Below are 72,089 nucleotides of genomic sequence, written 5' to 3' on the forward strand. Positions count from 1 at the left end.
AAGTTATTAAATGAGCTTGCCATAAAAAAAATTGTATTATCAAGTTAAGTAAATCATGACATGCTCTAAAATATATTAATCTTCAGCCAGGGCGTGCTTAAGGCATTGTATCTGTAATGCTTCAATAAGTGTAAAGGTACCTCTCTAGTTGACCAATGAGTATATTGGAACAAATCGTCACCTCAGAGCAACAATAAGATATCTTAATGTTATTTCTGGGATTAGATATCACACTGTTGCTTTGAGGCGACGATATGGTCGCAAATGAAATGCTGACACACTAATGTATATTAAGCCAGAAACTGATAAATGCAAAGGTGGTCAAAAAATATTGTACAAAAACGATTTTATACATCCTTTTTTGAAGTTTAAGAAAGGTGTAAAGCGGTTGTTTTAATTTGTGGCCTGTAGCTGTAATACATGTGCCTCAACAACAATCGACCCACAGAGATTGACAAAAGCTTGTCATATTGGCTTGTCACTACGACAATTGGTGCGTTATTCCGAATCACATATTACAATAGCAGTGCTCAAATTTCAACAACTTCATTCAACCTTTTTCATAAACTAAAATATTGTGTGAAATCATCCTTGTGTATTAAATTTGTGAACCGTTTTGCATCCGTTAGTTTCTGGCTTTGTGTGCATATAGTGCATCAGTATTGTGTTTGCAAACATTTGTTCCTGTGTTGTTATTAGTCATAACATGGGTGGTTATCATCTCTCTAAGTTTGTTGAAACATTTCAGATACACCCTGCAATATGTATTTATGCTAGTGTGCGGAATTTATATGTGTAATTACACATTAAAACAACTAGAGCTGGAAAAAATTAAGTATTGAACAAATCCTGAACACTACAAGCAAATTGTTTTTGTCTTTTGCTGATTTTGGGCACTTTTTTAAAAAATAAGTAAACAGCTAAAGTTGATAAAGAAATAAAATTAATAAATATTGTTGAATTAAGAAAGAGTTTTAGTATCTTTATGTGGTCTCATTCAACTAATACTTTCCAAAACATCAGTGTATAAATTGGTCATGAATCAAGCCCCCCCCCCCCCCCCCACAGCCCACACACACACACATGCAACTAAATCAGAAGTAATGAGAAACAGAAAAGATAAGGAATATTATGCTTTTTTTTCTGAAATTTACTTTTTATCTGTATGTTTTATTTTTTGATACAATTTAAAACTTCGTGTTATGCTTAAAATTTAGCTAAATGTTTCTTCTTCTTCATCATCAGCACAACAGCCTGGTGCAGGCCAAGGCTTTCTCCGTCTGCTTCCTCCAGGCGGTACGACACGTTGCCAGGTTTCTCCACCTGTTCACTCCCAAAATTTTTAGGTCCTTCTCAACACTGGCCAGCCACTTTGTTGCTGGTCTTCCCCTTCTCCTTGTACCCTCAATCTTCGAAAAAGTAAGCTTTTTAACCGGGTCCAGATCTGCACGCCTAAATACGTGCCCCAGCCATCTGATTCTATTGGCTTTAATTACTCTTAAGTTGTTGGGTTGTCTGTATTTATGGTATACTTCAAAGTTATATAAACTTCTCCAAGCATCATTTTCTTTTACTGCTCCAAAAATTGACCGCAGGATCTTTCTTTCAAAAATGAGAAGTCTGTTTTCCTCTGTTTTATTAATTGCCCATGTCTCACTACCGTATAAAATGATCGGTCTTATGAGGGTTTTGTATGAATTTATTTTTGTATTAATGTGGAAAGGAGCTTAGATTTTAATTGGCTCTTTAAGCCAAAGTAGCATCTGTTTGCCATCAAAATTCGATTTCCAATTTCAACTTTAAACTCATTCTTACTGGTTATAAGCGCACCCAAGTATTTAAACTGGGTGACTCCTTCAAAAGTATAGTTTCCAATATTAAGCGGCTGCACATCATGTATTCTAGTGCTCGCAACCAAAAACTTAAGTTTTTTCCTCGTTTACAGCCAAGCCCAACTCCTTGGCAGCGCTCTCAAGGGCAACAAATGCCTCAATGACATCCTGTTTTCTTCGCCCAACGATGTCGATATCGTCCGCGTATGCCAATATCTGTATAGTTCTCTGCAGGATTGTGCCTCTAGTGTTGATACCCGAGTCTCGTATAACCTTTTCAAGGGCTAAATTGAACAAAATGCAAGACAGAGAGTCTCCTTGTCTAAGGCCTCTCTCTGTATAGAAGTCCTCCGATACTTCAGACATGGTCTTAATCCTGCATTTTACGCTTCGCAAAGTCATTTTTACAAGATTGATAAGCTTAGGAGGGATTCCGAATTCGTACATTGCTTCAAACAATTTATTCCTGTTGATACAATCATATGCTGCCTTGAAGTCAATGAACAGATGGTAGGTATCAATTCCGTACTCTTTGGTCTTTTCCAGGATTTGTCTTATAGAGTGAATTTGGTCTATGGTAGACTTCCCCTCCAGGAAGCCACATTGATAGTTTCCTACAACTTTTAAAACATACGGAAGAAGTCTACGAAATAGGATGTTGGAAAAAATCTTAAAAGCCACATTCAGAAGTGTGATATTATGGGGTCTTATTCAACTAATACTTTCCAAAACATCAGTGTATAAATTGGTCATGAATCAAGCCCCCCCCCCCCCCCACACACACAACTAAATCAGAAGTAATGAGAAACAGAAAAAATAAGGAATATTATGATTTTTTTTCTGAAATTTACTTTTTATCTGTATGTTTTATTTTTTGATACAATTTAAAACTTCGTGTTATGCTTAAAATTTAGCTAAATGTTTAGTAATGAGAATAACAAAGAATAATAAGTAATGCTAGTTTAGAATAAGTAATGCAAAGAGTAAGTAAGCTTAAAAGGAAAATCTTTTGTTTAAAGAAAATCTGCGTTAATTCTTAGCATCACAATTTAATATTCATGGTTCAAATGAATCAAAATTTTAAATCATGAATTGTGTCGCCCCTTTGATTTTGTTTTTAATGTAGACAACTTTGTTTCAGATAAAATCTCCTGTTTTCTTAGTTGATCCAGATGTTTTAGCAACAAATATGTAAGTTTTTATGGAAAATAATTTTGACAACTTTGAATTTTAAGTTACATTTTACTTAATGTTTCCGCCTCAATCTTCGCCATATTTCCACATTCTAACTATGTTTCTTGCAATACTTCCTTTTGACTTTTCAGGTCTTTTTGCAAACTTCAGTACTTAGATTTAAGCATGGTAACTGTTTCGGAAGAAAATCTTGCATGTCTACTTCTTGTGTGTAATAAGCTAAAAAAGTTAAGCCTTGAAAATTGTACTTTGAACGAAGCCTGTTGCAGGTAAGACGATTCAATTTTTTTTCTGCAAGTATTATTTCCAAAAGTTAAATTAACACCATTTCTATCTCTTCTTTTTTTTCCAGAAACATTGCTCAAAATACAGAACTGATTGTTTTAAATATGGCTATGTGTCAAGGTCTGACGTCAAGAGGGCTTGTCAAAATTTGTGAAAGCTGTTCTAAGTAAGATACTTGTTATGTATTTAAACTCTGAGTGTTCAAGATGAACACATTTATCATAAAAGAACTCCATAATTACAAAAGAGGGAGTATTCAACAACTATAAAATCGCCTGTCAAGGTATGACGGGTGAAAATTGCTTCTACATTTGAACGAAGCCATTGCGAATGTTTGGTGATATATTGATACTTGAAATTGTAACCCTAACTCCAGTGAATCAACCTAAACTCCAGTAGGTAGTATTCATTGTAGAGCACTTTCTCATTTCTTCATTCTCCGAAAATTGCAGTCTTGCCAGTAAAAAAGTTAAGTTACCGGAGTGAGTTCAGCCTTGTTAAAATAAAGCATTTTCCTGCATGTCAAACATTACCAAATATATTGACAAATTATCATGCCATGGTGCGAGTTTCATTGTTGATGACCTCAGGAGCATTACTTGATCATTCGCTATTATACAGGATGGTTATAATTAAAGTTCCACTTTCAAAACGCTGTAAAAATAAAACCACTGGTCAGAATGACGTCAAATTTGAACGTAATATCATCAAAGATGGGGGGAACGTATGGCAGAAAAAAAATAAATAGTTGGAATTTTTAGCAATAGATGGCGCTGTAAGCATCATAATTTAATTAAATCGATTTTTAATTGTCCTGAGGCCAAAAACCGCAGAAAAAGCATCAGTAGAAATCAAATCGTTCTTTAATTTTCGTAAGACTGGCGCAAAAGATGTTCAATATGCTGTCCCCTGCCCGTTTTCTTAAACAAGTTGAAATCAAGATACAGCATGAAGTGTTTCCGGGGTCACATTTAGAATGTGTTGTGCAATGTATGCCTTCAGCTCAGCAAAGTTTGCAATCAGAGCATTGAACACAAAAGTTTTCAGATAGCCCCATAACCAGAAGTCACACGGGTTAAGATCAGGTGATCGTTACAGCCACACTGTAGTGAAATGGCAACTTCAATGTGTGGTGCGCATGACAGGTGTTTTGATTTACATATTTTGACACCTGCAGAGCCATCTATTGCTAAAAATTCCAACTATTTATTTTTCTTCTGCCATTCATTTTCCCCCTTCTTTGATAATATTCCGTTGAAGTTTGACGTCATTCTGACCAGTGGTTTTATTTTTACAGCGTTTTGAAAGTGGAACTTTAATTATAATCACCCTGTATATATGAGGATGATCTGTTTTGTGTGTTCGCTGGCAACACTGATGTCGGAGTTGATATCCAAGTTCTACATTACAAAGGTAACTAGCCTAGCCTCAACAGCCAGGACCATACCCTCAATAGCTCATAGCCAAACAAGACTAAATGCTTCATTTCTAAAAACTTAGCACTAACTTGTGTGTGTGTTTTTTAGCGAGTTAAGTTCTATGACTTTACCCTTGAGACTAATTCCTTTGGGGGTATTTGAAATCAAATTCCTTTATTAAAAGGTGGTTGGACATTTACAAATGCTATCTACAGAGCAAGTTATAGAGACCTATGCCATAAGTTGTATTTTGTATTTAAATAAGGACATCCATTGCAATGATGTTAGAATAGTTTGCCATTTTGTAATTATATACTGTTATTTATTTTATTTTATTTGTTTTTTAAAATCTCAGAATTTTGTATAAGGACTCAGTAACTGAAAAAAAAAATTTAGTTATAAACTGTTACACGTATGTAGGAAAGATTTGTGTACTATTTGTTTTGATTTAAATTGTGCTTCTTTTTTAAAAAGATTTTTTCTTTGACAATTGTAGTGAATTTTTCCTTTCCAAATCACTGTTAAAATTTTTAATTCCTTGGGAATTAAACTATTTTCCAAAATGAAATATGAACTTTGATGTTTTAAAATTACTAATTGCTGTAAAACTAAGTATTTGTATGTTATTCTAATGTATACAATTTGTGTAAATTCATTGAAAAATCCGATTTGCGTTTAACATTTCAGTTTTGTGAACCGCGTTGATTAAAATCTCTTTGGTGTGTATGTTGCGAGTAGAAATATAGTTTTGATATCCCTTTCTCTCTCCCACTATTTTTGTATTGGTGTATGAATTCTTATTTTTAAATTCAAAAGGACAACAAAATGCTTTATTTCTAAAAACTTAGCACTAACATTTGGGTGTGTGTTTTTATTTATTTTTTGTAAATCAGTTTGACATAGAACTTTTAAATCTGACTACGTGTTCCATTCCATAAACAATGGGATCGCATATTTAAAATTAAAACCACGTGAGATTTTAAAATATAACCTACTTTAAAACTTTGTGATAAATTTACTGTCAATGCAGTGTTTTCAAGAAATTGAATTGAAACTCATATTATCAAAAACAAAGAATTTTTTGACCCAAAATTACTTTTGCAATCAAGTTTTTCAAAACTTCCTGAATAAGAGTTTATAAGTTTTTTTTTAATCTTCTGATATATCATTACTTTATGTCAAAAATAGAGTTAAAAATATTTTATGCGAAAGTAATTAAAGGGATTAGTGGATAAAGGTGTTAACTGACATTTTTTTTGAAAGATGGGTTTTATGGACGGGTAAAAGTGCTAAATGATTATTTTTCATATAAGCTAACATTGAAAGTCATATCCTGTGTATTTCCAGAGATCCTGGATGATAAAGGTGTTACCTAATAGATAACCATAAGTTTTCTATCAGTTAAAACTGTAATTTGTCAAACATATGATTTGTCATTTAACACCTTTATCCATTGACCCCTTGAATTGTCTGAAAATAACTACTTCTCTTTGAAAATATGCACTCACAATTATGGAGTGCACGAAAAAAAATGCAATTGAAAAGAATAAGCTAACATTTTTTTTTCTTTTTAAACATTTGCCTTTGCACTTTGAATTTACTTTTCAATCATATTTTTCCACCTGTTTACCGGCATCATAATTGTTTTGACTACACAATGTTTTTAAGCACATAATCCTCCACTGTAAGTTACGTTTCATTTTCAGGTACAATATGACATACTGATCGATGTAATCAAATAAAAAAAATATTTTTAAAAAATTTGTAGTTTTTGTTTTATGCATGTCACTTTGAATTATAATATGAGTTGCCTCTGCAGATTGAAAGAATGGAACCTTGCTTGGACAGACCTGCGCTTTGCAGACATGGAAGTATTTCTACCATGCCTTCCTCACTCGCTCAGAAGGTTCAATATTAGTGGTCATAGAAATGCATTAGCTTATGAAGGTTTGCTACCCTGTTTTTAAATGTTTCTATTTATCATTGCTATAGACAACACAAGATCATTTTTATGTATTTAAAATTGCAAATATTTTCATTTACCTTGAACCTCAAAAAATCTTTTCAATCTTTTCAGGCCTCAATTTGATTTTGATTGTTGCAAAATTATGTTTTTTGAAAGAAATTGAGATTAGTACTTCATGCTTTTTCAATTTTCAGTAACATTCTGTAGGATGCTATTGGAACAAAATTTATTATCTTATCTCTTTTAACAGTTTTTTCTAGCAGGATTTAAAAATATCACATTTTGGTGTGTATCGTATATTTTCAATCAGCCCAAACTAAAGTCTCAATGTAGTAACTTTATCCTCAATTCAGTTTTGTATTATTATAAAAATATACTGGTAGACACTTAAAGCAGATGTTTTTTTTTTTTTTTTCATTATTCATCATTTTTCATGTATACATATATATTTTATGTAAAAATTTATGTACTTAAAATGGTATTTATGGATAAATGATTTTGTAATCATATGAAATGTGATAATTTAATATCGTTAAAAAATGTATAACTGATACTGATACATGCTGTTACATTGAATATTGACTATCATATTAATGTGCTCTATAAAACTGATTACATATATGTTTGTGCCCTAAAAAAATACAGAAAACAGCACAGTATCATAAACATAAAATATCGTAAAATTAAGTCAAGAAAAAACTATTTAAAAATCATGATATATTAGTATATTTGTCAATTGTAATTTTTTATGTTTGTATGTATTTTAGAATTATTATTTTACTTTACATTTTTATTAATTGTGATTGAATTACTTAAACATTAGCTACTTTACTCATTTTTTCTTTTGATAGCATTAGCTTTTTGTTTGCAAAAATTTTACAAGGTTATATAATTCAGAAATAAAAATACTCATTAAGTCTGTGAATAATTAACATTCATATGATTGATACAGATAATTTTTATGTTCCTTAGAGGAGGCTGGTGACATCTGTCTCCTGCTCGGTTATTCACTAATTTAGATTGATGAGCTCTAATAAGAAGGAAACTGCAGTCCCTGGATGTGACAACCGGGCTGTCTGGTATATTGCATATAGGGAGGATGGTAGTTTGGCAGATACTTGGCAAACTAGATATCATAACTTTTTAAGGCTGAGGGTTTAGGGTGAAGGCATTCTTTTCTGCGAGGAATAAATTATGGTTTTCTTGGCAGAGAAATTTTTATAACAGGGTTGTTTTTTATTTATATTTACCTTAATAATTTAAAGTTGATAGCAAAAGAATAGCTATAAGTATGTCCAGTATTTCCTTTTTCCTTTGATTAAACACACAATTCCCCCTGCACAGATTGTACAATCATTTATGGTGTCTAACAGACGTGGCGTACTTGAGAAGTGTTGGAGAGTCAGCCTAAAACCACTCCAGCTGACCTATTATTATTCATTCAAACATCACAAGTGTTTGAAATGGAAGACATGGTCCAATTCTTTGTTAAAAAAAGAAGGATGTGAGAAAGTATTTTTATATTTTTTTAATGTCATGTAAACAATTCTATGAATACAAATAACCACACTATAGCCGGAAAGCAGGATTGCAAGCCGCATTTGCTTGTTGTTCTATGCTGTTTTGTGAACAAGCATTATTTTTATTGCAATAAGGAGTAATTCTGCTTAGTTAAGAATTTGCTTTGTTAATTAACCATGTTATCTGGATTGCTTTTGGTCCCAGTTAATCCATGTTAAACTGTGAGCTTTTAAAAGTGCTCAACTTATTAACTTTAAGTGGAAGCTCAACCAGGACGTATGATACTTCTTGAAGAAACATATTTATCTTGTGCAACATCATGAAGAGCCAAATTTAAAAAGTAACTTGTTTATTATGGCTATGATATATACAATGACATGTTAAAGGAAGTATTGAGAATACGCTCTTTACAATATTAAGTAGCTCATAATACTTTAAATGACTTCTGAAGCTGTTCTGAAGACATTCTAAGTCAAAGTATGAAACGTTAAACATACTGAGCTATTATATCATGTCAAGAGCAATAAGCCGAAGCTATCGGCAAAAACGGACAGACTCAACTGAGCTGCCGAAAGAAACAACCAAGTCTGACTTGGGTTGAAATTGAAAGGGAAGAGGATGAGGCAAAGTGCCGGGAGCTTAAATGCTACCGGCAATTTGCATATTCTGCTGACGCGATCTTGTTGCAAGAAGGAATGAACGAATGAGAAAAAACCTAATGCAAATTAAGGTTGCCAACACTTTTGGAAAATAATTTACTTCCTTTCGTAACAATCCAGATAGACAAAGTTGTTCTATACATACATTTGGTCGATGTCCATTACCTTTACTAATAATAAAGCTGAAAGTGTCTCGGGATGTCTTGATGTCTGTTACGTGCATAGCGCCTAGACCGTTCGACCGATTTTCATGAAATTTGGCACAGAATTAGTTTGTAGCATAGGAGTGATCACCTCAAAGCGATTTTTCAAAAATTTGATTTTGTTTTTTGCTATTTCAATTTTAAGAACATTTCACCGAGGATATTTTCATATCATTGACGAGTAAATTACCAAATTATCATAACGTGGAATCGTAACATGGGCGAGCAAATGAACATGGAAAATTGGCAAGAAATTCATCATCCATTATTAATAAATATGCAGGCGAACCAAATGACCTTTTAATTTTCTACTACGGGCGATGCCGTTCGGGTACCGCTAGTAGTAAATAAAGTTAAAGGTGTTGGGAAGGGGTATTCTCTTCCCGCCTCCCTCCCCAACTTTGAGAAATCAATGTATACCCATAAGTTGGCATGGATTTTGTTTTTCGATGTAGCATAGACTTATGAACCCGCCCCCCCCCCCTTTCCCCGAAAATTTTTTAAATGATGCGCCTGGTTTTGAAGTTATCAGAACCAGTTTTTAGTTTCTGATTCTACGCTGTAACTAAGGAGCAATTTAGTGCTTTGATTTTCAAGTTCTTTTTTCTGCAAAAGGAAAGCACTTAGTTATTAATCATCTTTTTATTAAAATGTTGCTGAATATTTACTACTGTAGTTAAATCCCTTTACAACAAGAAACCTCAAATCTTGTCTGTTTTGATGGAATTCAAGCAATGTAATTGCAATTAAAATAGGACTGAACATTTATTTTGTTGAATGGAATATTTCTTTGTAATAGTATTCACCCTAATACGATTTTACTGTAATTAAGATTCTAATTAATCATTTAAATTTTTCCATTTCTTAGGTGTTGCTGATATCACTAAACGGTGTCCTAACTTAATTGAGCTTGATATCAGTGATTCTCCTATGTTGAGTGAAGCAGCACTAAATATCATAGTCAAAAACTGTCTAAAGCTGGAACACTTGCATACTAGTCGATCCTATAACATCCCTACCATGAGTTACAGGTAAGAAGAAATTCCTAGTTCGAGAATGCAAAGTTTTTTAGAAAAGGCATTGTTATTCCGTTCCAAAGGTTTAAATATTTTTATTTATTTTTAACTTTTTTTTTGGGGGGGGGATATTTATACTGTTTATTACTCAATGCATAAAAGTTGCTCCACACAATAAATATATGTCAACTAGAGGACCCGACAGACGTTGTTCTGTTCAAACTTTGTAAATTGAAAAGTTAAAAAATTTCAACAAACTATCAGGTGTTTCAACCGTTTTGTTGAAAAAAATAAGTAAAAAGAAAATGTTTTAAGCTGCTTGGTGTCAGAATGCGTATAGTATTTATTACAACTTGATTTATCTAATGCCCACTGAGTAGTTGTTTTATTAACTATTTTTTCTCTTGTACTTGATGGTTTGTTCTTTCAGCCATAATCAAAAGATAAAAAGCATCCTCGGATATTAAGTGTAAAAATCTAACTACCCATCTAGAACAAACGGGAAATCCCGCTGCAACATCCCTCCATATGAAAAATAATGAAACAATCGAAAGGATATTGTTTAGAAAAATGGTAAAGGTAAAAACAGTTCTCTGAATAAACGAAAATCACTCATACCTCAACCCCTTCCCGATGTAAAATAAACATTCTTCAACTAAAATGACTAAACACTCTTTAAAAATGAAAAACAATTTTTGCAATTTGAAATATTTCGCCAAATAAAAAAAATACAATGAATTACATTAACAGTATCTTTAAAATGTAAAAAAATGATCACGCAACTCTGTTGTTTCTAGCCAAAGCCACCAAGCCACCACGTTACTGTAATCCAACCAATTGGTAAGCGAAGCCAACTCCGACCGATTAGTGGTCCGATCTTTTGAACTAAAACTTTTTAAGCTTCATACATTGCCTAATTTGTTCTTTCCACCAAAGATAAAGATCTTCCACTGCACTGATCTTTTTGTACAGAACTACCCTGTTGTAAGCAATAAATAAATACCTTTGTGCCGAGGAATAACAGGAAATATCCAACGTTGTTTAGCACAAATAAACAGATTTCAGAATACACGTGTTTCGAGGTTTCAAGGAACCCCTTTTTCAATTCAAAGGTGTGAGGTTCTAGATGTAAAGACACCCAGTAAAAGCAATGAAAATGAACAGTAGACAGTTTAAATATCAAAATAAGCAATAACAAAAGCAAAACAAGACAAAACGGAACTCAAAGTCTTGTTTTGCTTTTGTTATTGCTTATTTTGATATTTAAACTGTCTACTGTCCATTTTCACTGCTTTTACTGGGTGTCTTTACATCTAGAAGCTCACACCTTTGAATTGAAAAAGGGGTTCCTTGAAACCTCGAAACACGTGTATTCTGAAATCTGTTTATTTGTGCTAAACAACGTTGGATATTTCCTGTTATACCCTGTAGTAATTTATCTGGACGAAAATAAAATTTGTTTTGTCTTTAAATTCCATCATCTTTTCCTTTAATGATGTACTGATTAGTTAGATTATCCTTAAAGTATTCTTGACATTGGTGCCAAAACTCAGCCGAGGATTTCAGCCGAGAAACAAATATTGCTAGGTATGGTACTTTTTGATCATTTAGTTAGGAAAACCTAAAGCACCGATCCGTTCACATGGTTCAGCTACAACGACAAAATACACCTTTTGCGTGAACCTTGCAGTACTTTATTTTAAAATATATCACGGGACCTGAAATCATTGCTTTCAAGAAATGAAGGCTTCACTCTCTCTCTCTCTCTACCTTTCATCTATTCTCAGTCGACATATCACAGTAGGAAATTTCATTATGAAAAGCGGAGCTGGCTTTCTTATTGTCCTTTGGCAACAGGTTAAATATTTATTTCAGTTCTCGCTCAACAACAGGTTAAAATAAATATTGATCATTTGGGAGCTATAACCATCTAATGTTTAATTAACAAAAATGTTTCCGATTCGATCCATTGCGCTTCAAAACCATACTTGCCACTACTTAATTACATACAAAAAATTTGATCAAAATTGGTCAGCCGTTTAAAAGCCTTATGGTGACAAAAGTATGCACAGAAGATTTTTATATATTAAGATAAAAGGGCAAATCAAAGCAAATAATATTTTTATAGCATTTTTTAGTACCAGCAATTTACACTCTAAGACAAAAAAAAAGTTGCACCATGAAGGAAGTCTTAGAATACAATGACATTTGGAAGGTATCTTAAGTGTATATGGAAGAGTGAATGATTAGAAAATGAGAACGATATAAGCAAAATTTATTGAACAACATACACAAAATGGGTAACATTCAGTATGGGGTATGGCCGCCATTATTCCGAATACAACATGCTAATCGTCTTGGTAACGAATCGTACAGGTTCTTAATGAAGTCCTGTGGTAGTCTATCCCATGCTGCTTTAACTTTGTTACGGAGTTCCGGCAGATTTCAAGGTACGGGTGGAGTGTTAACATCTCGTCCCATGGCATCCCACACATTCTCGATTGGGGACAGGTCTGGTGAATATGCCGGCCACTCCATGCTGTCTAGGCCTTGAAGACAAGCTTTAGAGACGGCAGCAATATGGGGTCGAGCGTTGTCTTGTTGGAATAGCGGCCGAACACGGGTGCTCAGGAATGGCAAAGCAACTGGCTGCAGGACTCTTGAACTTAACGTTGGCCGGTCAAAGCATCGTTAATGAACACTAGAGGTGATTTTGCATCATATGCAATTGCGCCCCACACCATGACACCAGGTCTCGTGGACGTATGACGCTGTACAATAAACCGTAAATCTTGGCGCTGACCACGTTGCCTCCACACGTGGATTCTATTGTCGTTTCCACCAAGACAGAAGCGGGACTCGTCAGTGAAGACTACGCGATACCATTCGACGCTCCATGTCCGTCTTGTACGGCACCATTCCAATCTTTTCCGACGATGCAATGCTGTTAATGGCAGTCGTCGTAACGGTCTACGTGAGCACAGTCCCACGTCGTGCAGCCGTCGGCAAATGGTGCGACCACTTATTGGCTGATTGATTAAAGGTCCCACAGCCCGTTAGATGTCTGCAACTGTGCTGGTTGGATCGTTACGAGCTTGCCTTACGAGCCTCCGGTCCTCCCTCGGTACGGTTTTTCTCGGCCTCCCTGAGCCTGGTTGACGCTGATATGTGCCTTGTTGAGTCCACTGCCGCCAAATGCGTGCAACAGTAACATCAGTGTAACCAACGTGCTGTGCTATCCGTCGAAATGACCATCCAGCTTCTCGGAGGCCAATTATGCGACCACTTTCGAACACTCCTGGTTGTGTAAATTGCTCGCACACTTTATTTCGAGGCATAATCCAATGTTAAACGACGTAACTAACAAATCAGATTGAGTTAAATTAAAATTGCTGCTCTACTGGACGCCCTTATATAGTTGGTCTTGCGCTGTGCTTAGGGCCACCCAGCGCGCGTTGCATGCGCAACCTTAACCTGGAAATTTAATCATTTGCATATCTTAGGCAGAAGAACCATCCCTCCAAATTTCATTCACATCGGTCCACACCTTCCTGGTGCAACTTTTTTTTGTCTTAGAGTGTATTATTTCCCCATATTATGGCTTTTAATGTTCAAGACTCAAACATTTTACCCCTCATCTCCAATTTTTTCTGTTTTTAATATTGTACGTGCATGATTGTATGATTGTTGTATAACAGTTTCATTGTCATATGGCAATGAAACTGCCATACGACAGATGAACACAGTGAAATTTACTGAAAATACAAATGCTTCATAACTGCTATAAAACATATTATTTCATACTTCATTTACTTCATAAGTATACCATCGTAAAAAGCTTTTAAATGAACTAATTTGTTTCATTTTCGTAAATATTTCAGATTTTGCTTGTGTATACATATGTATGTTATGTGTGATAATTTGGTGTAAAAATGTTCCTTAAATGAAAATAATCAATGCATTTATTTATTACTGTTAAGTTCAACATTTTCAATTTACTGAATTTTCAGCCCCCCCCCCCCCTTCCCTACAAAGCAGTAGCCTTTCAATGAACATCTTTGTCAGATGTAGAACAACACTTAAAATTTAACCTATAATTGTTAAAAATCTCTGTATAATAGAGCGGGAACTTTTGCACTTGGCAAAACCTGTATTTCGAACTTCAGACATTTGTTATAAATCAATCAAGATTCTCTAAAATGTTCATAGCATCTTATAAAAGTATGCAGTTTCATCTTTTTAATTTGTTAGTTTTCTTTATTATTGGTTCTATTCTATGAAATGAAAGCCAAGCACTGCGACCAGAGATCTGTTGTACCAGAAGTTCTATTCTAAAAAAAACCCACTGTTTTCCATTCAGATCCTCTGAAGTTCTATTCCTCATAAATTTTTGTTTATGTACTGCTCCATTTTTCTCCCCTCCGGAAGTTCATTGTGATATAATTTTGAACATGAAATTCTTGACTGAATGAACATATGAACAGTGATAAAGGAAGAGTTGTTTTTTAATGGTTAAAGAGATGTAATCTATTATCCCATCTACTAGTTTAATGCTGACTCTTAGGGTCAACTGGGGTTAGTGTGGCTAGGGTCTATAAAGTTAATTTTCGACTGTATTACTGTGCCATGGGGCGTGGGCAGGTAAAGGGTAGTAACTGCAAATTTTTCTTTCTTTCTTTTTTTTTTTTGCATTTTCATCGTCTATTGTACGCTAGCTTTATTGTACAAGCTTGCTTATTTAGTTTCCGCTGAAGAAAAAGCGTGAAACAAACTTCAGATTCCAACACTTCCCTATTGTTGGTATTGAATCCACCACATATTTCTTCAAATATCGACAAAAATCATTTCTGCAGAGACTGACTGTAGAATACTGAATGCAACTTTATTCAAAGCAAGTTCTTAAATGTCAAATATGTAATTTTTAAATTATGAGAACTACATTCATCATTCAGTGATCATTTGACATCAACAGAATTTGTATCCTCTTTCAGAATTTTGAAGGAACTGAAGAACTTCAAAAAGCTGGAAATATTTCGCACTCTGATGGAAGATGCCCTTGCTGACCTGCGTAGTTTCCTGCCAGATGTGAAGATTAACCAGTGCATATTTTCTACTGTCGCTCGACCTACCACGGGAATACGAAGGACAAGTATTTGGGGCCTTCGAGTCAGAGACTGAAATATTTGCTACAAAGTAAGCAACATTGCACTTAATTGCTTACTTGCAGAGCCAAATTTGGAAGTGTGGAAGCCCCGGGACAACAAAGAAGTGGAGGCCCTTAATTAGGTTCCAAAAGATCATTTTTTCGAAAATATCCGATACTTTGACATATATCCGAATATTTTGATATATATGTATACATCCGATATTTTCGACCCGTAAAAGTTAGGATATTTTGTAAAAATTTTACTGTGGGGGGCCCCTTTGTTGTGGAGGCCACGGGGCAGTAGCCCTGCCTGCCCTCCCCTAAATCCGGCCCTGCTTACTTGTGTTTATATATATATATAGCAATGGCATTTTTAGACACTAGTATGTAGAGTCAAGGAATGTGAAGCAAAATGAAGTGGTTAGTGAAAAATGTCCCCCCCTTTTTTTTCTTTTTGTTAGGGGCAAAGTTAAAAATAAAATATTTTTCTAATGAAGCTTTTTCTATTTGATTATTAAAAATCTTTCATTGAATGAATGGTTAAAGAATGAAACAATAAAGAAGTTAATAATGCATGAGGTAATATAAGTGAATGAATAAATACGTAAATCATTTAATGAATTTCTGAAGGAAATGAACTATTTCACTTTGCCTCATTTACTTTCCCTCCGTGCACTTGACATTCAATTAAACATTTAAAATAAAACCATGCTTAATATCAATTACATCAGTACTGCACTGGACATCAGTAAATTCAAATAATACTTGAAATATTAATTACAAATACTTTATAATTTTACAATAACAAAAAGTATTTTTGATAAACCACAAAATCTTGCAATATGTGTATCAAATTTTGAACATGACTTGTATTCTTTTTTCCCTGATCTCTTGAGCTACTCATTTTTTGACTGAAATCAACTTTATGCTCTAGAAATTAATTAAAATGTTGTTAGATAGGTGGCGTTGCAAACTGGAAATATTTTACCATTTCACTTTACCAAACATTTCCCTACTGCTGCCATGTTTGCTTCTCTTACTTTGTCGCTTTTTTAAAGTCAATATAAGATTTTGGAAATTGTTTGTAAGTGAGAATATTCAGCTTGGACTATTTTCAAGTAAGGCTAAGAAATTTTGACAAGAATTCAGCCATTTTGCCATGAATTCTAGACCCTGGGTATTGTGTTATTAAAAAAATGTAAAGAATGCTGAGAAAAAAATGGAATAGGATCAAATACAGTTCCCTAAGTCTGTTGTGGATATTTGTTTCATATTCTTAAAGGATATGGAACTAAATTTACTATTTTTCTCTTTAAAAAAATGATATACTATTATTTTGAACTTAGCTTGAAAAAAGCTGAAACTCAAAGGCAGTTTTAAATACAGTAACCTCTCATTATATCGCTCTTTTCGGGGGACAAAGAAAAAGCGGGATACATCCGAAAGCGCGATATAACCGAGATCATTAAAATAAGTTATCCATCCAACATACAAGTAAATAAGCATTCTTTCTTATTGACATGATTTTCAAATCGCTTTGATGTAGTTCACGAATGTACTATCACACGTATTAAAATTTAAACTAGACAAAAAATTCAGTAAATTTCAGCATCAGAAAGGTACAAACATCAAATGAAGATGGTCTTTCTTAGCTACCGCGAGATAAGAGTAAGCAGTTTAATACCCTCCTATTCCCAATAAATTTCTTTTGAAGAGTATTCAGTTTCCCGCAATCTCACCCCCATAATTCTTTTTAAGCGAGCTGACATGTGTATCACATGATTTCCTTTTACTCCAATTTAATGTCATTTTGGCATTTTTAATATGATTCAATTGTTTACTTTCTAAATATCACCAACAGTGACCAATGAACCTTTGATTCATTTTTTTTCTAGGTACTTTACACGGCTTTCATTCAAGGCTCCATTGCAGAGACATATCCCTTATTCCATCGTATTTGCCAATTTTATTTAATGCTGCCATTTATATTGCTGCCTGTGATATCATGCCATAACGTATCTGATCTCAATATTACTTTGAGTGATAAATATTTTCCAGTATTAAAGTGCCTTAACTAAACTCAACTTGACAATTACAAGTTTATGAAACAACATATCACAATTTTGAGCTTCATACTTAAGAATAAGTATTTTCTTAATCAATTGTGCCTTTTATGTAATGCAAGCACTTGATATTATTTCAAGCTGTTGATGTGGAGACCGATGTTTAATGATATAGCTTGGATATTTTATAAGTTGCAAGAGTTATATTTTGAAGAATATTGTGAATATGTTTTCCACTTGTAGCTTTAGTTTTTATTATTATTACTATTATTATTATTATTTTAAATCTGTAGAATATCCTTGATAATATATATGCTAAAACTTAAGGCATCTTTAAAAATCGTTCACTTTTAATGTACATGTTTTTTTTTTTTTTTTTTTGAAAATTATTTTCTGAAATGTAGTTGAAGTAAATGTTGCAAACATATTCCATGAAAATGTAAAAATTTGCTTTCTCATGCTTTTTTAAAAGTTATATTGTTTTAAAAATATATGAAAAGTTTCCATATTGATGAGTATTATATCCTTATCTAAAAAGCAAAATTCATGCCGCTGAATAAAATTGGCTGTTAGCGCTTTTTTCGGAATCAATCATTAAAATTTCATGTCATTGTGTTTCATCCTTTTTGCATTTATGCTTTTTTTGTTGTTAGGGGAAAAAATGCCTTAAGTGTTATACTGTTAATGATGCAATTGAAAATTACTATGTTTGGTGTGTTCCCACTTTGTTAAAACCTTTTTTTAAAATCTGGGACAGTAGCTTTTAAAATTTGTTCTTTGTTGTAAAATTAACTTTTAAACTTTTCTGCACTTGTAATTGTAGGCACCCATGCCTAGTTATAAAATTACTCTTTTTGTTTTGCGCTATGTAAAGATTCCAGTATTTTGATATCTTTAGTAGGAACTAGAATTATCTAATTTAAGGTGAATGATAATTAACCATTTGCATTAATGAGCTATTCATGATAGTCTAGGATGCAACTTTAATTTCAACATTTTCTTTCCCCCAGTTTTAAAAATATTTCATAAAATATTTTCATGAAAAAAGAGAAAGTTTTAGAGAAATCTAAGTGCAACACTTGTCGTGCAGCCTTAATTTGTTTCAGTGCCCAAAATGTTACTGTTTTTCACAAATAATATTTTTTCAAAAAAAAGTTGAAGTGATGAATGGATAAATCCTCTCGACAAAGTATTATTTTACTGGGTAAAGTCTGCCCCTGAAATTGGTGAAATTCCCAAACCAAAGTGTGTTGGATTTTCACCACTTTACTAGATTAATGTGTAGCAATTTGAAAATCAGTGAAATTTTTCTTACTTGAGAATTTTAGGAGTGCTCCATATAAAAGGAACACTTTGGAAAAAATACTTTGAAAATAGGATTGTTTGTTTTTCAATTTTGTCACACGTAAAAATTTCTGGTGTAGCTGGCAAAATATCTATAAAATACGCTCTGAAAAGGCGCTGTTTTTTTTAAATAAGTATAATTACAATCTTGCAATTTGAAATCTATTGTTATAAAAAAATAACCTTGAAATTTCTGGGTGCACTGTTTACTCTGATATAAAAATAATAGATCCAAAACTAAAAAAAAGTTTGAGCATACAAGATTTCTCTATGTAGATAATTGCTGTTTATTTTTAAAAAGACATTCTATGTCACTATCTGTTTTCGTTATTTGATAATAGAGTAAGTTCACCTTTTTTTTCTTCTAATGTACCTATATTAAGTCACAACTTTGAGTTCTGCTTCATCATCGCAATTACTGTTAATTTTTATAAATACTCGATGCTTTTCTATTCCTATCTAGATTATCAAATTTATATTTTTTAAATTACTTCTTAAATCTAATATTTGAAATATTTCTAGTCTTTTTAAGAAGGGTTGCATTACACTGCCCTGAGCAGGTAAATATCAGTATGCTAATTTTTCATATTTGTCATCTTCTTTTTACTTTGTTTATTTGGTTTCCACTAAAAATAAAGCACGAAAATTACTCCAACATTTTATTAGTGTTTGTGGGGATTAACTAAAAAACTCATTTTTGTAAGTACTGTGTTTTACCTGCTCACTGTAGTATACTACTGGGGATGAACCTAAACATTTTTTAAAAATTAGTTTAAATATGTAAAAATGTCTTTTTGTTCTTGTTAAAACACCTACGGTGCAAAAATTGGCAATGAAAGTTAAATAATACACATGCTTCAAAGTTACTAGGAATACAAGCATGCTTTAATTTTCTTTAGTGTGAAAAGGTGAAAAACTTAACTAGTCTTGAAAAGTATATTTCTTTGGATAGTAGATTTGCTATGTCCTTTATCTTATATTGATGGAGGGATTCCTTTTAATCCTGATACAATATGTTATATTTCATTGGCCATTGCAAGTGTTTCAAGTTACATGCGTTATTTTGTTCATGTGTATACCAACCATGATTGTTAAGGTATTTATAACATGTTACTATTATAAGCATTCCGTTCTTTCTCCTGTCTTGCCAAAATATGCTCTTAAAATTTTATTTCTCTAGTTTAGGTTATACTGGGCCTAAAATGCATGTGTTTTTATCCCCCTTTTTTCGACTAAAGTGTTTGTCATATGCAGTAATGTGTGTTGAGTTTTATTTATTCTCCTTCTTTTTTTAACTTTTATTTGCAGCTAGCGTGTAAATCATCATTTAAAATATGGAAAAGTATGTACAGTAAAACCGCATTAATCCAGGACTAGTAAGGAATCCAGGTTATATGAATTAAAGAAAGTACAGATTAAACAAAATAACCTATAAATTGAGTCATAGTGTATAAACAAACTACTGAACATAGTAAAAACTATATTATAAATTCAAGAGAATGAAGTATAAAACTGTAAAAAAGAAAATTACAAAATACAGCCTTACAGAAATACTTGTCTTTTATTGATACAGTATGTACATCATCTTAATGGATGTCTGGATTAAACAAAGCCCGTCTTCGTATGGTCTGGATTAATGTAGGTTGACTGTATTTTAGTTTAAAATAATTTTGTTGAATTTGTGTAGTTAGCTTTGTACTAAATTGTATGTACGTCTAACTTTCGAACAAGCTTTCAGAGATATGATTTTTGGCATGTTGAAGAACATCCCTTTTCTCACATTTAATTTATTGCTCAAGAGTGTACAGGTGCTAAATATTATTTATTTTCATTTTCAGTGTTTATGAATGAGTGTGTATGAATTATTTATTTCATTCAATGAATTCTTTTTCTCATACTGTATTTTAAGTACTTTTCAAAATAATTAATCTTTCTTTTTTTCTCCCGTATATATTGTGCAAAGCATGCAATTTGTTCTTGTGGTGACTCTAATGTATAGTTAATTCATTCCTTTTTGAGAGAAGTTATGAACTAAGCTGTCCACTGCCAGTTGCCTGCCACCAATGAAGTGCATTCCAGTCAAGTGCTTGTGGTCAGGCTCTGTACTTATGTTGTTATGTGTGAAGTTATAAACTGATATTTTTGTAGTGAATGGTTTTTTTCTCAGTTCAATATATTTGGGTGCAATTTTATCTGATAAATAAAGTGATTGAACTCGAAGATGTGTCTCATTTCTCCATAAATCAAAATCTAGTTCATTTTAATGCAGTGGTTTCCAATCTATGGGCAAGGACGGATACAAGGAAGGGGCGATTGCCCCTCCCTTGAGGGACTCTGCACTGGGAATGTTTCAAAATTGAAGTCCAAAAAAGGCAATTTAAGAACACTGTGTCCCGGTAATGCTTTTGATAAATAATATAATTACTATGTCATTGACAGTATTGGTATGCAGTATTGACAGGTGATGTGTGTCATGCCCCCGGGAGACCTCACACTAAATTTAAATAGGACACTTTCGTTTTGCATGTTCCAAAGTGCGGGATTATTACATTCTAAAGTTCGTTACAGTGAGAAAACTTCATTTCTTCATAAATGATGCTCATTTCAACAGAATCCTTGGAGGTCGTTCTTTTTTTATTTGTTGGTCACAAAAGGCTACATTGAGTAATTCTATGTGGACTAATCTTCAACAAAATATTCAGTTCTGAAATAACCTCTGATTTTTGCAGATCTTAACATTTATTTTTGAGTAATGTTTAACGTTTGAAATTCAATGTTATTTTAGGATTAAGAAGCTTTTAAGAAATCGGGTTCATTTGACGAAGTTACTTCACCTTAACCCTTAATACCCTTTTTTTTTACTACTTTAGAATATTTTCTTTGGCTTCTAACATCTATTCAAATCATGAGAAAACACATTATAAAATATAATACTATATTTTATGTATGGTTTATGGTTGAAATCTAAACAACTATTTGGCAGCATTGGGCTTTAACTGCAAAAACAACGAATAATTTGCTATCAAATGTCCCCAAACATTGATAAAAATTGTAAAAATGCCTTATTATTTAAATAGTAATAAAACTTTATAATTGTCATAGCATTTAAAGTAGACATTTTCTAGCACATTAACTTTTTTTCTACATTTGAGGTAGTGAGAAGCTAAGGAATGTAAGTGAACATTTTGAAGTTTGGAGTAAACCGCGTTTAAAAAAATGTTCGTAGGTAGACTTCCATTGATTTTTTTTTCTAAATCATGCTGTATTGCAGCACCTACTAGGGCTACTAGTACTATATCTTGCTCCAAGACAGAAGAGATGTTCACCTACCATTTGTAATGGCTATCTCCAAATTTTTTATATTGGCCCTTACATCTGTTTGCTTCTCACTACCTTATTTGTGAAGAGAAAAAAGAAAACTATAAGGGTTGCTCAGATGAAAAGTGGACAGGTTGAATAAAAATAATATTTTTAATGTAAATCGAAAGAGAAATCGTCATGGGCGCTGAAGTACAGGGCCCAGCGTTGCAGCAGCAGGTCGATGACTTCGCTGTAGAAAGATCGGGGCTGATTCCTTAACCCGAGATTGCTCGCGCAGGGTATGACATACCCACCTCTTCGCTTTCAATCAAATTTCTCCCCACCTTTTTTTTGGAAGTGGACGATTCTTTGAGTAGCTGACCTATAGGTCATAACCTTGAAGGGGTAGAAACGGTGGGGACATTCTAAAATTAGTTTCTTTGGAATTGACTTCTACGGGTGTATCATACCCTGCGCGAGTATTTCTGCTACAGTTCTGATCTAAAGCATACGCAATGCTTCCAAGAGATTTAAAATTAAAACTAGTATCTAGTGAAGACTGCATCCCCTGCTAAAAAAGCAAAGTCAACGTACAAAAGCTGTACTGAAAACCCCAATATAAAAGACAAAAACCAGATTTGTATGTGAAAAATGTGACTAAAACATTTGCGTGGACCATATGGCATGCACTTGCAAAAAAAATGTAGAAATCGATTGCAGGTCTTTTAAGAAAGTGTTTTATAATTATATTCTTTTCTCTTATTTGCATTTTCAACCTTTTTGAAAGAAAAATTGAACTCGAAAATACTAAAAAACCTCCACGGGTATGAGATACCCTGCGCGAGCACTCCCGTTCGTTTTGGTCGCGCGAGCAATCTCGGATTAAGGAAGTCCTGCACAGCTTCCTTCACTTCATCGTCTGAATGGAAAAGGTTCCCCTGTAACTGTCCGATATTTTAACGCGAAACTTTACTCAAATTTGCGCATGCGTCAGGTCTCTACTGATTTTATCGAAACAGGGGTGATTGCAAGAAGGAAGTAACGAGCAAACAAAAACGGAATGCATCGGGAAGTGCGCTTCCTTAAACCATCACCCCATTTTCAATTGGAACCGTTCGCAGCTGCTAGTCGCGGAGTTCGAGAACAGACAGTAAGTGGCCCAAAGATGAGAAAGTCACAGTTTGGCAAGTTCGGACTATACGGGGGTGCTCCAAAAGTTCCCAATGGAAAATTTGTTTAGGGTCGTCTGGGTTTCCTGGGAGGATCTTTGTGAATGATAGCGTGAACCGTTCCTTTGCTCAGGTTGAGTTCGTCTCTGATTTCACGGGTCTAATCTTCCGATCAGCTCGGATCATTTCATTTACGAAGGCGATGGAATCATTGGTGATCGCAATGATTGCTTGGCCCGGTCTCATCTGATCTGATCGTTTGCTGCCCTTAACCGTGCTACCGCCGCGCTTACCTATCTGGACGCATCCATAGATACTACAACTTTCCTTTTGTACAATTTCCTCTACTGCAAACAGATTTAACCGCTGAACGGCATTTGAGATGCATACCTCATACCACCCTTTATATACTTGTGCAGTGAAAAGCTCTAATTGAATCATTCATTCTGAAGTTATTGCACTTGTCCTCTTTTCATTTGGGCAACCCCAATACTATTGTTTTCCATGAGATTGGTGATTTAGAAGTTTAAAATTGATTTGATAGCATCTTCAGTGTGTATTTTCTTGGCAACTACCGAGTTTATATTTGTGCTTATAGCATTTCAAAAGACTAAATTGGGTATGTTGCCGAATAGCAACACAATGCATTTAAGGTGTAATGCAAAATAATCTGTCAAGTAATTAAAAAAGTATTAAAAACATTTTAACTCGCATCAACTGATAAAATAACTATCTAAACAAATTTGAAAGCGCTATGAAAATAACAACCAAATGAAACTATCACGTCGTCATAAGTACAAAATCAAAATTTAAAGTCAAAGCAGGAATGGTAAAGATGACGGCAATGCAAACGACAGTCAAAAGTATAGTTACTTGGGGATTACCGAAAGAAATTTAAAATACTGTGACTGTGTGCAGTATGTCGTTTACAATATAGATAAATAAAAAAACTGACTTACTTATAAGTATTTGCAATTTTTACGCAATATTAACGTTTTTTAATTGCACGAGTTGGAATTCTTCCTAATCAGATTCTCATCCACTCAAAAGTGACGAAATCTAAAACGTATTCTTTGTTGCAGAACTTGCATTGTCGCAATGTAATACTTCAAATTGAAAAATATTGTTGTTGCTTTGTTGAGAACATGCAAACTATGTTTACCATTGTTGGAATTCAACAATAATAAATGAATAGTACTACAGGCGTTACGTCACTTCGGGTCGGGATAATTATCACAGCGTGGAACAAGCCATATTGGCGAAAAACATTCCCACCGCTGAAATTTCTATATTGCAAGTTTTGCTGATGATGCGATAATTTTACGTATATTAATGGAACCTTCATTGTTTGTACTTTAAATAAGTTAACATATTTACTTAGGGCAGGGGATTCTCAACCTTTTCTGACTCGCAGCACCCTTTCCCCTCACGGCACCCTATTCGATCTCTGGTTTTTGAGATAAGTGCATAAGTGAGACAAATAAGGTTACTCCTAAGGTCCAAAGCCTAATATCTTGATCTTTTATGACTGAATTGCTCTGGCTATTGCCTGTTCTTCAAATGACTCATAAAAACTAAGAAAACAATCAAAACCAGGTGAACATTTTAGTTTTATTTATGTGTTTCAGCAGTTTTGGCAAAGAAAAGCGATTTGGCCTTACTGGGATTATGGGCTTTAATGAGGAAAACTCTGGTCAAAGATTACTTTACGAAGAATTGAAGACAAAAACGGCAAAAAGTACTGTCAAGTTAAAACAAATTGAAAGAGTATTTAATGTCAATATACATGTATTTAACCACATTTGATAACCTCAAAACATCTTCCAAAGATTCAGTGTTTAGTTCTATTGAAATGAGAAAGATCAATCGTCATATTCGGGGCAACTGATAATTCGTTACTTTCTATTTTTTTGTCACTCATTGTCTGTGTGTGTGTGTGTGCAGCATATGTATATATATATATATATATATATATATATATATATATATGCAGCTCATGATCATTTATATCCTCCACCCGATACGGTCATAAAGTTCTACCTTTCTAGGTTATCAAATAAAATTAAAAAATGACTTTTAACAGCAACTTTATGAATTCGTCCAGTACATAAATTAGGCTACAAAAACAATAAACAACTTCATTTTATACTAGTAACCTACAGTGAACCATGTACGTAGAAACAAAACGTACAGAAAAATAAAATCAGGTAGTTTTTACCAGGGCTGCGGAGTCGAAAGAAAAATTGCCGACTCCAGCTCCGACAACGGCTTTTTTATTTTTTTCTTCCAAATCCCCCTTCCTCATAGGAAGGGGAGAAAACCCCTAAACAGAGATTGGAATATTAACTCCTTTTTATGAAATTTTCGCGTTGTATCTCATTGTAAACCTAAAATATATACAACGTTAGAAATTCAATTTGAACATCAAATTATCCAATAGTTGCGATTTCTAAAGTGAGATGACTTAAAAATTCCATTAAAAAAATTGATTAGGATTAATTTGCTCTCCTTTAACGTTTAACTAACAGATGTTGATCAAATCCTGTGCTTTTGATTTTTGAAAGCTGTAACTTGAGGGATTTTTTTTTTTTTTTTTGTTTTTTTTTTGCTTGGTCAAAAAACTTTTCTTGACAGGGGGCAGTTCTCTTCCCTCCAGTCCAGTGTGACACCCGTCTGGTGGGTACCACCTCAACATAATCTCAGAGTTTATATAAAAATTGAAATACTGTAATTCTGAAAAAATTCCCCAATAATTTCCCCCCTAAATCTTAAATTTCATCTTAAAAATTTCAACGGAAATATTGCACTATAATGCGGGGAGAGGTCGGGTACATGTACGTCTGGAGCAAATTTTACACAAAATGCGGCGGTATACATCTTTGTACGAATAGCTTTTACTATACCTACATTTCTTGGCTCAAATTTACTTTTAATTTTATTGGTAGCTTTAGAATTAATTTTAATATTAAGATTTTAGGATTAACTTCAATTATTGAGTGTTGTAACCAAGAAATCATGTACTGATTTTATTTTGAACTTTTTAGTGAAAACCAAGCTTTCTTAGATAAAATCTTCAGATTAAAAAAAAAACATTTATATTTTATCGGATCTTTTAAATTTGCTTTATTATTTTTATTTGAAAGTGATTACACTAAGGAAATGTTAGGCAATAAAAGTTTGCTGCAGTGGTGTTCCCATAGAGAATCCCCCCCCCCATGTACGCCGTATATTCTCAAACATTTTAAAGACATATAGCGTATGCGCTCAAGCTTCGAAATGTTTTAAGTTATGGCATATTATGTTTATGATCACATACACATATTGTGCGTAATGGATTACTGGGAGTATACCCTCAGAAAAATTGATGGGAACGGTTTGCTGACAGTTGCTATCATTTAAATAAAGTTAAAAAATAAGCAAACTAGTAGATGGCGTAGTTAGCTGTTACAGAAAGCTCGATAAATAATCAATTCAGCTGGTTGCCACAATGGCAAGCTTCTTCTTAGTATAGTATGTAATCAAATGAATAGGTACTCATTTTTTTTAAAAATGCAAGGAGAGTTGGTGAAAATTAAAGAAAAAAAACCGGAGTCGGAATCGGCATGTTTTCGAACGACTCCGACTCCTTTACCCCAAAATGAGCCCGACTCCGACTCCAGAGCCCTGTGGTTTTAACATCACTCTTCTGAAATAACTTTGGCTGCACTTTTTCCTGGTCGTCAAAAACTGCTTGTTGATGACGCTTAAACATCAGTTTGACTTTTTGATGACAATAGAGTCATGATATGCTGAATTGTAACTACAGTAAAACCTGTAAAATTGACCGATTTTTGAGTGAAATTTTTTTTGCGAATACAATACTTCCTTTTTTGTAAAAGGAAGTAAAAAGAAATTAAATGAAAAAAAAAATCGCCAAGTTGGCGACCAAAAGACTGTCGATATATCGCCAAGTGTCCGCTAAATTATAACACCATGTGAGTTTACATCGAAATTAACGATGATTCTCCCCCAAAAAGGGCAAAAGACCCCCTTTGGAGCATACGAATGCAACCAAAAAGAAAGGTGCACAACTAGACCCCACTAGGAGTCTATGTACCAAATTTCAACTTTCTAGGACATTCCGTTCTTGAGTTACGTAACATACATACACATATACGTACATACAGACGTCACGAGAAAACTTGTTGTAATTAACTGAAGGATCGTCAAAATGGATATTTCGGGTGTCTGTACGTTCCTAGGCACATATCCACGTGTGGTCGGGTTGAAAAAAAAAACTCAACATTCATTTGGGGATGAGCAAAATGGAAATTAAGGCCGATTTTTGGGTGAAAATTTTTTCGCGAATACAATACTTCCTTTTTTGTAAAAGGAAGTAAAAAGGGTGGGGTGGCCTTATTGGTATGTAAGACCTTATTTGGCAAACCCACCTAATAAGTACAGTGATCTCTCGCTTATACGCGACCTCTGTTGTACGCGTTTTTCACTTATGCGCGTTTTTCTCACGGGCCCGGCCGGCGATAAAGGAAAACAATGTTAACTCTTGTTCATTTATACGCGAAACCTAAAATGCACTTTTCACTTATGCGCGATAATTTTTTTTCAATTTTAGTTAAATCGCCTAATTCACGCTTTGCTTATCGGAGGATTTGTACCCTTCTTGTTCTTTCTCTTGAAATACATTCACCCGACGTTATTCCATTGTTCGGATTCTTCAAAGAACGTGTTTTTTTTTTTTTTTTTGCACAAGTGTGCAATAGGGGGTGGAATTAGTCTTGTGATTGACTTCGAGAGGGGAGAGCAGGTTACATACAAAAAGGTTGACGTCACTAAAAATCGTGCTCAAGCGGTACGCGTTGACATAGCCTATCGAAAATCTTTTGCATCCTCGTAGACTATAGCACTGATCACGCGACATTTTTTTAGGTTTTGGGGAATTCGCTTACGTTCTGTACAGTGCATAAAAAATGACAAAACGTACAACTTCAAATTTGGCTTTTTTATTAAATCACAATGTATAAGTGGAAGTTATGTGCGAATTTATTCATTAGTATTAGTAGTATACTACTAGTATTACTATAACTGATGTTAACTTATTGCATTTAAGCTAATTTTTGGGTTTTTCACTTATACGCGAATTTCACTTATGCGCGAAAATTTCGTTGTCCCGTTTGGTCGCGTGTAAGTGAGAGATCACTGTACTTTGATAACATAAACGCTTCTCGGCACCCCTCATATTTTCCTACTGCTACTAACCAGGGAACCACACGAGTTCAGAAACCATGAAAAAAGTTCAAAATAGTCGCATTCGAAAGAGCATAATCAGACATTTTTTTGACCCATGAACCCATGAACTTTGTGCCTTCGTCCCCTCGTTTTCGAGATGGGGGGGGGGGGGGTCTTATAGTCTGCCGAAATCTCAAGAAAAAACGCCAAATTTAAAGACTTTGCAAAAAATTAAAAACACCGCGTTATTTCATCGTCTGCGTCTTGCAAGGCATCTCATTTCCATTTTGAGTCGTCTGCAATGCGCGTGAAATATGTGTTGCATTAATCCTTTGCTTGTGCGTGTTAAATTAAAGAATCACGATACAATTCTATGAAGTGGAAAATAGATAGCTTTATTCAGAGGAACGACAACTTTACAACGAAATTAAACGTAATTTTTAGAATTTCATTCGTGATAATAATACATTTCAGAATATGTATTACTGCATTTTAAGTGTGTTAATTGCTAACTCTTATTAATGAAATATGTTGTATTTCTTAATAATCTAGGTGAATTATTATGAATAAGTGCGAAAAACAAGGTAATTTGAGCTCATACAGTATATAGATAATAAAATGACTAGTCTTTGATGTTGCAATAAAATGATAATTTATTATACATAGTATCAGTTTTTTTCCCAAGTTATTATCAACACATGAAACTTCATTATCTGACCTCTGCGAGGAAAAATATTTAATTTTTAATTTAAAATGAAAAGAATAATTGAGTTCTAAAGTGAAAACAACGGATAGTTAGTTTTCAATAATTTTTCAATAATTTTAAAGTGTAATATGCACTTCAAAATTATCGATATCGGAAAGTACACCATTGATAGATGGAAATAGATATTTTAATTCTTAAAAACTAATAATATAGTCGACGTTCGTTGCAACAACCCCTGTCGTCCGAACAAAACCTGTCACTACATCTAAAAGTGGCTATAACGTAAATGCACAACATATTGCATGTTATTTGGGTCATTTTCCCTAAACAGCGCAATTTGGACAGGGCAAGGAATGGCATTCACTGTGCCAGGGGAATGACACTTAGAGGAAATAATGCGTTTTACTGACGATATTATAACTTATGTGGGAAAAGGAAACACTACTTTTATGAAATTGAAAAAGATCCAATGTTGTGGTGTCCAAAAAGTAGTTATTGTGGTTATTTGTTTCCTTTACATTTTACAGGGGAAGGACGACAGGGGAATGACAAAAATTAAAGTTAACTTATGTATTTTCATAACTGCAAACAACAAATATCAATGTCACTTAAATTACGTGGGGAAACTCTATACAAACAAGAGTCAATCATTCATTGAGTGATTATTACAAAATTAAATGAATTATCAAAGACAGGGTAATGACAGTCATTAAAAATACTTATCAAGATTTAACTTGAGATCACCCGAATAATACTCGACACTGTGTATTTATTCAAAAAGAACTAATTAAGATTATTTCTATGATGAGACCAGAACTCAAAGATTAAATTATGAGTTAATACAACTATTACCAGGTGTGAGAAACATTCATTCCATTCCTCGACAGGGGAATGACAAAAAATCAAAGGACATTTTTTACTTTTTTTTTAATAGTGCAAACCTTGAAAAGTTTTTATTTTTCTATTTTACAACATTGCATAACACTTGTTAAGAGGTTAAACAACATTTTCTGTACAAATATGCATGGCTTCCTGAATCTTTAGAGCTGATTTTGCTTTAAGGTGGAGGTAGGGACACACAGGGGAATGACATTTATCATGTCAAAAAATTATTTAAATGTATAATAATAATAGAGTGTTTGTTTTAACTTATTTTACAAACATAAAAACATGGTGTTAAAGCATTCTAGCGTCCGTTTTATTTCTATACTAGTTAGTTTGTTATTTTTGGAGCAAGGACAAGAATTTAGCAGTTTGGAGAAAATGACCCATTTATCCATTTTAAAAAATACTGGAATAACTTTTACAAGTTTTGTTTCAACCAAACTACAATCACTTATTCAATATCAGATTAGTGCACTACAATACTCGGGCATGATACAATATGTCTGGCACAAGTCTGGGTTATTACAAACTCGGTCGCCCCCATTTGAAACACCTGTGCAATTTTGCTTATCGAAGGAGTTATTAGACCGCTGCAATATTTGTACAAGATTTAAATTGATGAAATGTTCCTGGTGCCACAATTTTCAACCTTTTAAGCATTATTTTGTTTAGTATCTTATTTGTCAGAGTCAGTGGTATTTTTTTCCTTTCAACAGGCTTATTTCATTATTAGTGGTACCCGCACGGCTTTGCCCGTAATAGAAAAATCAAAAGGTCTTTTGGTTCGCCTGTATATTTACAAATAATGTATGGTGAATTTTCTCGCCAATTGGCTTGTACCCATGTTACGGTTCCACGTTATGATAATTTCGTATCTCGCCAATTGGCTTGTGCCCATGTTACGGTTCCACGTTATGATAATTTCGTAATTTACTCGTCCACCTTATGATATTTTCTTTCTTAAAATTGGAATAGAAAAAGAACCACATCGAATTTTCGAAAAATCGCTTCGAGGTGCACACCCCCATGCTACATACTAACTTTGTGCCAAATTTCATGAAAATCGGCCGAACGGTCTAGGCGCTATGCGCGTCACAGACATCCAGACATCCTCCGGACAGAGAGACTTTCAGCTTTATTATTAGTAAAGAAAGATAAAGATTATTTTATTTTTCTTCTATTTGTATTTAATTAATTTGCTAATTACAATTTCTCAAGAAGTTTTTTTATTAAATTCATATTGCCAGAAGTAAACGAATTAGCTTTTCACAGAACCTAAAGAACAATACTTATAAGAACAATAATAAGAAATTACTTAAAATATATTACATCAATAATATTGTAATTCACACTTAAAGTACTAAAGTAAAATCTACTTAAAATCCACTAAAGTACAAAAATATACTTTTATCCGACTCGTCTCTTTAAAATTTTACTGGTTCAATGGTAAATTCTACAGTGGGAAGTTAAAGTGCAGTATCAGAATAAATGATTTTTGAGACATTTGAAGAACCATGTTTCGGGTTCCATAAAGAGAAACGTTAGAATATAACGTTCTTTTCGTGCTTAATTTTCAGCGAAAACCAAATAGGCAAGCTTGTCTCCTAAAGGTAAATCATAAAAGGTGACAAAAAGGCAAAAATAATGATAATAATAATAATAAAAATGCAGACAATTACGCTTTACATTCTTACGGCAAATGCTTATTACACCGAAAAGCAACATAAAAATACATTGCTGTATTCAGTAAGTTACCGCCCTATAGCCAGGGCTAAGGCAGAAATACATGAAATACACCGCCAGCTCAGTCAATTCCAGCCGAGGACTGCAGTTTCGTGCTTATTAGCACTCATCAGTCCGGCATAGGAGTGACTGAGCTGGAGGTGGAAAACCTCTTAAGGATGCCTAGAGTGCCAAACAAACTGGTAGCTAATTCAGAATTAGCAATGTCCAGACGAGTGACCGAAACAATGGTTCGGTTCAACTTGAATATTGCAGGCAAGGCAAGGTATATTCAGTAAGTTACCGCCCTATAGCCAGGGCTAAGGCAGAAATATGGCTATAATAAAGCAAACTAGGAGAAGACGCGTCGTCTCCTCGTTTGCTTATTTTTTTACTTTATTTAACTGATAGCAACTGTCAGCAAACAGTTTTGTTGCCTAATATTTTCTAAATAATCACTTTCAAATAAAAATAATAATGTATTTTTTACCTCGATCTCAGTTATAAAATAGTAATGTAAATATAATGGTAATGTATGAATCGCTTGAGCAAGATGGGACACTTCTAAGGGTGCTTGGTAAATTCAAAAAAAGTGTTGGCTTGACCAGAAAGCGCAAATCCAAAAGATCCGAAAAAATATAAATATATATATTTTTTTAATTTGAAGACTTTATCTAAGAAAGCCTGGTTATCACTAAAAAGTTCAAAATAAAATCAGTACATGATTTCTTGGTTACAACACTCAATAATTGTAGTTAATCCTAAAATCTTCATATTAAAATTAATTCTAAAGCTACTAATAAAAGTAAAAGTAAATTTGAGCCAAGAAATGTAGGTATACATGAAATACAGCTGGCAGTGTATTTCATGTATTTCTGCTTTAGCCCTGGCTAATGGGCGGTAATTTACTGAATATACCATGCCTTGCCATCAATTTTCGAGTTGAACCGAACCATTGCTTCGGTCACTCGGCTGGTCTGTGCTAATTCTACATTAGCTACCACTTTGTTTGGCCCTCTTAGCTTCCATAAGAGGTTTTCCATCTCCAGCTCAGTCACTCCTATGCCGGGCTGATGAGTGCTAATAAGCACGAAACTGCAGTCCTCGGCTGGAAATGGACTGAGCTGGCGGTGTATTTCATGTATTTCTGCTTTAGCCCTGGCTAATGGGCGGTAATTTACTGAATAAATGTAGGCGTAGTAAAAGCTATTCGTACAAAGATGTATACCGCCGTATTTTGTGTAAAATTTGCTCCAGACGTACATGTACCCGACCTCTCTCCGCAATATAGTGCAATATTTTCATTAAAATTTTTATGATGGAATTTAAAATTTATAATTGGGGAAATTTTTCAGCATTGAAGTATTTCAATTTTAATAAACTCTGAAATTAAGTTGTGGTGTTACCCACCAGATGGGTGTCACCCGAGAGGGGGGGGGGGGGGAAGTCGCACCCTCTCAAGAAAAGTTTTTTGACTTAGCAAAAGAAGTTTTGTTTTCTCTCAAGTTACCGTTTTCAAAAATTGAAAGCACAGGATTTGATTAACATCTATTTGTTAAACATTAAAGTGGAGTGAATTAATCCTTTACTTTTTTTAAAAAAAATGTGATTTTTAAGTAATCTCACTTTAGAAGTCGCAAGTATTGGATAATTTGATTTTCAAATTGAATTTCTAACGTTGTATGCATCTTAGGTTTACACTAAAATACAACACGAAAATTTCATAGAAAGGAATTAATATTTCAATCTCTGTTTAGGGGTTTCCCCCCTTCCCATGAGGTGAGGAGGGATTTGAAAAAATAAAAAATAAATGAATAAAAAAGCCGGAGTCTGAGTCAGGCGTTTCAAAATCCAGGAGTCGGAGTCGACGATTTTTCTTCCGACTCCGCAGCCCTGAGATATACACCGTTTAAGTAGTAAAACCAAGGTTTACGCATTTTTTAACGGTACAAGGGCGCCCATATAGGGGGCAAGGGGGGCTCAAGCCCCTCCCCCCTTGAAATGAGAACTTCCTTGCTTTTAGTGCTTTTTTCATTGCAAAAATGTATAAAAATTTCTTTTCCACTCATTAATGAATAAGTTATTAAAAATATCAAATTTTAATATCTCTAATCTGTACTGAAATCAGTTTCTAAGGAGAAAATATTCTGCTAAACCGTGGGGAAATTTTTTGAGCCCCCCCCCCCTTAAAATTTTGCATATGGGCGCCCTTGGGTAGATATAAACCACTTCGAGAAGAAAGGAGTTCATAGGTCGATAAGGGGTATACTAGAGATTCTGAAAACGAAAAAAAAAACGTTTTTGTCCAAAAGTGGATATAATCCGTTCCGAAAGTAAACTCATTTAATTTACATTAATTGCTAGAATTCCCTTACAACCTTTTCAACGAACAAAATTTGCGTTCCCATGAACTTTGTTTTAACGAAATTTTACTGTGCATACAGTAGACCTTCGTTTTACGCGGGGGTTACGTTCTACGGAAATGCCGCGTAAATTGAGACCTAATACAGGTGTTAAAATAGGGGTTTGGTTCCGTTGATAACAAATACTTCATTCTATTGATGACTAAAGTTCAATGTGCATTTATATCGATTTTTATGCACAACATGCATAAAGAAATCATAAATTAATTTCGTGTTCTGTTTATAAAGAGGAGCTGGCTATGATAATCTTTTGGCAGTCATTAAGAATTTTTCTCTTTAATTCTTTGCAGAGCATTAACGCACCCATGATCACTGGCGTCATTTCCATAATAGAATCTTCCTTCACTAACAAATCAGAAAGATCATTTCTATTGTCGAGGAATGGCTCAAAATTTTCAATGTGAACGCTTTTGGCTGTGCGTCAGCGACGTCGGTATCCTCGCTGGTTTTGGTATCCTTTGTCACTCCTAAAAAGCTCTTCTTCCAGTGAGTTCTGAACTGTGTGAGTTCAATAATTTTACTTCTGGATAGAGCTCTGGAACCCATCGCATAAAACGTCTCCAGTGACCCAAGCTCGATTATTAGCACGCCAAAATGCAGTTGATTACGCCTAATCTGCAATCTTTAGGAGCTTGGATTTTGAAAGAGGGGAAAATTTTACCTGTTTTCATTGCCGCATCCGCGTAAAATCAAAACTCATCCGCGTAAAATAAAATAAAGGTGTCAATCTTAAACCGCGTATAATCGAAACCGCTTAAAAAAACCCCACGTAAAAGGAGGGTCTACTGTACTTTGTTTTTATTAGCTTAAAGAAACAAATCAAAAACGTTCCTAGCTTTGGTAACTCCCCCGGAACTTACATATTTTGGTACATCGAACGAGCCTGATATTTTTTTGGGAATCAATATTTACGAGGGGACGGTATGAATTTTTTTTCAAATATAAAAATTGAAACATGATTCTTAGTTTTATCGAGGGCACTGTATCTCATGGTGGGGGTCTCATTTTTCACAATTTTCGGGTTTTTATGTATATGAAACGTGGTTCTATGCTTGATCTAAACTTAGGAAGCGACGAAAATTAATTCGGGCACACGGCGCGCTTGATGCCGAACCTACCTGAAATTTCAACTTGCATACTTAAGGAATAATATTAATCATCTTCATATAAATAACAGTCAATGATCGAGAAACCCGCGTGTTTCAACAATGAAAATCGCGCCACGGCATGATAATTTGATAACATATTTTGGTAATGTTCAACATGCAGGGAAAGGCATTATTTTGGCAACTGGACTAACTGTTTTACTGGTAAGACTCATTTCAGGGGAATGAACAAACGAAAAAACCGTCAAATATGGGCGCTACCTTCTGGAGTTTAGGGTGAATCATCTGGAGTTAGGGTTACAATTTCAAATATCAAAATATCACCAAACAGGCAATTGCTTCGTTCAAAAATAGAAGAGTAGAGGCAATTTTCACCCATACCTTGACGGGCGACTTTCTAGTATTTAAAATAAAAATGAGTGCCACTCTGTTCTTTAAATAAACATTCTTTTTGTTAATTTTCGATTTTTTTCTTCAAAATCTATAATTTTTAAATATTTCATCTTTTACTGATTGATTTCATACCTTTACTTAATTATTTTATTTGAAACTTTTAATGAACTTATTTTTGCGATTCTAATCCTTTTGTTTTATTAAAAAGGATTTAAATTGAATTATTTTAATAGCCAAGAAAAAGTCATCCGCTTTTATTTTCTTACTTTATATGGGGCTTTATTCAGTAAATTTTGAAATTACTAGGAAATTTTGAATTTTTTGAAGAAATAATGAAACTTTTTTCTAGTGTTAAATTTTGTGAAAAAATTTTTAGGACCCCCCCCCCCCATCCATGAATGGTTCACCTTAAAAAGGGAAACTTCATTTCATTTTAATATTTTTCTGTGTGCACGCCAAGTCTTCAAATCTGCCAAATATGTAGAGATCCTGAAAAAATGATAACGCAAAGTAGACGTTAACTGTAAATGCACAGGCGAACCAAATGACTTTTCATTTTCTACTACGGGCAAAGCCGTGCGGGTACCGCTAGTTGAAAATGAACCATTTCCAAAACGCTGCATTCAAACTCTACTGAAGAAAAATCGGTGTTTCACGAAAAGTGGACTTAAAAATTGTGTTACCCATCAAAAGAATTAAGAAACGCTGGCTTAGCGTAACTGCTTTCAGACAAAGGGCCATGAGATACCTTAAAATGAGGATTCATAACCACTTAAAAGGTTTAACTGTTTCTCATATCTTCCATTTGAAGATATGCGATCTCTAATGTTGAAGAGCTATATGCATACCTTTCATGGCAAAACTGAAGATGCAAAATTTTTCATCACTTTAAAATTGTGCATACTAACTTTCCATATGATTTGTAGCAATATCCAGGGGCGGCAAATGGGGGGGGGGGGGGTTGCACCCTCAAATCTTCACTCAGAATAATAAAAAAATGGTCAATTAAATTAAGATAACTTAGAAAATCATTTGCCTGAATTTTCAGAGCAGAAAAAACTGATGGAGGATAAGTGTTTGCCTTAACTAAAGAAGTAATCTCTTCATATGGGTTAAATATTTCAAAATTGCGTACTCTTTGTTATGATGGTTCATCTTGTATGATATGCCTGTACAGTGTTGACTGTGCAATTTTTACGCGTAAACTAAATTTCATTTTGCATAAATTTTAATGCTCATATTATAATTTAATGTTTAGCTAGGAAGTGTTCACTGATTCCTTGTACTAGAAACACATTTTAGCAACTCTATGTATTATATGCTTTCTTAGAAACTCATTAAAAATATGCTCTTTTTGAAAAACATTCCACATCAAAAAATACTTTCACCTCTACAAATATATCTTGAGACTCTTTACTTGACAATCTCTGAGTGATACACGATGGTATTCAAGAGTTAAATCTATTAAAGTCCCCTGGAAAAATTACTGGAAAGCAATCTTTTCAACGATAAGAAATCTGATGTCATTTTAATAGACATGACTTAGCTTGAATTTTTGTTTACTTTACTTATACTTTTTAAACAATTCTGTACTCTATCACAAAACTTTAAATACTCTTAATTCTTGGATTGACAATTGAAACTTAGTAATTTTCGCACTAATGCATGCTTGAACCAGGTGTGGAACTCTGAACTTTCTGTAACAGTTTTTGCTATATGCCAATGTGCAAGAGGTGACAATACCCACATGAAGTTTTAGTCAAAACATTAAATCAATATTTTGAATAAAATGATCAATTCCGTTTCTCAAGAAATTGAGACAAGATTTGATGAGATATTTATCATTGATCTTAAGTTCAATATTACGTTGGTCGGTTATAGTAAACGAAAAAGAAAATATTACACTTATAAGTAAAATTTATAGCATGAGGGAAGAGGAATTGTTTTGTGAATTGTGACTATACTTTTTAATGACGCGAAATAAGTACTAGCCCAATTTAAAAAGTTTTCTTTGTTATTTTAAAGAGAGAAACCTGAAGAAAATACGTTTTAAAACAAAACTTTCATCTTCCATTGTTTTTTGACCGTTTCAATCATTTGAAAGATGACTTTTGTGTCTCAACTTCAATATTGCTTTATTATTCTTAACATTAAAACCATTTTATTATCACTTCCTGTTAACCAATATGTATTTTATACCGTACTGAGGAAATTCATGCTCAAGAAGCTCTACCCCCCCCCCCCCCCCAAACGAAATGCTGAAATGCCACCCCTAGCAATATCTCGAGAAAAGTAAAACTAGATTTTGATCAGCAGTATGTTTGCTAACTGATTTTGAGGAAAATAGATATCTGCTCTACAATCCTAATTACCCAAAACCGGGTGCGATTAGTAAGACTAATATTAGACTTTAAATTAAAAAAGACCAAAAAAAAAACACATCAAGTATGTTGCAGATAGAAACATATTTGTGAATCATTTGCTTAATAAATACCATTTATTGTAAAGATAAACACATTTAAAATGAAATTTGTTAAATAAAGATATGGTACCTATATATTAAATTTTTCCAAGACAGATAACATTCTATGCATACAGCAAAGTAGATCAAAGTAAAAGTAATTAGTACTGATATAGGTAAGTATTTTAAATCTTTTACATTTAAGTGCTTTGGCGTTTTAACAAATACGTTCATGAAAATGCAGCACCACTTGTGTTAGTATTAAAAAATTTTTGTCTTCGATAATGAATGGAAAAAATTACCTGGAGAATAAAAGCAAGCAAGTTGATTAAAATCGGAGCGACATCAATAGAAGTCATTAATTTCAAATTTCTACGATCATGCATAAATAACAAGTACAAAATAAACGGACCTGGAAACATGGATACTTAAAATTTTTGCTTCGGACTTACACGTAAGTTGTAGTCAACATTAATAAGGGTTTTAACACCATAGCCGACGCAAACACAGTTGACATTCAATAAAATATTAAACAAATTTGTCGCAAACTAGTTTTGCTTTCAGTACGTTTTGCAGAAAACATTCACTATGACTGAAAAGCTGAAGAAAATTCAATCCTTTCCGTAATACGTCTGCAAGTTGCCGGCTCCATAAGGTGCTAACCAGTGAAATGACATTAAACAGATTTGTCGCAAACTAGTTTTGCTTTCAGTACGTTTTGCAGGAAACATTCACCATGACTGGAAAGCTGAAGAAAATTCAATCCTCTTCGTAATGCGTCTGCAAGTTGCCTGCTCCGTACGGTGCTAACAGAGCGTTTCTCATTAAGTCAATATCGACGTATTGGAATATAAAGCCCTTTTCCAGCCATTTGATTGCATTTCTGGAAAGGAAATCTCCTTGCAGGAATTTCGCGAGGAGGTTCCTGGAAAGATGGACATATTCTTCAATGCCTCTCTGGAAAAAGAAGTGGGCGGCACTGACGATAGAAGCGCAGGCCACGACATGGCAATGTTGCCGAGGTGCTTTTTGCAATGCGTTCAAAATCATGTCCACCATCATTTCTTGAAAAAGTTTTTCGTCCACTCTCAGGGGGGCATGGAGTCTGAGGTGCCTGTGGATGACGTTCCTGTAGACCAGTGCTGCTGCGACTATGTACTGGAAAATGTTGCTACTGTCATTCTCTCCGACCCGCGGGATTCCGCAATCAATGAAAGACAGCTTCATTATGGCGTAGTTGATAACGTCGGTTGCGATTTGCAGATTGAAGGGTTCTACTTCTACATTGATTAAGTTGAGCATTAGCAACTTCAAATCCTTTGCTCGTTCCAAAATATCCTCAGGTTTCGGATGTGGATGGTCGCAGGATCGTGCGAATTCGACCAAACGATAAATAAATCCTATTTGAGGCTCCGACATGTTGCTAACTGAGAAACTGTTTGATTCGCTAACGGCCGAGATGCGAAACAATCGAATACACTAACTCCGAAGACCTTTGGATTGTTCTTTTTATGCGGACTACATTTGTTGCCAATCTGAAACAGGTAATAGTGTGAAGCAAAATTACTTTTGTGTGGCAATAAAAGTGGAATAGGCGAAGTGTTAAAACATTTAGGCAAGGTGCCGAATAGACGGTCTTTATGTAGTCGTTTCTTTATGCTTGATGCAACTAGGGTTTCTTGAACTGAAATTCAGATTTCAGCATTTTGGCGAGGGGGGATAGAATGGGTATGCTCGCGTTTACTTACCAGTCATAAACCGGTTAACTAGGACTCAAACTTATCGGTTTAGCCGATCGTACATAAAAATATGATATGGACACTTACCACACTAACCACTGACGTACATAGACTTCGGTGTGCCCCCTCCCCCTCCCGCAAGGTTTAAAAGTGCGCCCCCCACTCTTCTCACAAGATTTTTTTTTTAATTTAACAGAGGGCTATTTTTTCAGAGTGTGCGCCTTCATCCCTCTTGCGCCCCTCCCCCTCGCCGGAGGGGGGGGGGGTGCTATGCATGCCACTGAATGGAACCATTTTAACAATGTTTGCATTAATTTTCGCTGCAGGACCATCTAAGAAGTGTCTTCCTGTCATAGCATTTTTTAAACTTTTAACAGTGTACAATTTCAACTGTAACTGGGAACCTCCATATTGAGTGGCCAAAGAAATTAATTGAGTACGTTTGAGGTCGCGGTCTTGACTCCTGCCTTCTCTCTGGATGTACTTTCCATAGAGGTTATTATACTTAATAGAGTGCGTGCTCCTTTATCTGCACGGAAGAAACTAGCTGTGAATATGAGGAGAAAATGATGGTCAAATAAGCGGAGGAAGGGAGACAGTTAAATTACGCGGTGTTTAACTCAATTTTTGCTCTTGACTGAAAACTGTATGGTTCCGGCGCTCATCAAATGGTAATGGGCTGAACCGCTTTCACCTTTACAACCAAGAAATAGAAATGCATTTTTACTAGAAAATCGCCCGTCAAGATATGACGGGTGAAAAATGCTTCTACATTTGAACGAAGCCAATGCCTGTTTGGTGATATTTTGATAGTTGAAATTGTAACCCTAACTCCAGTGGATTAACCCTAAACTCCAGTGGATAGCGTTAATTTTCAACCACTTTTTCGTTTCTTCATTAACCTGAAATGACAGTCCATGGCCCCACTGAATGCGCTGGCGCATGTATGCGCTGGCGCGCGTATTCAGTGGGGCCATGGACAGTCTTACCAGTAAATGACCGGATCCACTTCAGCCTTGTCACAATAAGCCTTTTCTTGCAGGCTGGGCCGCACCGTCCCTATGTGCAAGGTCGTGCGGGGCACGACGGTGCCAGAGTCAAAAGGCGCCGAGCTCAACCAATCGAAAATGCTCCAAATGGGGGAAAATCTGTCTCAAAAAAAAAAACATTCTAATAGTGGCATTGAAATTATACTGCTCTTTAAAACAAGCAATCAGTTTCGCTGCCTATCTAAAAGAAAAAATTATTGCTTTGTTGTGTCTAAACATGCTATTTAAAAGTGCAATATTTTACATTGTAAACAAATGATGCTAATTGTTGAAAGGTTGTATAAAGCAGAGATTCAGACAGCTGAACATAAACAAATACGTTTAATACGAAACATGGGGACACACTTACAGTAAGACATAGAGAAAGTAGTGAAGACCCTGATAAACAGACTGCGGCTCTTTAAATAGAATAGAGGGCAGATTTTCAGCATCCAATGATGTTTCTTAAATAGCAATAAGCTTTCTCCTAAGTCCGATGGTGGATTAAAGAAGAGATTTTGCGAACTCCGTGGAAAGCTGCAAATGTCTCTTCCAATAAGAAATAAGCACAGTTCTTTCTTTTAAACCAATGGAGAAAGCGATTACATTCAACACTAATTAATGCATACATAAAGCATTTTTCTTCATATGTGGCCGTGAGGGGTTTTCCGCTAAGTCTATATTGCACGACAAAGCCCTCGAGAAATTTGCTATTCCCCATTTTGGTTCTTGCGTTGTATATTGTAATTTGTACAATATGTCTTTCTGTAATTTTTAACTATTGTTCCTAGTAATTCCACTACATCATGTTATCATACATAAAAATGTACGGTAGGCACATTTGCACATTATTTACTTGTGCGTATACGTTATTGTATACGCACAAGTATCACATTATTATACATTCTTGTAGACAATAATTTAGGTTAATTTTTTAGTTCCGAAAAGTAACGACTTGAGCATTATTAAATGATTCCCCCGCTCCCTTTTTCTTTAACTATTTGCATACTTTTCTTCGCACACACTCCACCTCTTAGCTATTAGCCTTAACCTTTCACCTCCCGGGAGGGTCCGAGTAGCGGGCCCCCCGCACGGCTGGGTGCGACGAACTATTTGCATACTAGTTTAAAGAAAGTGTTTTGGACAATGTGTTTGTTTTAGACATTAAATTCAATGTCTTTTTAACAATTCCGTATTTTAGAATCATTTGTTTTACCGGAAAGAATGTGTCGGATTTTTGCGTGGAATATCCTCTACATTATTATCCTTCTTTTTAGAAATGTTTTCGCGAAGCCCCTGAAAACCTCTCGCGAACCCTCAGGGGCTCGCGAACTACCGGTTGGGAACCACTGCTGTATAGAATAGAATAGAGACAAATAATCGAATAGGCTAGTAACTAATTCATGCCGGATACACATTTTATGTATCGTATATGAGGATTTGCTCTGCTTTTTAAAAAAATTTTCAAGAATAGATTTGATGGTATTTAGAGAATGAATTTGTTAATGTTTTTTCAGCAGAATTTACAAATGTATAAAATGTGGTTAGTGCCCCCCACCTCTACCCCCCATACAATTATATTTTGAAATCGGATTATTTTTCTTACTAATTTCACCCCCCCCCCTCCATTCGTTCCGGCTTCTAATAAAGCAGGGGCTCTCAACTTTTTAGGCTTGCCCTATTCTAACTATTTAATGCAAGGTAAACACACTATGAATTCCATTTCTACCTTTACAGAACGCAACCATATCCACCACGTACGCCACAAAATCATCATACTTTTAACACGCTTTTATTAGCTTCACTTGTATGTTTGTGAGTAACTCTCCTTTGGACTAAGAGCTAGTGGCGTATTGCTGGGCCGAGCAGTCTAAGACGCGGGTCTTCGCTGACGTCCACCTCCGGGAATCATTGGGCGTGCGTTCTAATCCCGTCTACACCGAAATTAAATTTATAATGTTGCAACTCAATTTTCGTCCACTTTTTGTGATCGGATTCTTTTAAAATTTGGAATGCAACCTCAGACCCGGTGATAATGCAGTATTCTATAATCAAATTAATTTATTAACGATAAGTTATTAGTTTATTCTAACTAACACACTTTTATTAGCTTAACTTGCATGTTTGTGGGTCCAACTTTTCTTTGGACAAATAGCCAGTGACTTATTAGAGTTACGTACAACGTACAAATCAGAGCTGCGGAGTGTATGATGTTTGCACATTAATTTACAAGAAAGCATTCAAAATGTCAGATGCAAATAAAATAATAGTTTAAAAAAGTAAAAAAAAAAAACACTTTTGTAGCAAAATGAACTAAAAAGCAAAAAATAAAATAATAGTTTAAAAAATTTAAAAAACACGCTTTAGTAGCAAAATGAACTAAAAAGTTAAAAATAATCTTTGGATGACAAATATGTATATAAAGAAATTGACCAAACACTTAATTTTACTGTAATAGAAAAAAAGATTGGGAGGCTTCTTATCAGTTGTCTGAAATTTCTTCCACTTGTTATCCATGCAAAAATGTAAATAGGCAGCCCCCCACGCTTTTTTTATTACAGTAAAATTAAGTGTTTGGTCAATTACTTTATATACTTGTCATCCAAAGATTATTAACTTTTTAGTTCATTTTGCTACTAAAGCGTGTTTTTTGAGCAATCACGATTGCTTATTGCTTTCATTTGACTGTTTTTGACGTTCCTTTGATTTTTCTCACCAGCACCCTCCGCAGCATCACCATAGACCGGCTCCTCACGATGCTCTAGCGAAAACCGTCTCCAGGCTGCGTCTATATCCTACACACACAGGCATACATACACGCACCTACACACATATACATATATACACCTACACACATACACAAACACACACACACCTGCACACTCACATACACACAACTACCCATACACTCATGCCTGCACACAAACACACATGCCTACACACACACACGTACCCCCCACCCAAAAACACACACGCCTACATATGCACACTCGTGATTGCGAAAAACATAATTTGAATTCAAGATGACAAAATTCAAATTAATTTTTTTTTTAGTTTTTTAATCGATTATATTTTTTTTTTATTTAAATGCGAATAGAGTGAGAGCTAATTTATTTATTCCTTCGTCTGCAATCGAACGTTCTTGCACAGAGTTACAGAGATCATGAGAATGACGAGAAAAACAAAGAGCACTCCGAGGTTGAGAATGTAGATGCGATATCTCCTGCTCAGGGCTTTTTCTGTCACTTGAAGGCGGACGGTGCCCACCAATTTCTTGTCATCCCAGCAACTGGAAGAAAAAAAAATATATTAATTTGAATTTTTGCATTTTGGATTCAAATTATTTTTTTCGCAATCACGTGTGTGTGTCTGTGTATGTAGGCATGTGTGCTTATGTGTGTGTGGGGAGTATGTGTGTTTGTATGTACGGGGGTATGTGTGTGTAGGCATGTGTGTTTGTGTCTGTGTGCAGGTATGAGTGTGTGGGTAGTTGTGTGTATGAGTGTTTGTGTGTGTGTGTGTAGTTGTGTGTAGGCATATGAGTGTGATGAGTGTGTAGGTAGTTGTGTGTATGTGTGTATGTATGCGTATGTGTCTGTATATATGCGTGTGTGTATGTGTTTGAGTGTGTGTATGTGTTTGTGTGTGTGTTTGTGTGTGTATGTGTTTGTGTGTGTATGTGTGTATGCGCGTGTGTGTGTATGTGTAGTTGTGTATGTATGCGTGTAAGTGTAGGATATTGACGCAACCTGGAGACGGTTTTCGCTAGAGTAGCAGCATCGTGAGGAGTCGGTCGACGGTGGTGCTGCAGAGGGTGCTGGCGGGAAAATAAAATGATAGCACATCAAAACGGTCAAATGAAAGCAATAAGCAATCGTGATTGCTCAAAAAATCTTGATTCAGGAGTTTGAGAAAATTCTTTACTCAAAAGCCTCATATATATAATAGCAAATTCACTAATCGTGTAACGCTCCTGACGTCACCAACAATGAAACTCGCGCCATAGCATAATAGTTTGATAATATTTTTCGGTAATGTTTGACATGCAGGGAAATGCTTTATTTTGACAAGACTGAGCTGCATCCGGTAACCAGTGATGTTCCCATCAATTTTTCTGAGAGTATACTCCCAGTAATCAGTTAGGCATAATATGTGTATGCGATCATATACATAATATGTCATAATATGAAAGTTTTTGAAGCTTGGGGGTATACGCTATATGTTTAAAAAATGTTTAAGAGTATACGGCGTATATGGAGTATACCCTATGGGAACGCCACTGCTGGTAAAGTAACTGTTTTACTGATAGACTGTCATTCTGGTAACATAATTGTTTTACTGGTAAACTGTTATTTAAGGAGAATGAAGAAACGAAAAAGTAGTCAACAATGAACGCTATATACTGGAGTTTAGAGTTAATCCACTGGAGTTAGGGTTAAAATTTCAAAATATCACCGAACAGGCAATTACTTCGTTCAAATGTAGAAACAATTTTCACTCGTCATACCATGACGGGCAATTTTCTAGTTGTTTGATAAATTATAATTTTTCTTTTCTCTTTTTGAGCAATCACCAATTACTTGGTATTCCCACTTGACCGAAGATGATGTTGCTCCCATTTTTACTTCCTTTTACAAAAAAGGAAGTATTGTATTCGCGAAAAAATTTTCACTAAAAAATCGACCTTAATTTCTATTTTGCTCGCCCCGAATAAATATTGATTTTTTTTTCAACCCGACCACACGTGAATACATGCCTAAGAACGTATAGACACCTGAATAATCCATTTTGACGATCCCCGAGTTAATTACAACGAGTTTTCTCGTGACGTCCGTATGTACGTATGTATGTATGTGCGTATGTGTGTATGTATCTCGCATAACTCAAGAATGGTATGTCCTAGAAAGTTGAAATTGGGCACATAGTGAGTTCTAGTTGTGCACCTTCTCTTTTGGTTGCATTCGGATGTTCCAAAAGGGGTCTTTTACACCTTTTTTTGGGTAAAATCATTGTTAATTTCAATGTAAACTCAAGCGGTGGTATAATTTGGCAAACACTTGGCAATATATCGCCAAGCTTTTGGTCGCACAGTTTTGTCGCTAACTTGGCGACGAATTTGGCGTTTTTTTTATATACATATAAATCTGGTTTCAATTTGGCAATATTTAGAGAGTTAACTATTAAATCACATTAAAACTGCCAATATTGGGAAAATTTATCTGTATAAAACGTTTTCTTTGCATCGGTTCGCAACAGACTTGGAATGAAAGTATTTAAATTGTTTTTTTTTTTTGCTCACTCCGAGGCACTATTATCTTTAAATTGGAGTAAAAAGAAGTCATGTGATGCACACACACACACATCAGCTCGTTCTGATTATTTTGACAACGATTGTTTTTTATATTCATTTATTTAGAGAGCGAAAATTTCGCCGTCATGGTCACAAATCGTCTGCGGTTTGATTTTATTCACATCCTTTTCATGGCTTAACTCAATCAAATTTTGCATTAAAGTTTTTTTTTCTGGGGGGGGGGGAGTTTTGTTTTTTTCAGGAAAGAACACTTTTATAAATGAACTTAAACAGCAAAACTTCATAGTAAATACGAGATTTCCAGATTACAAATTCCTATCATATAAGATTGATAAGAAGTAAAAATGCATATTGTTATGCGATGTAAATAATCTTTATGATAAGTGCACAGGTCAGTAACGGCCACGAAATCTTTATTTTTATTGCCACATCTTAATCACTATTTCTTTTTATTTGAGAAATATGACTCGTATTATCTATTCTAGAAAATCACCAGTCATGATATGACGGGTGCAATTTCTAGGCCATTTCCATTCCATTCCATTTGTAGAAACAAGAAACCCAACGAGTAGGGTCCTGATCACAATTCGTGATCGCGAAAAACATAATTTGTGTTTAAGACGTCAAAATTCAAATGAGTGCTGGATGCTGAATGTTTCAAATCTGAAGACTATTTCTATGAGCTTGGAACGCACTACTTATTTTATTTCATGCTTTTTAGTGCGAATCAAGCTCATAGAAAGCTTTAGATTTTAAAAAAAAAACTGTTTTAAAATTTTATTTCAAAGTTTTTGCGTATAGAAATTTATCTAAGGTGAAACTTTTACCGAGCTCAACTACCTGTAACCTATCCTAATTAAAAACAAACAAACAAAGAAAAAAGGTCTTCGCGTTCATTCTATTCGCAACTCTAGCGCTCGAATACGCTACCTTGTGGTGATTAACGATATTTCCGAAAAAGGTAAAACATTCCATTCCACGTGTTTTCTGTGGGGTAAATTACAGGCTTCAGACAGTTTGTGGTGTAATGTAATTCCAGAAGAATAGAAAAGAAAGCTTTTCCACAAACACGATGAAAAATTACTGTAATTCACAAAGCGTCAAAGCAAGTTATAAGTTACGGCATTTGTTTGTTTTACCTTTTTCATCCGCCGTTAGAATGTGGCTGCAGCGCCCCCTATAGTTTATTGGAGTTGCGAATTGTAAATGCATTGCTCATAAAAAGATAATATCATATTTACCGCTAATCTGCTCTAAATGTTTGTAGGCTCGAATTTAAAACAATTGTTAACAAGTATATAGTGAAAAAAGGCTTTTTATAAACGGTTTTAAACTGATGATGGCTTTAAAAAAAAGCATAGAAAATCCGTATTATCTTAAAAGTTTAAAACGTTCAAATTTTACAAATCTGTGCTTGTTTAAGTTCAGCCTTGTAATTATGTAGTCTGTAAACTTTATTCACAACATTAACTTTGTAATTACGATTAGCTTTCACTGTTTATGGTAACAGGTAAAAAACAAATTCGGGGACGAGGGGGGGGGGAGCCATTATGACAAAGAAAATAAGTTAAGAAATCGTCCTTAAAAAAGAAAAACTAATTTCGTTTTAACGTGAATTAAAGATCGAATACGGAAGTTTACGTAAAAAATAAAAACCTATTTTCGACAAAAGTGCTCAAAAGTAGAAGAATAAATAGCCAGGTTGAAGAATTCTGATGACGTAAAATGGAAACATTTTTTTTTTTACTTTACTCAAGGATAATCTAATTTTCAATATTAGGTAATTAGTAGTAGTTTTCTCTTCAATCACGTGATGCAAGGTAAATGACTATCGTGAGACTCTGGGAAATTGAGCTCCGACTCTGACAATGTTTACCTCTGTTTCGGAAAATAGGGAGGGGTAATTGGCGCTAAATTGAGTTGAGAAACTCTTAGTACTTCTTCAAAAAGAGCAGGTTTGTTTTGTTCTGTCAATACCAAGTTTACAATCGACATTATCCTGATACACCATCAGAGTGGATTCTCAAAATAACATCTTTCATGAGAGAGAGAGAGACAGAGAGAGAGAGAGAGAACTTCCAGTACATTTTTTTCCAAACTAAAGTTTTATCTAGTTAGTGATCCCCATCGGGAGCTCCTGCCTGCTCGTGGCCCTGCTGCAGTCGAATTCTTATAGAGTTGCTTTCTTTGTCGCGCAGCAGACCCGGATCTATAAATTTTGGGCAACCTGCAACAAAATCTGTCGGGTTTCTCTCAGAGGCTAACAGTGCATATTGCAACGCTCATAAGTCTTAATGTTAGTTGAGCAATCACGATTGCTTATTGTTCTCACTTGACCGTCCTTGATGTTCCGGTTCCTTTTTCAGCTTGGACCAGGGCCTCTGCAGCACCACCGCCTGCCGTCCTCCAGGCGCGGCTGTCCCCCGGTCCTGAGCTATCGGCTTCTCCTGGTCGGATGCGTCCATGTCCTACACACACGCACGCTCACACACATACAAACACACGACTTCACACACTCCTACACACATTCCTACACACACACATACTCATGCCTGCACACAGACACTAACACACATGCTTACATACACACACACACCAATGCCTACACGCACACGCGCGTACACAACACTCACTCACACACATGCATGCATATATACACTTACACACACACGCACTCACACACATACACATGCGCCTACACAAACACCCACGCGCATACACACGCTCGTGATTGCGAAAAACATAATTTGAATTCAAGATGCCAAAAATTCAAATTAATGTAATTTTTTTTTTTTTCCTTTTTCAATTTCTTGGGTCGTTGGGTCCTTTAAGGACGTGGACCCCCCGCGTTGCGGAGACTGTGGGTACGCAGATCTAGAGATCCTATAAAGGGAGAGATTGGACAACGGCGCACCGATCTCCGCCATGTTTAGTCCAAGTGTTGTCAGCTCAAAATGCTGCGCTGTGTGAATTTTTAGCTTTCTCACGGAATGTATGTAGGACATGAAATCTTTAAAGAACAGACTGATTTTTTTTCTCCTCGTATTTTCATTAAACGGAGTGGGCGCCAAGTCTGACAATTCGGCCCCAATCGTTTCGCATCGTCATAGCGCGTACAAAGAAATTTTTATTTCTCAAAAATTTGTTCATAAAGATAGAAAACAAACAAATATTTGTGATCTGCACATTTCCCTTCATGATATCATAACCACCTTCCAATTTTGTCGATACAATTTACAGTGATATTTGGGGCAGAAGATGCATTACGGTCTACGGGGAATGAGCATCTTTGGACATAAGATGGCCGCCGTTCCGAAGTTGTCCAGTCTCTCCGTATTTAAGATCTCTACGCAGATCCGGACATGTCGCGGAAAGAACAAATTATGCTAATTTTGTCCACAATTAGAAAAATTCGTTTTTGCTTCAAAATAATTTATGTCATGAATATGCGTTCCATTATTTTTTTTCTAGAGATTTTGTTCGCATAAGGTAAGGTATTCAAGATATTTTAAAAAACTTTTTATTTCAAGCTGAAGTATAATGCATGTACGAAGTATAAACAACATACAACGTGTCCCCGATTAAGCTGCAAGACCTCTAATTTTTTAGTCGTTGGTCCTAGATACATACTGCGAAAATGGTCAAAATAAGATGAAGACTTAAATATTGAAAGATTGAAGCAAAAAAAAAAAAAAAAAAAAAAAAAAAAAAAAAAAAAGAATAAATACAAATTTTAACTTTTTACATGGCTCTCGGATCCTATAAGTAATATTTAGGGAAATCCCAAGCATAAGAAAACAATTAAAGCACGGTAAGTTCGACATAATTCGACCAATACACGCCAGGAAAATAACAACGTTTCGCGACTTATGTCACTTTATAATCCTGCTTTTGGTCAAATAGCGGCTTAATATGTATGTATATATATATTGTTACAAATCCTGTAAATAGTAATTATTGTAGTAACGTAACCTGTAAATAGTTTCCCGTAATGAATATACAACCCCTTTTCATATGGCTAAAGTATACGACCCTCCTATTTCCTTTTTGTTCATTGATAAAATTTGATAACGGTCTACTATGTTCCAGAAGCGTGTGGAATATTTGAGAGATTTCTTTTCGGTGTGTATATAAACCGTTAGCGATGGATAAAAAGTGAGTTTCGATTGAGATTTCGAACTGAGAGCGTATTTGCTCTGTTTATTGCGAGGCATTTCGCTGTGTTGTTTTCGTATTTGGAAGTAAATACGTGTGTAAACGTTGAGTTTACGGTGTTGTGTGATAATTGCTTAATTGCTGATGAATAATTTAGCAGTTGTTGACGATCTTTCCTGTACATAGTGTAAATAAATTTCCTGTGTTTTTATCAAGAACTGTGTCTTCATTTCAAGAAAGTGGAAGTCGCACCGAATCCGTTACAATTTGGCGCCCAACGTGGGGCTACTTCTGGACTTTCTTGGAGTAAGTGTGACTTTGGACATTTTTTTCATAAAGACTTTTTAAATTTGGACTTTGTTTTTATGGTGATTACTCGCGCAATGGATGAACAATTAAAACAACTTCTTGACGCAATCACCTCTGTGAAAAGTGATTTGACTGCAAGTTTTACTGCAAATCAAGAACAATTGAAAAATGAATTAGCGACTAACCAAGAACTGCTAAATAGTGATTTAACTGCTAAAATTACTACAAGTCACGATGAAATGAAAAGTGACCTAACGTCGATGAAAACCATGATGGAGAATCAACTAACCGCCATGGGAGATAAAGTCGATGCTCTGGAAGAAAAATTTGATACTGTGGAGGAGCGCATCGCCAATATGGAAAATAAGTTGGAAGAAGAAGACAAGAAATTGACTTCATTTAAGGAAGAAATAATTAAGGACGTGGAAAGGAGATTGGCGACCGCGGAAAGCAGCTTTGTACAGTTTGGCGCTCCCACATCTGTTGCTCGACCGTCCATTAAACTGGCCACATTTGATGGGAAAAGTTCGTGGCAGGTGTACAAGACCCAATCCATGATAGTGGCGGAAGCGAACGGATGGGACTCTGCTACCAAGGCCTGTCATCTTGCAGCATCCCTGAGAGGTGACGCAGCGGACATTCTCCAGACCCTTCCGGACAGCCAGCGCCTGGATTTCGCCGCCCTCACATCTGCGTTGGAGCTTCGTTTCGGTGAGAAGTGCCAGAAAGGTTTCAGCCGACTCCAGTTGAAGTCCCGTTTCCAGAAAACCGGGGAAACCCTGCAAGAGCTAGCGGCTGACGTCGAGAGACTGTCTCATCTTGCTTTTTGCGACTGTCCTGCGGATGTTCGAGACAACCTGGCACTCAACTACTACATCGACGGGGTTCGAGATCCGGAAATCCAGAAAGCTCTACGGATGGCGGATGTCAAAGAATTCTGCTGTTGTGTATGCGATGAAGTTGGAGGCCGCCCAGCAAGCAACCCGCAAGGATCGCCATTCAATCCGCGGCGTGAAAACTGATGAGCCTGATCCGGTTTCGTCACGCTTTGCTGAACTGGAAAAGCAAATAAAAGAAATTGCAGGAACCCTCAAAAGGATTTCGGCTCCCAAGGACCAAAATCGACAACCACTTAAGTGCTGGAAATGTGGCGGCGAGGGTCACTTGCGAAGAAACTGTGAAGCTCGCCAAGAAACCGGAGGGAAGAGCGCCTCTCCCTCTCAGGTCCAGGAAAACTAAGCCATGGCAATCTCGCGGGGCGGAGGTCGCCAAATTGGAATGAGCTCCATTTTAAAGTTTTCCAGATTTCATCGACGAGTGGCGGCAGTAATGGACTGTTTGTTTACGCATACGTAAACGGGTTTCCCTGCGAACTGATTATTGACACTGGAGCCAATGTTACAATCATTAGAACAGATGTGGCTCGTCAATTTGGACTCAACATTCTATGGACGCCGCCCTGCGTTACCCTCCAAACTGTGACAGGTGACAAGATCGAGATTGAAGGTAAAGTAAACTTAGCAATTGTGTTTGGAAATGCCACTTACCATCATACGGCATTCGTTGCTGCTATCACAGACCCCTTAATTCTCGGATTGGACTTTTTAAAGAAATACGACTTCACCCTTGACTTCAAGATTAATGAACTGCACTCGATGAGAGAAGACATAGCCATCTTCAACGTTGAAAATGATGTAAAATCCGCTCATCAAATAATAGCCCAAACAGATTTATCAATTCCCTCAAGGTCAGAATCATTAATACCTGGCTCCCTTGAAGAAAGCAATAGTTTTCGATTTGGACTCATTGAATACCCCAACTTAAGCAATAGCCCAAAAGGAGTGCTGGTAGCATCTACGCTGGTGGACCTTTCTAAAGATGTAATTCCTGTCGTCAACGTGAGTGAAAGGCCAAGGAATATCCGGAAAGGTGAAGTTCTGGCAACTTGTACTCCAGTAAACTGCATCATTAGAAGAATCAATTCCCACGAGACTGTGTCTTCTGAGTCCTTGACATCGAAGTTAATTGGGAGTGCACCCTTATCGAAAGATCAAAGAACTGCTGCGGAACAATTTGTGGATGACTTCAAGCATCTGTTTTCATCTACATCGGAGGATGTTGGCCGTACGAATTTAACGCAGCATAGGATCTACACTGGAGAACACCCCCTTATTAAACAGCATCCAAGACGACTACCGTTCGCCAAGAAGGAAGAGGTTGAGACCCTCCTGAAAGAGATGAAGGAGAATGATGTAATCGAACCGTCATCCAGTCCTTGGGCCTCTCCCATCGTCTTGGTCCGAAAGAAAGATGGCTCCACCAGATTTTGTGTCCATTACCGACGGCTGAATGAAATCACCAAGAAAGACAGCTACCCTCTTCCACGGATAGACGACACCTTGACACTCTTTCCGGACACAAGTGGTTTTCGAACCTGGACTTGAAGAGCGGCTACTGGCAGGTTGAGATACACCCTGATGACCGAGAGAAGACAGCGTTTACAACTGGACAAGGCTTATGGCAGTTTAAAATGATGCCCTTCGGCCTCTGCAATGCACCAACTACGTTCGAGCGTCTTATGGAGACAGTGTTAAGAGGACTTTCCTACGAATCCTGTTTGGTCTACTTAGACGATATCATCATCGTGGGACGCAGTTTCGAAGAACATCTGGCAAACCTTAGGAAGGTGCTGCAAAAGCTTAAGGAGGCCAATCTGAAGTTAAGCCCGACCAAATGTAATTTGTTCCGCCGGGAAGTGAACTACCTTGGCCACATCATCTCTTCTGAAGGTGTACAAACCGATCCAGAAAAGGTATCTGCGGTCAAGAGTTGGAGTCGTCCCGAAAACATCCATCAGCTGCGAAGTTTCATGGGGCTCTGCACGTACTACACGAAGTTTGTAAAGGGTTTTTCCAACATTGCACGACCTTTGCATAAGCTGACGGAGAGCAAGCAAAAGTTTGAATGGTCCAAAGAATGCGAAGATGCATTTCTACGACTGAAGGAGGCTTTAACATCAACGCCTATCCTCGCCTACCCTCAGCCTGAAAAATCCTTCATCCTGGACACTGATGCGAGCCACGAGGGCATCGGAGCTGTTTTATCCCAAGAAATTGACGGCAATGAACATGTCATCGCTTACTGGAGCAAATGCTTATCAAAGTCGGAGCGAAATTACTGTGTCACCAGAAAGGAGTTACTGGCCATAGTGAAAGCTGTAGAACACTTCCATCATTACCTCTACGGCCGAAAATTTCTGCTTCGGACAGATCATGCCTCGTTAACTTGGCTTTTGAACTTCAGGAATCCAGAATGCCAGATAGCCAGGTGGATACAGCGGCTCCAGGAATATGACATGGAGATCAAGCACCGAAAAGGGTTGTCTCACGGTAATGCAGACGCTTTATCAAGGAGACCCTGTCCTGAGAAATGCAATTATTGTTCCCGAATCGAGAAACAGTATGGAACGACTAGTCCTACTGCCTATCAGGTGACAGTGACTCCAACATCTTCAGAACCTGATCCATGGAGTGACGACCAAGTTCGAAAAGATCAACTTGAAGACCCCGACATAAAACCAATTTTGGAGTTCATGGAGAGTGACAGTCGGCGACCTAGCTGGCAGAACGTTTCCATCTTTAGTCCTGCAACAAAAAGATACTGGGCTTTATGGAATTCACTCCATTTACGGAACGGCGTACTGTACCGAAAATGGGAATCTGATGACGGCAAAACGTCTAGGTGGCAGTTACTACTTCCCCGATCAAGGATTTCAGATGTTCTGAAAGAAATACATAGTAGTGCGACTGGAGGACATTTTGGTGTGTTGAAAACCCTCAATAAAGTTCGGGAGCGCTTCTTCTGGAGCAAGGCGAAGGATGACGTGGAGAAGTGGTGCCATTCTTGTGACGCCTGTTCTGCTCGTAAAGGATCGAAGAAAAGAAGCAGAGGGAAGCTACATCTGTACAACGTTGGAGCTCCTTTCGAACGAATTGGGATCGACATCCTGGGTCCTCTACCAAGAACTGCTGATGGGAACAAATACATTCTTGTTTCCATCGACTACTTCACCAAATGGCCGGAAGCATATCCCATTCCAGATCAAGAGGCTACCACCGTAGCAGAGACTCTAGTCCAACATTGGATCTCGAGATACGGAACACCTTTGCAGATTCATTCCGATCAAGGGAGGAATTTCATCTCTGCTGTGTTTAAGGGCCTATGTCAAATTCTCGGAATTGAGAAAACTAGGACAACACCACTACACCCACAATCGGACGGCATGGTGGAGAGATTTAACCGCACAATCCTGAATAATCTCTCACTTATGGTCTCCAGAAATCAACAGGATTGGGACAAGAAGCTACCTTTGTTCCTGCTGGCCTACCGCAGTGCTGTCCACGAGACTACCGGATATGCCCCATCTCAGATGCTCTTCGGACGAGAGCTTCGGCTACCTTGTGATCTCGTCTTCGGTCGTCCTCCGGATGCGCCTGCATCGCCTGAGGAGTACATCCAAGATCTCCAGGCCCGGTTGGAAGACGTTCATAACTTCGCACGAGAGCGAATCAACATCGCAGCGGAGAAGATGAAGATGCGATACGACACAAGGTCTACTGGACATGAATTCAACGAAGGCGACAAGGTTTGGTTATGGAAATGCGTCCGACGGAAAGGTCTGTCACCCAAATTGCAGTCGCATTGGGATGGACCCTCCAAAGTCCTTAACCGACTAAATGACGTCGTAGTGAGGATCCAAAAATCACCTAATGCAAAACCTAGGGTTGTACATTATGATCGGTTAGCCCCATACTATGGCCATAGTTCATGAGTATTACGTAAACAACCATGGTTGATAACATAAAAGTTGTAGATAATTTTTGCTTTTAATGTTCAGTAATATTTCTTGTTATTATTGTGTTTTCTGTATCTGTTAGTTTAATGTGTGTAATTGTGAACTTGTGATAGAAGTTTGGCACCCTTTCTGGGGATTGTACTGCCCGGGACGTGCAGTCCTTAGGAAGGGGGCAATGTTACAAATCCTGTAAATAGTAATTATTGTAGTAACGTAACCTGTAAATAGTTTCCCTTAATGAATATACAACCCCTTTTCATATGGCTAAAGTATACGATCCCCCTATTTCCTTTTTGTTCATTGATAAAATTTGATAACGGTCTACTATGTTCCAGAAGCGTGTGGAATATTTGAGAGATTTCTTTTCGGTGTGTATATAAACCGTTAGCGATGGATAAAAAGTGAGTTTCGATTGAGATTTCGAACTGAGAGCGTATTTGCTCTGTTTATTGCGAGGCATTTCGCTGTGTTGTTTTCGTATTTGGAAGTAAATACATGTGTAAACGTTGAGTTTACGGTGTTGTGTGATAATTGCTTAATTGCTGATGAATAATTTAGCAGTTGTTGACGATCTTTCCTGTACATAGTGTAAATAAATTTCCTGTGTTTTTATCAAGAACTGTGTCTTCATTTCAAGAAAGTGGAAGTCGCACCGAATCCGTTACAATATTAAGGGCATATCACAGGGTCGCCCCGATGAGAAGTCACTGTGACCTGTCCAAAAATTTCCTTATTCGGCCAACTTTGTTCAATGATTCATCAAATTTGGAAACGTAAATGTAACTGCAATTTTTAAATGCCCGAATGCCCATTTCCATTGAATGTACTTATTCATGAAAACAGTACTTTATAATTCGGTAAGATTTGAAGTTACATTCGACAAATTGAGAATTCCATCCTCTCAAAAATTTAAGTTCGAGGCGCCCCTAGATCCACATTTCCCTGGATGCTTTAGTAGAGTAGTATAAACCCTAGAGACGTCATGGGGGGGGGGGGCTGTGTGCAGGGCCCGATCAAGACAAACTGGTGCCCAGGTCCTGAGTAAAAATTGGTGCCCCCCCATGAGAAAATCAGCACAATTTCAAAGTAAATGTTTTATATTAGAAACCTAATACACTAGAAACCTACACATTACTACAGAAACCTGGGATTTGAATACCAAACACTTGATAATCACCATACTTATCATAGTTAAAATTGCCTTACCTTAAGGTGAAAATGAGTTAAAAAACAATTTAAAACTACAAAAACAGCAAAAAAAAAACTAATTCTGACATTAAGCTTTAAAAAGGCTTCTTTCAGACTTTAACAGAGGCAAATGTGTCGATCACATACATCATCGAAATCTAATTTTGATGTCACAAAATTTTCAATGGTCAATAAGAAAAACGCCTGTAAATTATCCTGAGAAACGCAGCTTCTCAAACGATTTTTGATTCTTTTCAAAGCTGAAAAGGAACGTTCACTTTAACAGAAAAAAAAGGAAGGAAGTTAATTTAGGCTACTTTAGTGCCCCTAAATTTGTGGTACCCAGGTCCGCGGACCCACCGGACCGTGCGTTAATCAGACCCTGGCTGTGTGCGATTATGACCTTCTCATCTCTTTTTCACTACACCACTGCGCAGTGAACATCATTACATCTTTGATTGTTGAAAGCTATTAGACAATTCGGCTTACCTGTATATAGCAGAGTCAGAATATCGCAGTTGGCGAATGATGAGGTTGTTTGCGAGGTCAATCTTGACTCGTCCTTTCGTCCGGACATGGACCTTGCTTGGATTGATCACGAAAGACTCGTTACGCCACACGAAAAATTTCCCTTCCGTGTTTCTGAAAAGACATTGGAATTAAAGCATATTTTGCGTTAAATTTTCGTTCCACCTTCGTGTATTGAGATGCCCCTTAGGGTCATATTCACCAGCCTACCGAAATTAATCTCAGTCAGAGACCCGAACCACCGATTGAGGCCTTCTTATTGGTTGGAGCAAGCTTGGAACATGCGGTTTGGCTGTCTGAAGGAATGCCAAATCGTCTGGTGAATATAGGCCTTAGATAGTTAGGAAAATGAGTGGGTGGTAGTTTTCGGTCTGGGAAATATTAGGTTGCTTAATTTAGTTACTTATGTAGCTCGAGTTTCAGAGAAACGAAGGATTTATGGTGTTTGGTGGCGTGGAAACGAGAAACATTTATGCACTAGTCGACCCGTGCGGAACTCCGCACTGTACTTCGAATCGTTTCAAAAGGCATTTCGCTCTTTAAAAATTTCAAAGAAAAAATATTAGGAAGAAAAACCGAAAAAAGTAAGCGCACAAGAGAAGGCATGTAATTTGAAGACAACAGTAACAAAACCTCGTTAAATACAACGTTGTGATAATTTGATCATCGCTCCCCTTTTGGTTGTACGTATTTTCAATGCAAACATAAATATCATTAAAAGTGTGGCTGAGGGATTCGTGAAAAAGCAATAATTTTGCATGTGAAAAATCAGGTTGTGGCAAATACAGTCCTGCCCATGTGAGCATCTGACGGAAAAAAAGAAACAGTAAAGAGATATTTAGTGGCACGGATTCGAACTGGCGCCATTCTGATTAACAGTACGACGCTCCAACAAATCTAGCAACTGCGCCTTCCTTTTCGAATGCTATTCATTGAAGGAATGCGTAATAAAACACAGTAAAAAAAGCTTTTTGCCGAAAAAAATATAATAAGATCATGCGTCTATGTTTTGTCATTAGCCAGCATGATACGATTTAAAATTATTCGTAAAACATGGAATTAGATTAAAGAATGAGGAAGATCTCACTCAGCGATTGAAACAAACATTCTAGAGAAGTAATAAATTCGATTGAAAAAATAAGTGTTTTTTTTTTTTTTTGAATATTCAACAATTTCCCATAGCAGGTTTCTTTAACCTATACGGCTTAAATGCCCGCACTTGTTTTTCTTTTAATCGAACACTTAAAATTCAAAACCAAAACCAGTTGAACTGAGTCTGTTTTTTCGAACGTAGACAAAATGCTTTTTTTTTTTTTTCAGCCGAAAGCAGAGGAGTAGAAAATGATTTTTTACTAATGAAGTTAATAATAATTTTAATATTTTCTATCGTATTCGAATAAATAATTAAAGATTATGAAACTCGTGGTTCTGTTGTATGTTATGAGTACATGTAATGCGTAATATTAAAGTAAATTTGCTATTATGTCGGACAGCCCGAACTGGCCCGAAGTTCAGACAGTTTATAGCCGAACGTTCTACCGGAAAAAAAAACACACAGGTTAATTTTAAATTTTTTTTATCTTGCCGAGAAGTGTCTTTATTTTTGAAAATTTTTACAATTTGTTATCGCAGGCTGTTTGAACCGTTATGACGTAGATGGCAGTACGTGTTTATCATTTAACAGCACGGTTAAAATACAAAATAATTTGAACTAAGTTCTTTTTTAAGCGTAGCTTTTCAAATGTAGAAAAAATGTGATACGCTATTTGTTTTTTTGCAAAAAGAAGAAAAATATATATATTACCCTTTAAATTGAGGTAGTAATTTTTTTATTTGTACAAAGAGTCAAAAACTCATTAGAAGGATCTATATTTCAACATACGATTTATTATATTTTACTGAACAAAAAACAATTCCATTGTAGTCTGAAATCTTAAACCTGATACTTATATTTTCGCTTACATTATGCTTTAATTTTCTTACCGGAGCCAAAGCTTTAAAAAAAAAACCTTACAATTGAGTATCAGTTTAGCTCCGTGTTGCATCAAGTTTTCATAACAGCTAGGAGCGTTTCTATCTCATGTATTCCCTCATATTTGTTATTCATTGTTCATGTAATGCGCGATATTTTTCTTATTTTTTGCTGCAGATTGTCCGGACGTGGGCCCGAACACGCATTCTCCTGGTTACCAGTCGAACGCTCTGCCGATCAAGCTATTCCGCTCTGTCGGTAACAGTGCAAGTTAAAGCTATAAATTTAACCGAAAACTTCATTCTGGTTCTTTAAAACAGGTTTTTTTGCCCGAAAAAACAATTTTTAGACCGTGGGTCTATTTTTCGTCAGTAGCCTGCACGATAAGCTTTAAAATAAGGTGTAAATCAAAGAAATCGATCAATAATTGAGGAAAATCTCGCGTAGAAACCAAAAACAGGCTACAGAAATAATATATAAGGATTATGTTGAGGAAAGAATGACGTTTTTGAAATACGAATTAAAACTAGTATGTTGTGGCCATCACGAAACTTTCTTCTATATTTTTCTTTTTTTTTCTGATCCCTCCCCATGCTTGACGAGGAAGCAATATTCCCAATGAAAACAAAATTACACATGCAAAAACTTGACGACCATCCCAATGTCTGAATTATTGCAAAAGCAAAGCAAAGAGCGAAAATTGAAAGTTATTTTAAAAGCCTTGCTTGAATTAATTACAAATATTTTATTTGTTAACAAACATAAGATGGCAACAGTTAAAAATTTTAAATCATTGAGATAATATTTCCGATCATTTCCATGCAATTAAAATCACGAGAAATACGCAGACGACAATCTATTACGATTTATCTTTCTTATTGTTGCATTAATAAAAATATTTTTTATTCGCAAAAAAAAAAAAAAAAAAAAAAAAAAAATCAACACCTCTTGGAGCGATCGGCGTCAAAATTGAACCAAAGCCTGTTTACATATGGATTCACATATATTCCAAATTTCAACCAGAACGTAGCATTACTTCTTGAGATAGGGCACTCAAAATGGAAAAAAAGAACGGGTGATTGCGCTACCCCCTTTTTAGCTGTTGACACAAAAATAAAATCAGTTCTTATACCCACTAAGGGCTACTTGCCGATAAATTTTTCTTTCATTCCGTTCATTATTTCTTGAGATACAGCAGTCACAATTGACGACAAAAAACGTTCTATAGCTAAACCCCCGTTTGAGTTATTGACACCAAAATTGAATCAGCACCTGCTCCTGTTAATACCAACATATGGACCAAATTTTGTTTGATTCCGCCAGTTACTTCCTGAGGAATAGCAAGCATGCGTAACTCGAAAAACGTCCCATTGCTCCACCCCCCTTGGAGGAATTCGCGCCAAAAACTAATGGGCACAAGTTCACATAGGGGCACATATGTGTACTGAATTTCGTTCGATTTCATGCGGTAGTTTTTGTTGTAGAGCGGCCACAAAAAACTGGTCACACACAGACGTGACACACATACATACACACACACATACATACATACACACACACACACACACAGACAGACATTTTCCAAAAATGGTCGAAATGGACTCAGCACACCTCAAAACGTTCGAATCCGTCAAAATTCGAAATTCGAAAATTTGCACGAATCCAATACTTTCTTCTATATATTAGATATAGAACAGAGGTTCCCAACCGGTGGTTCGCGAACCCCCAGGGGTTCGCGAGGTGCAGGAAGGGGGTTCGCGAAAATTTCGGTGCAATGGCGGATTTTTCCTAGTTTGGTAAAAAATTATAAAATATTCAATTTGCACACATATTTACTAATTTTTTTTTTAATTTGAAAACGCGCCAGACTCTTCTATTAAGCTCAAAAAAAAAAAAAAAAAAATCTTTCAGCGGTTAAAAAGAAATTTTCTCATTTTTTTTTCGATAGACAACAAAAAGAGATATCCTTCCTTCTTTATTGCTAGGCGCCATGCAGAAACGTTGTATTAAGCTGTGGCGGGGATAACGATGACCTTAAAAAGGCGCCATCGCGTGGAGTCAATCAAACAATATACATAATATACATATGTCGAAAAAAATAAAGAATTCTCAAACAATGCATCATAGGGGTATTATTTCTAATCTGGTTGAAATATAACTCGGGAATTTCCGTCGAATTCAGTCATCGAATAGCAGACATGACAGCAAAAGGCTCCAAACTTAAAATTTATTACTGGATTTTACCCATCTGTTCGTTTTCAAAAATATATAACATCAGCATGCTCATAGTTCTGGGGAAATAGTTGTTAACAGACGCATTTAGAGATACTTTAGAGATGTTTGAAAACAAGTGATTTTGTTTGCAATTGGTTTTGCTACGTGAACTTGCTACTCTGTTTGTGAAGTTATAATCGTGTTGGTAATTTTTATGATTTAATAACTTTCTGCTGTTATGGATCGATGGTTGAAAGCTGGTAGTTTGGTTGAGCGACAAATGGACAAGCAGTCAATCGATCAACCCTCAACATCAGCAGTAACTTTCGAATCAACACAGGATATTGAAATAGATAGCTGTAATGAACTGCCGCCTCCCCCGACTAAACAGAAAAGTGAACTAGGGGAGAAAAAAGGAAAAAAGCGAAAATATGACAGTGACTATTTACAAATGGGCTTTTATTTTACTGGAGAAGAGTCTGAACCTAGACCGCTTTGTCTTCTCTGCAACGAAGTTCTAGCGAACAGCAGTTTGAAACCGTCACTTCTGAGAAGACACCTCGAAACAAAGCATCCGACACACAAGGACAAACCTATCGAATATTTTAAAAGAAAATTGGAATATAATAAAAAGTGTAGCGTCTCTACGTTCCTGTTAGAATCCAACGAAGATAGTAAAATGGCCCTTGAAGCTTCATATCGAGTCAGTTATAGAATTGCAAGATCTGGACAGCCACATACAATTGCAGAAAATTTAATTGGACCGTGTGCTAAAGATATTGCTAAGTGTATGCTGGGAGAAAAATCAGCAAAAAAAATTGACCTGGTTCCGCTATCAAACAACACAGTATCACGCAGAATTACTGATTTGGCAAGTAATGTGGAGAAAGAACTTGTGAATAGAATAAAAGAGAATAATTTTGCGATCCAGCTTGATGAGTCGACTGATGTAGCAAACGCTGCAATATTACTTGTCTATGTTAGGTATATTTTTAACGATGCAATTAAAGAAGATGTACTATTTGCAAAACCTTTGAAAACCAACACAACTGGAGAAGCAATTTTCGAACTGGTCAACAGTTACTTTGAAGAAAATTGAATAGATTGGTCTTTGTGTGTGGGTGTGTGCACGGATGGTGCAAAATCAATGACAGGAAAATTTGTTGGCTTTGTGGTGCGAGTAAAAAGAAGATTAACGAGAAAATTGAATGGACTCATTGCTGCATTCATAGACTAGCATTAGCATGTAAGCGTATTCCCGCAGAATTATCTGCTACTTTGAATGATGCGGTAAAAATTGTAAATTTCATAAAATCACGTCCCACAAACTGCCGTCTATTTCACGCGCTTTGTGAGGAATTGAGAAGCCTTCATGTTACTTTATTTCTTCACACAGAAGTTAGATGGCTTTCCCGTGGCAAAATTTTGACACGCTTATTTGAATTGAAGTCAGAAGTCCAAGCATTTTTTGTTGATCATCCATTTCACTTGTCCACTTGCATGTTCGATCCTCTTTGGGTGCAAAGGCTTGCATATTTAGCTGACATCTTTTCAAAATTAAATGAATTAAATCTATCCTTGCAAGGTGCAGTTGTTAATATTTTCGTTGTATATGATAAAATTGAAGCTATGGTAAAAAAATTGAATTTCTGGATCCAATGCCTGGAAATGGGTGAGTTTTCTTGTTTCACTTCTCTTAGTAGTTTTTTATCAGAAAACTCAATGAAACTTGATGAAAGCGTTAAAAGAAATGTATGTGAACATCTGCAACATCTTGAACTAACTTTTGACGAGTATTTTCCCAATAGGCGTAACGTCCCTCTCTCAAACAACTGGATACACAATCCTTTTGAAGGAAATCCATGCTTAGAGAACACCCTGACATTACTTGAAAAGGAAATGCTCATCGAGTTATCCTGCGATAGTTCATTGAAAACTACCTTTAAAGAGCTCTCGTTAATTGACTTCTGGCTCAGTGTAAGAAATGACTATACCGTTTTGTCCAAAAAAGCAATTCGAATTTTATTACCATTTTGTACAACATATCTGTGCGAGAAAGGATTTTCCTCCTATACTTATCTCAAAGATAAATACCGAAGCAGATTGAATGCAGAGCCTGATTTAAGACTCAAACTGTCAGACATTGAACCAAACTTTCAGTTTCTTTGTTCCGTCAAACAGCCACAAATATCGCATTAAGGATTTTCCCCCCAATTTAAAGTATGCTTAAAAAAAATAGTTGGTTTATAAAACTTCTTGTTTATAATTTTTCTTGTAGATGTAGTTTTAACTTTTTATTAATGTTTGCACTTAATGATATTTTACAATTATATTTTTGTCTATTGCAATCAAATGCTGCAAAAAATGGAAAGCAAACATGCTGTTTTTTTATTGTTTCTTACATGTTACTAATTTCAACATCAGGGGGTTCGCGAACTTTTTTGCCTGTTCCAAGGGGTTCGCAAAGAGAAAAAGGTTGGGAACCGCTGATATAGAAGAAAGTAAAAAAAAAAAAACCTGAAATTTCATGATAAAATGCACTGGCATCCATGTTGTCAGTACTCTTTAACCTTGAAATCTCATTTTAATGTAAAATTTTACGGTGAAAAAAGATAAGGAAAAAGAATGCTGGCGCTGGTTGCGTTGATTGAGCGAACGAGATAGAGGCAAAGGGATTTGAGAGAGCCGAAAGAAATCAGAACTTCTTGGTTAATGTTGTTACCAATGCTAAGTCTCATTGGAGCATTGGGCATAACTCGATCCTATCCAACCCGAGTAAAACCTGAAACAATTAAGTGCAATCAGGAAAATATATAGAATTTAGTTCCACAACAGTTGTTGTACAGTAGACCCTCATTTTACGCGGGTTTATTTTACGCGGTTTCGATTATACGCGGTTTAAGATTTGACGACTTTATTTTATTTTACGCGGAAGAGTTTCGGTTTTACGCGGATGCGGCAGTGCAAACAGATAAAATTTTCCCCTCTTTTAAAATTCAAACTCCTTAAGATTGCAGATTACACGTAGTAAACTGCATTTTGGCATGCTAATAATCGAGCTTGGGCCACTGGAGACATTTTATGCGATGGATTCCAGAGCTCTTTCCAGAAGTAAAGTTATTAAACTCACTCAGTTTAGAACTCACTGGAAGAAGAGCTTTTAGGAGTGACAAAGACGGCCAAAACCAACGAGGATACAGACATTGGTGACACGCAACCGAAAACGTTCACATTAAAAATTTTGAGCCATTCCTCGACAATAGAATCTTTATGAATTGTTAGTGAAGGGAGATTCTATCATGGAAATGATGCAAGTGGTCATGGATCGTTAATGCTCTGCAAAGAATTACAGAGAAAAATTCTTAATGATTGCCAAAAGACTATCGTTGCCAGCTCCTCTTTATAGACAGAACACGAAATTAATTTATGTTTTCTTTATGCATATTGTGCGTAAAAATCGATATAAGTACACATTAAGCTTATTATACAATTAGTCATCACTAGAATGAAGAAGTTTTTTTTATCTATGGAACCAAACCCCTATTTTAACACTAGTATTAGGTCTCAATTTACGTGGTTTCGATTTACGTGGTATTTCCGTGGAACGTAACCCCCGCGTAAAACGAAGGTCTACTGTACTAATTTATGAAAGTTACACACTGACAAAAATCAACAATCCAGTTCCTAAACTGATGCTTTCAGCCGTTTTCATTCTATCCCGAAGAAATTGCCTTCCGAAGCCTTGAATTAATTCCTGGCGTTCATACAAGAAATCACTGATGTATTACAAATGCATGCATTTTTTTTTCTTTGCATTGTACAGATGCTCCTTATTTCAGGGGCGCTGACTTGCAAAAATCATTGGGGGGGCTGGCCCAGTCATCACCGGGGGTTTAGGGGGTTATGTAATCCCATGGAGGTTCCCCCTCCCCCAAATAAAGGTCGATTGTTGTGCCTTGAAAATGCCAATTTACATATTTTCTGGTGTGTATAATTTAAAAACAAACAGTATGTGGCATGGCGTTTTCAAAGTAAAACAATCCAAAAATTGGTATACAAATTTTTCTGGTTCAACTAGATCATGTCACTTGTCTTAGCAAGAGACATTTTTTTGTTCTATTTTATGGGGAGTCATGCAGTGCCGTAGCTAGGCATGGAAAAGGTAAGGCGCTTGACTTGCATTGAAGGGCACTGCCAGAGACGCCGACTTAAAAAATATCGGGGGAAAGGGGGCATGCCGCAGGAAATTTTCTAAATTTGAGATGAAAAATAGTGAGTTTTAAAGTTTTTTTAAAATCATATAATCAACATTAGAACCTCGAAAACTCGACAAGCCCGACACATATTTTTTGGCTTCGAAAAACGGAAGAAATAAATACAAACACACACAGTATTTTTGTAAAAAGGAAATTTAATTTACGCATGCTTTTTAAGACCAGTTGTTTTTACATTAGTGATATCGGCTAACATATTCAAGTGTAAACGCAGTCTCTCAATGTCTAGGTCATTTTTGAAAACCTCAGTTGATTTTTCAAAATGTTCTCTTCTCTTTCACCTCTGTTTAATAAAAGCAAGCACTCTTGTTCAACTGCAATGACCTGTGTGCGTCCAGTTGATGTAAATCGTCCAATAATGCAAAATTGCACCATTTTACAAACCTCAATGTATATTGCCTTGTAGTACAGTCAACTCCCGTCTTACGCGAGGGATGCATTCCAAGACCTCTCGCGTAGGTCGAATTTTCGCGTTGTGGAAAAGGGTATGTGTAAATTTTTTTATAAACGTACCCAATTATTTTAGACACTTGTAAACACCCCCTCAAACTGTTAAAAACCATCTCTTAACTAACTGCACATTACTGTCTCTTACATAAAGAACTGAATGTTTACTTGTATTTAAAAAAAACGTTTTATTCAACATAAAATACTGCTACTATGTACAAAATCAATGATTAATGGGAAAAAAAGAAAAAATAAACCGGTATACGGTAGACACAGTATATAGTAAGAAAAGCAAATGCATCTTTAGTTGTACTGTACAGTCGATCAATTAATGATATTCGTACACAATACATGAGCAGTTTCCATTTTCATAAATTTTTGCAAGACACTAGTCGGTGAATTTTTACGGATTTCCTTTTCTTGACTTGTAATTGTATGTACGGAAGAATCACTCATACCTAATTCTCGTGCTACCTTCAACGCATTTTTTAGTTGACCATCAGCTTTTCAAGAAGCTCTAGCTTTTCTTTAATTGTCATGAAACTTTCTCTTTTTATCTTCACAAACTTTAGATGAAACAGCGCTCTTAGGTGTCATTATATTTCATTAACTTTCGCATTTAAAATGAAAAGGGAACTTCTACTCTCAGCGATGCTAAAAGGAAAAAGATCCATTCATGAAAAAATTTTTTTTAGTAGCCAATAACAAAGCTGATACGAACACACCACGATTCCCTTCCGAGAATTTTCGTGTTGCGGTGAGGAATTCGCGTTAGGTCTGAATACTGGAGAAAAAATCGTGTTATAGCTATTTCGCATAAGTAGCGCGAGTCAAATGTTTTCCTTTGGGATTTTGAAAGTGTGCGGTTAGCTGCCTTCATTGTTTTCATACTTCTTTGGTACACGTCGATTCCGAGGAAGGGAAGGATCATCATTTTGTGAAGGTTTTCTTTTAAACACGATCCCCAAAAGTATTCAAAACTATCACGCCTCCCATTTTATATACAAATCAAACTCTCATATATATATTTTTCCAGATCAGCAACACTTAGGTGAGCGCGCCGCAGCGCTGCCCACCGGCAACAGACTTGACCAGTAAGTTCGCGCACTGGGACAAATTTTTACAGTACTCGCAGCACTGTAACACTATCATCATTCGCACCACTCATTTTCAGTTAACCTGCTTACACAACCGTAATAATTATTTGTTTTAACTCATTACTGAATATATTTTACAAGGTAAACTATCTTCAAACAAGGAAAATAAAAGATAAATTTATGAGTTTAGAAAGCATAATGTAACTTATAATTTTCTTGATTTATTGGGGGGGCTCTGCCCCCTCAAAAATATTTTTAATTTGGCTCGGGCCCCCTCTAGCCCCATGGAGTCGGCGCCACTGCCTTATTTACTGTATAAGTTATAAGTATTTTTTTTAATATATAAATCTTAATAAAGATTTTCAATAGGAATTGCTTAATAGCTCAATAAATATTTTCAATGTTTAGTTGCATATCCGGGGGGGGGGGGGGGGGAGATTTATATCACCCCCGGAAAATCAGAACATTTTCTTTTTGTCCATTGAAAGCAAATAAAAACTAACCATATCCCATTCCCTCCGTGAAATTTAACCATACCCCCAAGCGAAATTATTTTCTGATTACACACTGTTAATTGGAAATTAAAATATATAGCCAAAAGTTGCAAATTATAATCAATCTAGGTGATACAGCAAATAAATAAGTAAATAAATAAATATATTAGATAGATAAGTAAAATCAAATCTGCACGGAACACTTGTTCCAATGCATCAGAATTTTCGGATGTACAGCGTCAGTGATTTGGTTTGCATTTGCCTAATGCTCACTTGTTTCTTAATGGCTATTATAACTTGTAACTTTTGTATGAATTTTATTTGGAAAATTTACCCCGGACATGTCATCAGAATTGGTGACCCCTCTTCTCCGTAAAGTGTCTTGCGTTTGACCAAGTCCGGCAGTGGAGGCAGAGGCTGTTGCATGGAGTAGATGCCCTGGCTGTTGTCGACGGTGTCCAGCATCTTCCCGCTAGAATCTGTCACGACCACTATTCCGCTTTCAGAAGGGCAGGGAATCTGCAATAGAAGATTACTAGATTTGTTGTTAGTTTTACACGGTTATATTAGTAGATGGTCAGCGGTGGGAGATTTTATAAAAAGAAAATTCCCACGAAAAAAAAGTGGTGAGTTATTCAAAGATTGAGAGTTGCTGCGAAGAGAGAGGAGATGAGAAACTTCAAATATGAAAGTTGTTGCAAAGAAAACTTGTGAAGGGTCTACAAAATGAAAAGACCTTCATAGAAATGTATTATAGCAATCCTAAAATTAAGAAGAGAAAAAGAAAAATTAATATGAACCTTCATGTGAGTTTACAAAAAACATTTGAGCGTCGAGTCTGGCATCGATAACAGAAAATTAATGTGCTTTCTTATTTTAAATATATCCTCTATCGCCATTAAGGTGTGCCATAAGGTGTCTCGTAAATAGAGGTAAATTTTTTAAAATGAGGTAACTTACATCTAAATCAATGGGAGTCGTAAGACTTGGAAGTCAGGATTGAAGGGCTATTCATCAGGGATCTACATCATACTCAATTAGTGAAAATTTCGAGCATCAGTTGCAACGCAATGAAATGCATTTATTAACATTATTTAACATTATGTCCCTTAAATGTTCTTCTTATAACCATACGCTCTTTTTGATCTTGAATTTCTGTTACTGCATTACTATGACACCTCCGGTCATAAGTTTCAATTCAATACTCAAACCTTTTGAGGCTCTCTTTCTCATTTTGTATATTCTGCTATCAGACAATCAATATAGTATGGCAAGGGTAAGGTGGGGAATGAGGTCTGCAATTGATGGTGTTTATTTTTTCTTGTGGAGTTCTCTGAAGAGAAGAAGCACAAACCATTTTAGTGCCAACAAGACTTCCTCATTTCAGTGAACTCTCCAAGAAGAAATAAGAATAAGCAAGGTCAGATCCCATCTTATCGGAGGCGTATCGCATACTATGGCGCCTACAGCTTATCTTTACCATCCACTACAACATACGAGGAAAATATCTGACTTACTTGACAAAATCCGATCACGAATTCTGATTTTGTGTTGACGACGATGGAAAGATCCCTGATTTTCTTAGGCAGAAGGCTTGATCGGCACGGAATCCCCTTTCGGTATTCGCTGAAGAGGGGAGAATCCACAGGTTTTGATGGCTTGGAGGGATCCAATTTCTTGAAGAACGAAAAAAGAAAAAGAAAGATACCCGCTGGTATTTTGAATTAATAACTAAACTCTATTACTTTATTCGTATATTTCAGTGGTGCACAACCTACGGACGGCCAGCAAAGCTGATCCGCGTAGCCGTTGTTTTGTTTAATGTTACAAATCAAAAAGCACGGTTATTGTCAACGTTACAAATTTAAATTCAAATATTCAGAAATTGACTACTGAAACCAGGTGCTTTTAATAAAAAAAGACACAAGTAGTGATGTCAACAATGATTGGTTCTTAATTTTCTATCCCTGTCCATATTTCCCTATGTTATTTAGAATTTTTTTCAACATTTTGACTTTTTGTATGTGTTCCTAACCCGCGAGGATCATTTTAATATGAGATGCAGCCCTCGAATAGAAAACGGTTGAACAGCGCTTTTCTATTTTAACGGAGGAAACTGAGAGATTGAAACTGAATTACTGATTCTAATTTCACCCCAATTCTGACAACATTTCATTAGCTTTGCGTAACGTAATCACTTTCATATTACCAGTCGCTTACTTATAGCTTATCATTTCTACCAGTGATAAAACAAATTTCTCCTAGAGAACCATGACTTGTTTACTTAAATGGTGTGAAACAATCAGAATGAATGATGACAACAACACGCACAGAGTATGGATGACCCCAAGTAACGGATCAACTGCTTACGGAATAATGGAATTTTTGGATCATAGAAAATACTTCAATTTTCAAATTACGTACCTATACTTGTTTTACTTTTTTTCTGAAAACACTTTATGAAAATAAAGCAAAATAAAACAAAAAGAGCTATTAATTAGTAAGCTTGAAACATACATAGCTGTGTTTAAATTTTTAGACATTTTTTATAACTTAAAAGTGAATTTCTGTTAACTGAGAGGTTTTGGAACATCGAGGTTTCATGCTGTTTTTTGTGGCTGAAACCAGAACTGTACATGTCGGGTATTTAGCGAAACACACCACAAGTAAGCGGAGAAATTAAGAAGCGTCGAATTCTGTAGATGCAGGCCAGTCATTAGAATTTTTACACAAGGAAGGGGGGGGGGAGGGCAAAGAGTACATGCACTCAAAGTGAATTATACCAAAAAGCAACACAAACCACTCCCACTTGCAAGTAAATATTCTTGCACATTGATTTCCCAAAATCAGGTGGGGAGCAATGACCCCCCCCTCTGGCCCCCTAAATGACAGCCTGTGTTACGTAATCCTGTAATACATAATATTGTTCATGTTTTTTCCCCTTAAATTGTAACAGGGTCGCACAAAAAATATCTTGCTCGCAAATGTTCGACTCCCTCCAGAAGTAGTTCTAAGTTGTAATGGATAGCGTGAACGCAACGTTTAATGGTATCTCTATACGAAACGTGGATCTCAAGTTGGCTCTCACAAGCACGCAACACGCAATACTCCAATTTTTAATCAATAAAATGTGTCAAACAGCAAACAACTCGTTAAAACGTTCAGGGACTGCAGTTTTATCTTAGTTTGAGATCATTTAATCTGGTCTAGCCATAATTGAGCTGGAGGTAGAAAGCCTCTCATAGAAGCTAAGATTACTTCCCACTGCTAGCTAACAAGGAGACGGCACGACCGTGGGGGTTGGAGATTTACGTTTTTTTTTTTGTTTTTTTTTGTGGTGAAAGATGACTCCTAGTATCTTACGTGGTTGAAGTAATACGACGCAATACTCAGAAAATTATGAGAAAAATTGATTTAAAGTCGCCATGGAGCCTCTTAGGCGCCTTATGAGTTTAAAATGTCAGTCTCTTCACAAGCAGCCCCTAGCTTAGTTGATTAAGGCGCGGTCTTGTACTCCAGAGATATCACGATCGAATCCCACTCTAGACCTTTTTCTCTTCTTCATTTTTTTTTTTTTTTTGCTATCACAACAATTTGTGGTAACGCTTTTCACCCCTATATTAATTACTTTCTGAAATTTATTTTTGCCAAGGATCGCAAACTTTTTCATTCACTGAAAAACATTCTTGCTTGTTATTCTGTACGGTTTGATTTGCCTAGTAAAGGTTTTTGACATGTGGTCACCTTATGGTTATAAGGGACAGCTGCTCATAGGACATTCGGATCTTTTTTTTTTTTTTTTGTTATCACAGCAATAATTGAAATAGTTTCTCTCTTCCCTACATAATTTTTAAGAATTTATTTGGATCATTTTTTTTATAATTATTTTCCTTTTCTTTAAACAAAACAATTTAAAGCAACTCATATTTTCCATTCTACCACTTTTTCGTTACCGCTAATTGTTGTGGTAGCAAAAAAAAAAAAAAAAAAGAGAAAAGAAATAGGACCAGATTGGGATTCAATCATGCTACCTCTGTAGCACAAGATCGCGCCTTAACCAACTAGGCTAGCGGTGGCTCGTTAAGAGACTGACATTTTAAATTCATAAGGCGCCTAGGAGATTCCATGGCGACATGAAATCGATGTTTCTCATAATTTTCTGAGTATTGCGTCATATTACCTAACCACGTAAGGCACTAGGGGTCCTCTTTCACCACAAAAAAAAATGACGCAAATCTCTGACCCCACGGTCGTGACGTCTCTTTGTAAGCTTAAATTTAGCACACAATCGAAGGAAAATTGCGTTTCGACAGAACTAATTATCAAATACCAAACAACTAGTTTACAACGTCCAGAGACTGTAGTTTTACACTGCTTTGGGATCCATTGCTGGTATGCTAAATTTAAACTTAGCTATCAGCATGAAGATAATCTCAAATT

At 35.9% G+C, this 72,089-nt stretch overlaps 2 protein-coding genes across 2 annotated transcripts in view; one reads left to right on the top strand and one right to left on the bottom strand.

Annotated features, from left to right (window-relative positions):
* Positions 1-6,531: 6,531 nt before the first annotated feature.
* On the top strand, positions 6,532-15,272 carry LOC129216787 (S-phase kinase-associated protein 2-like). The gene is made up of 3 exons (XM_054851003.1): positions 6,532-6,676; positions 9,947-10,109; positions 15,086-15,272. Exons 1-3 carry the CDS (start codon positions 6,532-6,534, stop codon positions 15,270-15,272), a joined length of 495 nt encoding a protein of 164 aa, XP_054706978.1.
* A 28,647-nt stretch (positions 15,273-43,919) lies between these two features.
* The window catches only part of LOC129216789 (Ig-like V-type domain-containing protein FAM187A), a 28,430-nt gene continuing 260 nt past the window's right edge, over positions 43,920-72,089 (bottom strand). The window contains exons 2-5 of the mRNA XM_054851004.1: positions 69,167-69,325; positions 67,984-68,168; positions 57,113-57,265; positions 43,920-44,094 (exon numbers count right to left, since the gene is read on the bottom strand). Coding sequence (XP_054706979.1) covers positions 43,920-44,094; positions 57,113-57,265; positions 67,984-68,168; positions 69,167-69,325 — 672 coding nt within the window. The remainder of the gene's footprint in view (positions 44,095-57,112; positions 57,266-67,983; positions 68,169-69,166; positions 69,326-72,089) is intronic.

The sequence above is a fragment of the Uloborus diversus genome, chromosome 2 (assembly GCF_026930045.1).
Source record: "Uloborus diversus isolate 005 chromosome 2, Udiv.v.3.1, whole genome shotgun sequence".
Taxonomy (NCBI): Eukaryota; Metazoa; Arthropoda; class Arachnida; order Araneae; family Uloboridae; genus Uloborus; species Uloborus diversus.

Excerpts from the sequence above, each read along its gene's own strand:
- LOC129216787 (XM_054851003.1), top strand. The coding sequence starts at position 6,532 with ATGAGTTGCCTCTGCAGATTGAAAGAATGGAACCTTGCTTGGACAGAC. Across the intron at positions 6,677-9,946 it reads AAATGCATTAGCTTATGAAG|GTGTTGCTGATATCACTAAA; the intron begins GTTTGCTACCCT and ends TCCATTTCTTAG. Across the intron at positions 10,110-15,085 it reads ATCCCTACCATGAGTTACAG|AATTTTGAAGGAACTGAAGA; the intron begins GTAAGAAGAAAT and ends ATCCTCTTTCAG.